The 72,089-nt window shown below is 43.1% G+C and overlaps 3 protein-coding genes across 4 annotated transcripts in view; 2 read left to right on the plus strand and 1 right to left on the minus strand.

Annotated features, from left to right (window-relative positions):
* The first annotated feature begins 16,068 nt into the window (after positions 1-16,068).
* LOC124269657 (ceramide kinase-like) lies at positions 16,069-33,102 on the plus strand. Its single transcript, XM_046704694.1, has 14 exons — positions 16,069-16,141; positions 16,222-16,380; positions 24,289-24,504; positions 26,428-26,550; positions 26,750-26,813; positions 27,523-27,656; positions 27,959-28,033; positions 28,124-28,273; positions 28,470-28,560; positions 28,754-28,791; positions 29,290-29,483; positions 29,630-29,829; positions 30,650-30,729; positions 32,283-33,102. Exons 2-13 carry the CDS (start codon positions 16,227-16,229, stop codon positions 30,714-30,716), a joined length of 1,506 nt encoding a protein of 501 aa, XP_046560650.1. The 5' UTR covers positions 16,069-16,141; positions 16,222-16,226; the 3' UTR covers positions 30,717-30,729; positions 32,283-33,102.
* Positions 33,103-38,242: 5,140 nt separating this feature from the next.
* On the plus strand, positions 38,243-50,948 carry LOC124269656 (ceramide kinase-like). Its single transcript, XM_046704693.1, has 12 exons — positions 38,243-38,786; positions 39,041-39,268; positions 40,541-40,663; positions 41,036-41,099; positions 45,760-45,899; positions 46,091-46,165; positions 46,320-46,469; positions 47,564-47,654; positions 47,972-48,009; positions 48,393-48,583; positions 50,185-50,354; positions 50,443-50,948. Exons 1-12 carry the CDS (start codon positions 38,600-38,602, stop codon positions 50,492-50,494), a joined length of 1,509 nt encoding a protein of 502 aa, XP_046560649.1. The 5' UTR covers positions 38,243-38,599; the 3' UTR covers positions 50,495-50,948.
* Positions 50,949-64,860: 13,912 nt separating this feature from the next.
* LOC124269658 (ceramide kinase-like) overlaps positions 64,861-72,089 on the minus strand; it is a 19,656-nt gene continuing 12,427 nt past the window's right edge. For both annotated transcript variants that reach the window (XM_046704695.1, XM_046704696.1), the window contains exons 8-12: positions 68,700-68,787; positions 68,491-68,513; positions 68,149-68,333; positions 67,809-67,972; positions 64,861-65,643 (exon numbers count right to left, since the gene is read on the minus strand). In XM_046704695.1, the coding sequence (XP_046560651.1) occupies positions 65,595-65,643; positions 67,809-67,972; positions 68,149-68,333; positions 68,491-68,513; positions 68,700-68,787 (509 nt within the window). In that variant the 3' untranslated portion in view covers positions 64,861-65,594. The remainder of the gene's footprint in view (positions 65,644-67,808; positions 67,973-68,148; positions 68,334-68,490; positions 68,514-68,699; positions 68,788-72,089) is intronic.

Raw genomic sequence — 72,089 nt, forward strand, 5'->3', positions numbered from 1 at the left:
TGTGGCGACATTCCAATGCCAATACTATTGTTCCTGGCATGTTGGTATGTGGCGACATTCAATATCAATACGCTATTGTTCTAGCATCTTAGTGTGGCAACTTGTTCAATACCAATACGCTATTGTTCTGGCATGTTAATCATGTGGCGGCATTCCAATCACCAACCTGCTATTGTTCTAGCATGTTAGCGTGTGGCAACATTCAATACCAGCCCGTTATGTTTCTGAGAATGTTGGCATGTGGTGACGTTCCAATGCCAACCACACTACTGTTGTAGCATGTTGGTATGTGGCGACGTTCAATGCCATCCCTCTATTGTTCTTGCGTAATGTGGTAATGTTGCGACGTTCCAATGCCAATGGCTATGTTTCTAGCATGTTAGCATGGCGCGACAGTTCAATACCAGCCCGCTATTGTTCTGGGATGTTGGTAATGTTGAAACGACGTTACCAATGCCAGCCCGCTATTGTTCTGGCATGTTAGTCGCGTGTGGCATGATTCCAATACCAGCCCACTATTGTTCTGGCATGTTGGTATGAGGGGCGACGTTCCAATACCAGCCCGCTATTGTTCTAGCATGTTAGCATGTGGCAACATTCAATACCAGTACCCTGTATTGTTCGTGGTGGAGAATGTAGTGGCGTAGACATCCAATATCAATACACTATTGTTCTAGCATGTTAGTATGTGGCAACGTTCCAATACCAATACCCGCTATTGTTCTGGCATGTTGGCGTGGCGACGTTCAATACCAGCCCGGCTATTGTTCTAGCATGTTGGTATGTGGCGACATTCCAATACCAGCCTGCTATTGTTCTAGCATGTTGGCATGTGGCGACATTCAATACCAGCCTGCTATTGTTCTAGCATGTTGGTATGTGGCGACATTCAGAAATAGTATACGCTATTGTTCTGGCAATGTTAGCGTGTGGCGACGTTCAATACCAATACGCTATTGTTCTGGCATGTTGGCATGTGGCGACATTCAGATACCAAGCCGTATTGTTCTGGGCATGTTGGCGTGGTAGACGTTCAGTACCAGCCCGCTATGTTTCTACAATGTTGGCGTGGCGACGTTCAAATACCAGCCGGCTATTCGTTTCTGGCATGTTGGTATGTGGCGAGCGTTCAATACCAGGCTATGTTTCTGGCATGTTAGCGTGTTGACGACGTTCAATACCAATGGCCTATTGTTCTGGCATGTTGGTGTGTGGCGACTTGTTCAATACCAGTACGCTATGATTCTGGCATGTTAATGCGTGGCGACGTTTCAATAACCGACCCGCTATTGTTCTGGCATGTTGGTGTATCGGCGACGTTCAATGCCAGCCCGCTATTGTTTCTGGCATGTTGGCGTGTATTGGCGTTCAATGCCAGCCGCTATTGTTCTAGGATGTTGGCGTGGCGACGTTCAATACCAGCCCGCTATTGTTCTTGGCATGTTGCCGTGTGGCGACGTTCAATTACCAGCCCGCTATTGTTCTGGCGTGTTAGCGTGTTGGCTGACGTTCAATACCAGCCCACTATTGTTCTGGCATGTTGGTATGTGGCGACGTTCAATGCCAAAGCCCGGCTATTGTTTCTGGAGTATGTTGGTATGTGGTGAACGTTCAATGCCAGCCCGCTATTGTTCTGGCGTGTTGGTGTGGCGACGTTCAATGCCAACCCGCTATTGTTTCTGGCATGTTGGTATGTGGCAACGTTCAATGCCCAATGCGTTATGTTTCTAGGATGTTAGCGTGTGGGTGGCGATTCAATGCCAGCCCGCTATTGTTCTGGCGTGTTGGCGTGGCGACGTTCAATGCCAATACATATTGTTCTGGCATGTTGGTGTGGCGACATTCAATCACCAAACCGCTATTGTTCTGGCATGTCGGTAATGTGGCGACGTTCAAATGCCAGCCGCTATTGTTTTCTGGCATGTTGGCGTGTGGCGACGTTCAATGCCAGCCGGCTATTGTTCTGGCGTGTTGGCGTGTGGCGACGTTCAATACCAATACACTATTGTTCTGGCATGTTGGCGTGGTGGTGACGTTCAATGCCAATACTGCTATGTTGTTCTGTGACGTTCAATGTTGGCGTGTGGCGACGTTCAAGTTCCAATACTATTGTTCTGGCATGTTGCGTATGTGGCGGACGTTCCAATACCAGCCCACTATTGTTCTGGCATGTTGGCATGTGTTTGGCGTGGCGACGTTCAATGCCAATGCTATTGTTCTGGCATGTTAAGCGTATGTGGCGACGTTCCAATGCCGGCCAGCTATTGTTCTGGCATGTTGGGTGCGTGGCGACGTTCAATACCAGCCCACTATTGTTTCTGGCATGTTGGTATGAGGGCGACGTTCAATGCCAGCCCGCTATTGTTCTGGCGTGTTGGCGTGTGGCGACGTTCAATGCCAGCCCGCTATTGTTTGTGGGATGTTGGCGTGTGGCGACATTCCAATACCAATACGCTATTGGTTCTTGCGTATGTTACCGTGGTAACGACGTTAATGCCGATTCAATGCCCGCTATTGTTCTGGCATGTTGGCGTGTGTGAACGTTCAATACCAATACACTATTGTTCTGGCATGTTAGCGTATGTGGTGACGTTCAATATCAATGGCTATTGTTCTGGTATCTAGCGTGTTGTGGACGTTCAATACCAGCCCGCTATTGTTCTGGCATGTTGGTGTGGCGACGTTTCAATGCCAACCGGCTATTGTTCTGGCATGTTGGTATGTGGCGACGTTCAATACCAATACGCTATTGTTTCTGGGATGTTAGCGTGGTGACGTTTCAATGCCAATACTACTGTTCTGGCATGTTGGTATGTGGCGACGTTTTCAATGCCATCCCTCTATTGTTCTTGCATGTTGGTATGTGGCGACGTTCAATGCCAGCTCCTATGTTTCTGGCATGTTAGCGTGGCGACATTCCAATGCCAATACGCTATTGTTCTGGATGATGTTGGTATGTGGCGACGTTCAATACCAGACCCGCTATTGTTCTAGCATGTTGGTATGTGGCGACGTTCAATACCAATAGCTATTGTTCTAGCATGTTGGTATGGTGGCGAACGTTCAATGCCAATCCCGCTATTGTTCTGGCATGTTGGCATGTGGCGACGATTCAATACCAGCCCTGTATTGTTCTGGAGATGTTAGCGTGTGGCAACATTCAATATCAGCCCACTATTGTTCTAGCATGTTGGTATGTGGCAACGTTCAATACCAGCAGCCCGCTATTGTTCTAGCATGTTAGCGTAGCGACATTCAATACCAGCCAGCTATGTTTCTAGAGATGTTGGCGTGTGGCGACGTTCAATACCATCCACTATTGTTATGGGATGTTGGTAGTGTGTGGCGACGTTCCAATACCAGCCCGCTATTGTTCTAGCATGTTAGCGTGTGGCGACATTCAATACTAGCCCGCTATTGTTCTGGCATGTTAGCGTGTGGCGACGTTCAATACCAATAGCTATTGTTCTAGCATGTTAGGTATGTGGCGACATTTCAATACCAGCCCACTATTGTTCTGGCATGTTGGTATGTGGGGACATTCAATACCAGCCCGCTATTGTTCTAGTATGTTAGCGTGTGGCGACATTCCAATACCAATATGCTATTGTTCCTAGCATGTTGGTATGTGGCGACATTCAAATAGCAGCCGTTATTGTTCTAGCATGTTAGCATGTGGCGACATTCAATACCAGCCAGCTATTGTTCTAGCATGTTAGCGTATTGGCGACATTCAATACCAGCCCACTATTGTTCTAGCATGTTGGTATGTGGCGACATTCAATACCAGCTAGCTATTGTTCTAGCATGTTAGTATGTGGCGACATTCAATACCAACCCGCTATTGTTCTAGCATGTTAGCGTGCATGTGGCAACATTCAATACCAAGCCGTTATGTTTCTAGAATGTTAGCGTGTGGTGACGTTCAATACCAATACACTACTCTTGTAGCATGTTGGTATGTGGCGACGTTTCAATACCATCCCTCTATTGTTCTTGCATGTTGGTATGTGGCGACATTTCAATGCCAGCCCGCTATGTTTCTAGCATGTTGGCGTATGTTGACGATTCAATGCCAGCCAATGGCTATTGTTTCTGGCATGTTGGTATGTGGCGACATTCCAATGCCAGCCGGCTATTATTCTAGCATGTTAGTGCGTGGCGACATTCAATACCAGCCCGCTATTGTTCTAGCATGTTGGTGTGGGGCAACGTTCAATACCAGCCGGCTATTGTTCTAGCATGTTGGGATGTGGCAACGTTCAATACCAGCCCTGTATTGTTCTAGGATGTGTTAGCGTGTGGCAACATTCAATACCAGCCACACTATTGTTATGGGATGTTGGTATGTTGGCGGATTCAATACCAAGCCAGCTATTGTTCTAGCATGTTAGGAATGTGGCGACATTCAATACCATCCCACTATTGTTATGGGATGTTGGTATGTTGCGGATTCAATACCAATAGCTATTGTTCTAGCATGTTAGCGTGTGGCGACATTCCTATACTAATGGCTATTGTTCTAGAATGTTGGCGTGGCGACATTCAATACCGAGCCCGCTATTGTTATCTGCGCAATTTGATGATGTTGGTGTGATGGCGACATTGCCAAATGAAGGCCGGCTATTGTTCTGGCATGTTAGCGTGGTGACATTCCAATGCCAGCCCACTATTGTTCTGGCATGTTGGTATGTGGGGAAAGTCCAATACCAGCCCGCTATTTTTCCTAGTATGTTGGCATGTGGGACGTTCAATACCAGCCTGCTATTGTCCTGGGATGTTGGTATGTGGTGACGTTCAAATGGCTGCCAGCTATTGTTCTAGCATGTTAGTATGTGGCGACATTCCAATACCAGCCCGCTATGGTTCTAGCATGTTAGCGTGTGGCGACGTTCAATACCAGCCCGCTATTGTTCTGGCATGTTGGTATGTGGCGACGTTCAATACCAATAGCTATTCTTCTGCGCGTTAGCGTGTGTGACATTCAATACCAGCCGGGAATTGTTCTGGCATGTTAGCAACTTTCAACATTCAATAGCATGGCCCACTATTGTTTCTGGCTTGTTAGCATTCGGTGACGTTCAATACCAATGGCTACTGTTTTAGCGGCAATGTTAGGCGTGGCGACGTTCAATACCAGCCCACTATTGTTCTTGCATGTTGGTATGTTTGCGATATTCAATACCAGCCCGCTATTGTTCTAGCATGTTGGTATGTGGCAACGTTCAATACCAGCCCGCTATTGTTCTGGCATGTTGGTATGTGGCAACATTCAATACCAACCCGCTATTGTTCTGGCATGTTGGCGTGGCGACATTCCAATACCACCCGTTATTGTTCAGAGATGTTGGCGTGTGGTGGCATTCAATGCCACCCCCACTACTGTTGTAGCATGTTGGTATGTGGCGACATTTCAATACCAGCCCTCTATTGTTCTTGCATGTTGGTATATTGCGACGTTCAATACCAGCCTGCTATTGTTCTAGCATGTTAGCGTGTGGCGACATTCAATACCAGGCCGCTATTGTTCTGGCATGTTGGTATGTGGCGACATTTCAATACCAGCCCGCTATTGTTCTAGCATGTTGGTATGTGGCAACATTCAATGCCAAGCTGCTATTGTTCTGGCATGTTGGTATGTGGCGACATTTCAATACCAGCCCGTTATGTTTCTGGGATGTTAGCATGTGGTGACGTTCAATGCCAACCTACTATTGTGGCATGTTGGTATGTGGCGACGTTCCAATACCATCCCTCTATTGTTCTTGCATGTTGGTATGTTGCGACGTTCCAATGCCAAGCCCGCTATTGTTCTAGCATGTTAGCGTGTGGCGACATTCCAATACCAGCCCGCTATTGTTCTAGCATGTTGGTATGTGGCGACGTTCAATACCAGCCCGCTATTGTTCTGGCATGTTAGCATGTGGCAACGTTCAATACCAGCCCTGTATTGTTCTAGAATGTTAGCATGTGGCAACGTTCAATGCCAATACACTATTGTTATCGCATGTTGCGTATGTTGCGCTGTTGTTTCAATGTTGGCCAGCTACGTTCAATACCAATGTTCTGGCATGTTAGCATGTGGCGACGTTCCAATGCCAGCCCGCTATTGTTCTGGAATGTTAGCGTGTGGTGACATTCAATGCCAAACCGCTATTGTTCTGGCATGTTAGCGTGGCGACGTTCAATACCAATACACTATTGTTCTAGCATGTTGGTATGTGGGGACACTCAATACCAGCCCGCTATTTTTCTAGTATGTTAGCGTGTGGCGACATTTCAATACCAGCCTGCTATTGTTCTGGCATGTTAGTATCGTGGCGACATTCAAATAGCAGCCCGCTATTGTTCTGGCATGTTAGCGTAATGGCGACGATTCAATACCAGCCAGCTATGGTTCTAGCATGTTAGCGTATGTGGCGACGAATTCAATACCAGCCCAGTATTGTTCTGGCATGTTGGTATGTGGCGACGTTCAATGCCAATGCCAGCTATTCTTCTGGCGCGTTAGCGTAATGGCGCCATTTCAATACCAGCCGCTATTGTTCTAGCATGTTAGCGTGTTTGGCGCGTTCCAATACCAGCTCACTATTGTTCTGGCATGTTAGCATTCGGCGACGTTCAATACCAATACTATTGTTCTGGCATGTTGGTATGTGGCGACGTTCCAATACCAGCACACTATTGTTCTAGCATGTTGGTTCGGTGGCGACGTTCAATGCCAGCCGCTGTTGTTCTAGGATGTTAGCATGTAGCGACGTTCAATACCAATAGCTATTGTTATAGCATGCTGGTATGTGGTGACGCTCAATACCAGCCCGCTATTGTTCTGGCATGTGAGTATGTGGTGACATTCCAATACCAGCCTGCTTTTGTTCTAGCATGTTAGCATGTGGCGACATTCAAATATCAGCCCACTATTGTTCTAGCATGTTGGTGGCGACGACGTTCAATACCAATACGCTATTGTTCTAGCATGTTAGCGTGTGGTGACATTCAATACCAGCCCGCTATTGTTCTAGCATGTTGGTATGTGGTGACACTCAATACCAGCCCACTATTGTTCTGGCATGTTAGCATGTGCCGACATTCAATACCAGACCGGCTGTTGTTCTAGCATGTTGGCGTTCGGCTACATTCCAATGCCAGCCCGCTATTGTTCTAGCATGTTAGCGTGGCGACATTCAATACCAATACGCTATTGTTCTAGCATGTTAGCGTGTGGCGACGTTCAATACCACCCGCTTTTGTTCTAACATGTTTGCATGTGGCAACATTCAATACCAGCCCTGCTATTTTTCTGGAATGTTGGCATGTGGTGACATTCCAATACCAAGCCCGCTATTGTTATAACATGTTGGTATGTGGCGACGTTCAATACCAGCCCACTATTGTTCTAGCATGTTAGCGTGTGGTGACATTCCAATACCAGCCTGCTTTTGTTCTACCCTGTTGGTATGTGTCGACATTCAAATATCAGTCCGCTATTGTTCTAGCATGTTAGCGTGGCAACATTCCAATACCAGCACGCTATTGTTCTAGCATGTTGGTATGTGGCGACATTCAATACCAGCCCACTATTGTTCTACCATGTTAGCATGTGGCGACATTCAATACCAATACTATTGTTCTAGCATGTTAGCGTTCGGCGACATTCAATACCAGCCCACTATTGTTCTAGCATGTTGGTATGTGGCGACATTCCAATGCCAGGCCACTATTGTTATAGCATGTTGGTATGTGGTGACGTTCAATACCAATACACTATTGTTCTAGCATGTTAGCATGTGGCGACATTCCAATACCAGACCGCTATTGTTCTAGCATGTTAGCATTCGGCGACATTCCAATACCAGCCCGCTATTGTTCTGGCTTGTTAGCATGTGGCGACATTCAATACCAGCCCGCTATTGTTCTAGCATGTTGGCATGTGGCGAGATTCCAATACCAGCCCGCTTTTGTTCTAACATGTTTGCATGTGGCAACATTCCAATACCAGCCTGCTATGTTTCTAGAATGTTAGCATGTGGTGACATTCAATACCAATACACTATTGTTCTAGCATGTTGGTATGTGGCGACATTCAATGCCAATCCACTATTGTTCTAGCATGTTGGTATGTGGTAACATTCAATACCAGCCCACTATTGTTTCTAGCATGTTGGTATGTGGCGACATTCCAATACCAGCCCACTATTGTTCTAGCATGTTAGCGTGTGGCGACATTCCAATACCAGCCCGCTATTGTTATAACATGTTAGTATGTGGCGACACTCCAATACCAGCCCACTATTGTTCTAGCATGTTAGCATGTGGTGACATTCCAATACCAGCCTGCTTTTGTTCTAGCATGTTGGTATGTGGCGACATTCAAATATCAGCCTGCTATTGTTCTAGCATGTTAGCGTGTGGCGACATTCAATACCAAGCCGGCTATTGTTCTGGCATGTTGGTATGTGGCGACGATTTCAATACCAGCCCGCTATTGTTCTAGCATGTTGGTATGTTGCGACATTTCAATTCCAGCCCACTATTGTTCTGGCACGTTAGCATGTTGCGACATTCCAATCAATACACTATTGTTTCTAGCATGTTAGCATTTGGCGACATTCAATATAATACTATTGTTTCCTAGCATGTTAGCGATGTGGCGACATTCAATACCAGCCCGCTATTGTTCTAGCATGTTAGCGTGTGGCGACATTCCAATACCACCCTGCTATTGTTTCTAACATGTTGGTATGTGGCGACGTTCAATACCAAGCCCGCTATTGTTCTAGCATGTTGGTATGTGGCGACGTTCAATACCAGGTCGCTATTGTTCTGGCCTGTTGGTATGTGGCGACGTTCAGATACCAGCCCGCTATTGTTCTAGCATGTTGGTATGTGGCGACGTTTCAATACCAGCCGCTATTGTTCCTGGCATGTTAGCGTTCGGCGACATTTCAATACCAGCCCACTATTGTTCTAGCATGTTGGTATGTGGCGACGTTCAATACCAGGCCGCTATTGTTATAGCATGTTGGTATGTGGTGACATTTCAATACCAATACACTATTGTTCTAGCATGTTAGCGTATTGCCGACGTTCAATACCAGACCGCTATTGTTCTGGCGTGTTGGCGTTCGGCGACGTTCAATACCAGCCCGCTATTGTTTCTGGCTTGTTAGCGTGTGGCGACATTCAATACCAGCCCGCTATTGTTTCTGGCATGTTAGCATGTGGCGACGATTTCAATGCCAGCCGGCTATTGTTCTAGCATGTTTGCATGTGGCGACATTCAATACCAGCCTGCTATGTTTCTGGGAATGTTAGCAATGTTTAGGTGACATTCAATACCAATACACTATTGTTCTAGCATGTTGGTATGTGGCGACGTTCAATGTGATCCACTATTGTTCTAGCATGTTAGTATGTGGTAACATTTCAATACCAATACTATTGTTCTAGCATGTTGGTATGTGGCGACGTTCAATGCCAGCCCACTATTGTTCTAGCATGTTAGCGTGTGGCGACATTCAATACCAGCCCGCTATTGTTATAACATGTTGGTATGTGGCGACACTCAATACCAGCCCACTATTGTTCTAGCATGTTAGCGTGTGGTGACATTCCAATACCAGCCTGCTTTTGTTCTACCCTGTTGGTATGTGGCGACATTCAAATATCAGCCTGCTATTGTTCTAGCATGTTAGCATGTGGCGACATTCAATACCAGCACGCTATTGTTCTGGCATGTTAGTATGTGGCGACGTTCCAATACCAGCCAGCTATTGTTCTAGCATGTTGGTGTGTTGGCGACATTCCAATTCAGCCCGCTATTGTTCTGCGTTAGCGTGGCGACATTCCAATACCAGCCCACTATTGTTCTAGCATGTTAGCGTTTGGCGACGTTCAATACCAGCCCACTATTGTTCTGGCCTGTTGGCATGTGGCGACGTTCAATACCAGCCAGCTATTGTTCTAGCATGTTAGCGTGTGGCGACATTCAATACCACCCTGCTATTGTTCTAAGCATGTTGGTATGTGGCGACATTCAATACCAGCCGTATTGTTCTGGCATGTTGGTATGTGGCGACATTCCAATACCAGGCCGTTATTGTTCTAGCCTGTTGGTATGTGGCGACATTCGAATACCAGCCCGTTATTGTTCTAGCATGTTGGTATGTGGCGACATTCAATACCAGCCCGCTATTGTTCTAGCATGTTGGCGTGTGGCGACATTCAATACCAGCCCACTATTGTTCTAGCGTGTGGCGACGTTCCAATACCAAGCCCACTATTGTTCTGGCATGTTGGCGTGGCGACGTTCAATGCCAGCCCACTATTGTTCTAGCATGTTAGCGTGTGGCGACGTTCAATACCATCCTGCTATTGTTCTAGCATGTTGGTGTGTGGCGACATTCAATACCAGCCCACTATTGTTCTGGCATGTTGGTATGTGGCGACGTCTCAGTACCAATGCTATTGTTCTAGCATGTTGGCATGTGGCGACATTCAATACCAGCCCGCTATTGTTCTAGCATGTTGCCATGTGGCGACGTTCAATACCAGCCCGTTATTGTTCTAGCATGTTAGCATTCGGCGACATTCATTATACCAGCCCGCTATTGTTCTAGCATGTTAGCGTGTGGCGACATTCAATACCAGCCCACTATTGTTCTAGCATGTTGGTATGTGGCGACTTCAATTCCAGCCCGCTATTGTTCTAGCATGTTGCGTGTGGCGACGTTCGTATACCAGCCCGCTATTGTTCTGGCATGTTGGCATTCGGTGACATTTCAATGCCAGCCCACTATTGTTCTAGCATGTTGGCGTGTGGCGACGTTCAATACCAGCCCACTATTGTTCTAGCATGTTGGTATGTGGCGACTCTCCAATTCAGCCCGCTATTGTTCTAGCATGTTAGCGTAACTGGTGGCGACATTCAATCTGAGCCAGCTATTGTTCTGGCATGTTAGCATGTGGCGACATTCCAATACCAGCCGTTATTGTTCTAGCATGTTGGCGATGTGGCGACATTTCAATACCAGCCTGCTATTGTTCTGGCATGTTAGCATGTTGGCGACATTCAATAACAGCCCGCTATTGTTCTAGCATGTTAGCATGTGGTGACATTCCAATACCAGCCCTGCTATTGTTCTACCATGTTAGCGTTTTGGCGACATTCCAAATATCAGCCCACTATTGTTCTAGCATGTTAGCATGTGGTAACATTCCAATACCAGCCCGCTATTGTTCTAGCATGTTAGTATGTGGCGACGATTCCAATACCAGCCCGCTATTGTTCTAGCATGGTGGTATGTGGCAACATTCAATACCAGCCCGCTATTGTTCTAGCATGGTGGTATGTGGCGACATTCCAATACCAGCCAAGCTATTGTTCTAGCATGTTAGCGTGTGCGGCATTCCATTACCAGCCCGCTATGTTTCTAGGATGTTAGCATGTGGTGACATTCAATACCAGCCCACTATTGTTTATAGCATGTTGGTATGTGGCGACATTCAATACCAGCCCGCTATTGTTCTAGCATGTTAATGAAGTGGCGACGTTCAATACCAGCCCGCTATTGTTCTAGCATGTTAGCATGTGGCAACATTCCAATACCAGCCCACTATTGTTCTAGCATGTTAGTATGTGGCGACATTCCAATACCAGCCCGCTATTGTTCTAGCATGTTAGTATGTGGCGACATTCCAATACCAGCCCGCTATTGTTCTAGCATGTTAGTATGTGGCGACATTCAAATACCAGCCCGCTATTGTTCTAGCATGTTAGCATGTGGCGACATTCCAATACCAGCCCGCTATTGTTCTAGCATGTTAGTATGTGGCGACATTCCAATACCAGCCCGCTATTGTTCTAGCATGTTAGTATGTGGCGACATTCCAATACCAGCCCACTATTGTTCTAGCATGTTAGTATGTGGCGACATTCCAATACCAGCCCGCTATTGTTCTAGCATGTTAGTATGTGGCGACATTCCAATACCAGCCCACTATTGTTCTAGCATGTTAGCATGTGGCAACATTCCAATACCAGCCCACTATTGTTCTAGCATGTTAGTATGTGGCGACATTCCAATACCAGCCCGCTATTGTTATAGCATGTTAGTATGTGGTGACATTCAATACCAGCCCGCTATTGTTCTAGCATGTTGGTATGTGGCGACATTCAATACCAGCCCGCTATTGTTCTAGCATGTTAGTATGTGGTGACATTCAATACCAGCCACGCTATTGTTCTAGCATGTTAGTATGTGGCGACATTCCAATATCAGCCCGCTATTGTTCTAGCATGTTAGTATGTGACATTCAATACCAGCCCGCTATTGTTCTAGCATGTTAGTATGTGGCGACATTCCAATACCAGCCCGCTATTGTTCTAGCATGTTAGTATGTGGCGACATTCCAATACCAGCCCGCTATTGTTCTAGCATGTTAGCATGTGGCGACATTCCAATACCAGCCCGCTATTGTTCTAGCATGTTAGTATGTGGCGACATTCCAATACCAGCCCACTATTGTTCTAGCATGTTAGCATGTGGCGACATTCCAATACCAGCCCGCTATTGTTCTAGCATGTTAGCATGTGGCAACATTCCAATACCAGCCCGCTATTGTTCTAGCATGTTAGCATGTGGCGACATTCCAATACCAGCCCGATATTGTTCTAGCATGTTGGTATGTGGCGACATTTCAATACCAGCCCACTATTGTTCTAGCATGTTGGCGTATGTGGCGACATTCCAATACCAGCCCGCTATTGTTCTAGCATGTTGGTATGTGGCGACATTCCAATACCAGCCCGCTATTGTTCTAGCATGTTAGTATGTGGCGACATTCCAATACCAGCCCACTATTGTTCTAGCATGTTAGCATGTGGCAACATTCCAATACCAGCCCGCTATTGTTCTAGCATGTTAGCATGTGGCGACATTCGGTATACCAGCCCGCTATTGTTCTAGCATGTTAGCATGTGGTGACATTCCAATACCAGCCCGCTATTGTTCTAGCATGTTAGCATGTGGCGACGATTCAATACCAGCCGGCTTTTGTTCTAACATGTTTGCATGTGGCAACATTCAATACCAGCCCGCTATGTTTCTAGAATGTTAGCATGTGGTGACATTCAATACCAGCCCACCATTGTTCTAGCATGTTAGTATGCGGCGACATTCCAATAGCAGCCCACTATTGTTCTAGCATGTTAGCATGTGGCGACATTCCAATACCAGCCCGCTATTGTTCTAGCATGTTAGCATGTGGCGACATTCCAATACCAGCCCGCTATTGTTCTAGCATGTTAGTATGTGGCGACATTCCAATACCAGCCCGCTATTGTTCTAGCATGTTAGTATGTGGCGACATTCCAATACCAGCCCGCTATTGTTCTAGCATGTTAGCATGTGGCGACATTCCAATACCAGCCCACTATTGTTCTAGCATGTTAGCATGTGACGACATTCCAATACCAGCCCACTATTGTTCTAGCATGTTAGTATGTGGCGACATTCCAATACCAGCCCGCTATTGTTCTAGCATGTTAGCATGTGGCGACATTCCAATACCATCCTTCTATTGTTCTAGCATGTTAGTATGTGGCGACATTCCAATACCAGCCGGCTATTGTTCTAGCATGTTAGCATGTGGCGACATTCAATACCAGGCCGCTATTGTTCTAGCATGTTGGCATGTGGCGACATTCAATACCAGCCCACTATTGTTCTAGCATGTTGGTATGTGGCGACATTCCAATACCAGCCCGCTATTGTTCTAGCATGTTGGTATGTGGCAACATTCAATACCAGCCCACTATTGTTCTAGCATGTTAGCGTGTGGCAACATTCCAATACCAGCCCACTATTGTTCTAGCATGTTAGTATGTGGCGACATTCCAATACCAGCCCACTATTGTTATAGCATGTTAGTATGTGGTGTTCAATACCAGCCCGCTATTGTTCTAGCATGTTAGCATGTGGTGACATTCCAATACCAGCCCTTGCTTTTGTTCTAGCATGTTGGTATGTTGCGACATTCAAATATCAGCCCGCTATTGTTCTCTAGCATGTTAGCATGTGGCAACATTCAATACCAGCCCTCTATTGTTCTGGCATGTTAGCATGTGGCGACATTCCAATACCAGCCCGCTATTGTTCTAGCATGTTGGCATGTGGCGACATTCCAATACCAATACACTATTGTTCTGGCATGTTAGCATGTGGCGACATTCCAATACCAGCCCACTATTGTTCTAGCATGTTGGTATGTGGCGAGTTCAATACCAGCCCGCTATTGTCCTAGCATGTTAGCGTGTGGCGACATTCCAATACCAGCCCACTATTGTTCTAACATGTTGGTATGTGGCGACATTCCAATACCAGCCCGCTATTGTTCTAGCATGTTAGCATGTGGCGACATTCAATACCAGCCCGCTATTGTTCTAGCATGTTAGCATGTGGTGACATTCCAATACCAGCCCACTTTTGTTCTAGCATGTTTGGTATGTGGTGACATTCAATACCAGCCCGCTATTGTTCTAGCATGTTGGTATGTGGTGACATTCAATACCAATACACCTATTGTTCTAGCATGTTGGTATGTGGCGACATTCAATACCAGCCCGCTATTGTTCTAGCATGTTAGTATGTGGCGACATTCAATACCAGCCCGCTATTGTTCTAGCATGTTGGTATGTGGCGACATTCCAATACCAATGCTATTGTTCTAGCATGTTAGTATGTGGCGACATTCCAATACCAGCCCACTATTGTTCTAGCATGTTAGCATGTGGCGACATTCAATACCAGCCCACTATTGTTCTAGCATGTTAGCGTGTGGTGACATTCAATACCAATACGCTATTGTCCTAGCATGTTAGCATGTGGCGACATTCAATACCAGCCCACTATTGTTCTAGCATGTTCGCATTCGGCGACATTCGTATACCAGCCCGCTATTGTTCTAGCATGTTGGCGTGGCGACATTCAATAACAGCCCGCTATTGTTCTAGCATGTTAGCATGTGGTGACATTCAATAACAGCCCGCTTTTGTTCTAGCATGTTTGCATGTGGCAACATTCAATACCAGCCTGCTATGTTTCTAGAATGTTAGCATGTGGTGACATTCAATACCAGCCCACCATTGTTCTAGCATGTTAGCATTCGGCGACATTCCAATACCAGCCCACTATTGTTCTAGCATGTTAGTATGTGGCGACATTCCAATACCAGCCCGCTATTGTTCTAGCATGTTAGTATGTGGCGACATTCCAATACCAGCCCGCTATTGTTCTAGCATGTTAGTATGTGGCGACATTCCAATACCAGCCCGCTATTGTTCTAGCATGTTGGTATGTGGCGACATTCCAATACCAGCCCGCTATTGTTCTAGCATGTTAGCATGTGGCAACATTCCAATACCAGCCCGCTATGTTTCTAGAATGTTAGCATGTGGCGACATTCCAATACCAGCCCACTATTGTTCTAGCATGTTAGTATGTGGCGACATTCCAATAGCAGCCCGCTATTGTTCTAGCATGTTAGCATGTGGCGACATTCCAATACCAGCCCGCTATTGTTCTAGCATGTTAGCATGTGGCGACATTCCAATACCAGCCCACTATTGTTCTAGCATGTTAGTATGTGGCGACATTCCAATACCAGCCCGCTATTGTTCTAGCATGTTAGCATGTGGCAACATTCCAATACCAGCCCGTTATGTTTCTAGAATGTTAGCATGTTGTGACATTCCAATACCAGCCCACTATTGTTCTAGCATGTTGGTATGTGGCGACATTCCAATACCAGCCCGTTATTGTTCTAGCATGTTAGCATGTGACACACAACCGACATTTACATACATCTACAATACAATTTATTAAACTTGTGAATGGGTCCCTGGTACTGGCTGAGGGTCAACAGTTTGCTAATCACTATAGGTAAAAAAGCCCAAATCTCGCACAGGCTTCACTGTTTATACAATGTACTAGCCAACACAGTAATGAACACTGGCCTTATCTGTACGTATGTTTCATAGTAGTGGGTACTTTCACTTTCTTTTCTTAGAACTACCAGTACTGTTCCCTAACGCATCAACGGTATTTTCTTACTAAGGCAAATATACTCACTTTTCACCCAGGTAAATATGTAGATCATCTGTATAATGTAAAATCTGTGGTGTGATAACATCATGAGTTGTAGTCATTGTCTGTGTCGCAGGGACCATGGCGTCCACAGGTCACAGGGACCCAGAGTCGCAGGACAAGGAGAATCCGCGAGGGGTGCCTCTGTGTGGAGACTTTACTGTGTCTGGGAGAGCTGTCAGACTTCAGACCACAAACTCAGGCCTCACCTGGAACGGTCAGGATCAAACTTCAGGTTTGTGTATTGCAGGAGTTATATTCCGAGGTATCAGCCCAGGGTGACTGTAATATGGGTTATGCAATGGTTAGCAATGTTTATATTAGCTTCTGCCACATCTTCAAACCTGAACCAGACACAGCCAAGCGGAATTCCATTGGTTGTCCAAACAATTTATTTCGCGGTCATGTTTTCTATAAAACGGACAAATAGGCCATTCCCAGTAGGACACTAATGTTTCCTGATCTAGAACAAGCGCAGCTTGTTTTGCATTGGTCATTGATTGTAATTGTCAAAATTGTCAAATGTGCTTCTATTAATCATCGACCCGTGAAGGTCCGGGTTAGAATGAATCTTCAGTAACCCATGCTTGTCGTAACAGGCGACTAACGGGATCGGGTGGTCAGGCCCGCTGGCTTGGTTGACACATGTCATCGGTTCCCAATTGCGCAGATCGATACTCATGCTGTAGATCACTGGATTGTCTGGTCCAGACTCGATTATTTACAGACCTCCGCCATAAAGCTGGAACATTGCTGAGTGCGGCGTAAAAGTAAACTCACTCACTCACTCTAGTAATCATCAAATAGTTGACATATTTACTTGTAAGAACTGATTTCAATGACGGTATTTTCTGCACCAAATGTCAGAAATGTTACACCAGTTATTACGGGCAGCTTAAAAGGAAAACTCTAACCTGGATGTGTAGTAATTATTAGTGGGAGGAAAACACTTAGCTGACTGGCAGTCGACAACTTCGTATAAAGAATGGTTTAGTACTAAACTTATTATAGCGTTATCTGCCCTTGTTTGTATACATAATTATGGCAGACTTGATCATTCGAGAGAAGCTTCTGGGTGGAACAGGTTTTGGAAGACTGGTGTTACATATACTCTCCCAAAAAAGAAACGCATCATGAAAATAGCAATTTCATGTAGCAATGGATTAAAACGTGATTCATTTTACAAAAGGTTTTGCTCTGTTTATGAGTCCTATGGTGTTTATGTTTTGAAACATCACAACAAAACGCACCATCCGTAAAATACCCGTATTTAACAGCATGATTTTCAATTTCGGCGTGTAGTGTCACAGAATACACAATTCACATGCAATGCACGTGAAAGTCTCAATGATGGGTATAAAAGGTTGATCGCTGTCTGTCGATTATTCACTGTATTTGGAATATTGTTGACGAACGCAAAATGCCACGTCTAAGTGAAGCCAACCGGCTTTGGTTTGCTTGAAGCTGGTCAGTCTCAACGTGCAGTTGCCCGACGCATGAATGTTCACCAAGCACCATTTCACGGCTCTGGGAGAGATATCGCCGGCCGAATGCGGTAGCAGATGCCCCTCGTAGTGGGCGACCTCGAGCGACCACTGCGGCACAGGATCGCTACATCCGGGTACATCACCTGCGTCATCGAACAGCTACGGCGACCAGTACCGCTCGACAAATACCCGGATTGAGGAGGCTTTCTGCACAGACCGTCAGGAACAGGTTGAGAGAGGCTGGTTTACGTGCCAGAAGACCTTATTTTGGCCCTGTGCTTCGACAACAACATCGTCGACATCGAGTTCAATGGTGCACCAACGTTCAGGCCTGGAACCTACCGAATTGGCGTAGAATCTGGTTCAGTGATGAATCACGATTTCTATTGGAACGACGCGATGGAAGAATGCGGGTGTACAGACGTCGACGTGAACGTTTCGCCGACGCTTGCGTTCCCCAGGTGGACAGATTCGGCCGGGAAAGTGTTATGATGTGAGGAGCGATCACCTGCAGTAGGAGAAGTGATTTGGTGATGATCCAGGGCAACCTGACAGCTCAACGGTACTGTGACGAAATCCTACGCCCACACCTCCTTCCAATCATTGATCGCCAGAGGGAGTTGTTTCAACGGGACAATGCCAGGCCCCACACAGCACGTCACACTAGAGACTTCCTCCAGAACCACAACATCAATGTGCTCCCCTGGCCCTCAAGATCACCGGACTTAAACCCGATCGAACATCTGTGGGATGCCCTGGGCAGACGGGTGCGACGCCGTAACCCTCAGCCCCAGACACATCAGCAACTCGCACAGGCACTATAGGCAGAGTGGGCTGCGACTGGGCAACACGAGATTCTGATACTTATTCGTTCGATGCCGAGGCGATGCCGTGCAGTTCTGGATGCCCACGGTGGTTACACGAGGCATTGACTTCAGCGCCACCACACCTCTCCATGTGACACTCAAACTGACTTTCCTCGAGTTGGTGCCAAAGACGGATAAGTCTGCATTCCCAGTGTGCAATTTCGCTATATTTCATTGACTCATAAAGCCTACAAGATGTTTCAAAATAGACATAAAAATACATTTGAAATTCCTATATGCGTTTCCTTTTTGGGAGAGTATATAATTATAACAAGATTGATTCAGATGCCAAGTGCGCTTGTGAGATCTATGTGTACATGTATCTGGAAATACCAAATTCTACCCAGCCACCAAGACTATTCTAGATTCAAACACGGAATCTGTCCTGTTGTAAGCCACCAACTGGACCAGTGAGTGTATGAGTATTTAATGATACTTCGTTGATCTGGTGTGCTCATAAACAGATGTCACAATATAAATATGTGCAAACTGATTCCTTGGCAAAACTTGGCTCTTCAATTTGGAAATAATCGAACACAGATGCTGAGGGCTCCTCTGGGATATGATATATATGTGCTGACTATTTGCTTGTGATCGTCTACCAATACCATGATTTACACAGGATTACTGTGAAATCAGCACCTGTCATATGGAGTGTGAAAAATCTTTTTGAGGGAATAAATATTGTAAAACAGAGTTTCTTAAATGTGACTGAAAATGTGAGATCAGTACATTATTGTACTTGCATTTTCACAACTAGCCAATATCCCAGTTCAACGTGTTGATATGCTTGTTGAAAAGTATTTAGAACGGCCAAGGGTTTTGGCTGATCCATGTGTAAGAGAGCACTGAATCGACCCAAGAAGCAATTCCAGGTATATGTCCAGATGATCTTAATGGCTAACAAGATCTTCCAGATGATTTCAACCAAATATGATGTCATGTCTTGCTGGTAATTTCAGGCATTATGTGTTTCAAATTCTTTGCCCCTTTGAAACCCATACCAGCTTTGGAAGAGTCCTACATTGAGGCTGTTATAGGCTGTTGTGGGCCCTTGCCTGGAACAGAGACTGGTTAACATGGTTGACACTCATGTGCGTTTTCAACCAGTTTTTTGGATGGCATGTAATTGAGGAAAACTGACAACCCAGGTATTACGTTTTCCACAATGATTGGTTTACCGAAAGTGGCTCTATTTGATCAAGGGTCGAACTTCATGTCAGCGTTGTTTTAGCAGATCGAGTATGAACTTGGTAATTAGACAGATCAATGGATACCGCGGTCTTCTAGGATAACAGGTATAGTTGTCTGATTTGTATATTTGTAAGCCATTCATGAAAACAATCGAGAAATAACATGGTACTCTACGATATGAGAAACATCTGATCAAATACAACATTATCCAGTAATCAGATTAGAAGATTTATTTCAGGTAAATAAATGCTTTCTGAGCTGTGGACACCTCGACAAGACAACATTAAGTGCTTCCAGTGTTAGGGGTGTGTTTAAGTCCAAGGCATAACGCTTCATCTTCATGTATTAGGAAAGCAGTGCTGTGATACACCGCAGGTCTTAAGCGCCCGTTATCGAGTTCGTCATACGAGGATGCAATCGTCCTCGAGAATATTGTGTCTGTCGTGGAAATATGGGTTTGTGAACTTATTTTCATTGCCAAGACTTTTAATACTTGGTTAGACTAGAGAAAAGAATCTCCAGGTTGTTAAAACTCTGATGATATATTTTTTCCAGTGAAGATTACAATATGGCAACAAGTTACCCAGTTCAAAACTCAATAAACTGTGGTTATATACTTCCATTCAAAAAGTGTAGACTCACTAGTGTAAATATAGCAACTTACTTCAGGCAACTGTTCTAAACCAGATTTTGCAAAATATTCCATACTGTTTAAAGGTACTGTTTACACATGAACTGATGTATTGTAAAACAGATTCGTAACGTTGAAAAGATTAGTGTCATGAATTCAATAAATGATAAAAATCAGTTAAAATTGGCGAATTTGTGACAAAACTTCACATGCACGATATTTGCACATGCTTTTCAGCAATTTGATACATGATCCTCGTGCAATTCATCTGCATAAGCTTTGCAGTTGGTTCCTCAAAGTTAGTGGAGAAATCAATCTTCGATGTAACCACATATATACTGAGTCAAAAAAAAGAAACTTCACATTCTTTCTTCAGGGCACTATAAAAGAACAAGAGATGGTAAGATGGTTAAATTGTTATTATGTCATTGCTGAGATCTGTGTGATGTACTCGATACACTGACAGTGCCATAATCAGTTCCATTAGGCTACACCGCCGTTCCAAAACAGGGGTATACAGAATGTCAAGTCACAAGAATAAAAATGCGAAATTTCTCAGTTCAATATCGTGTATGGCCGCCCCGCGCATTCACCACTGCCAAACACCGTCTCCTATGGCCGCCCCGCGCATTCACCACTGCCAAACACCGTCTCCTCATCGACTGCCTGATGCTTGTGAGCACGTGGTTGGGGATTCTGCGCCATTGCTCTTGCAAGGCAGCGCCAAGTTCCTGCAAATTCTGAGGTTGGTTCCTAAGACCACGAAGCCTTCTCCCAAGTGCATCCCAAACGTGCTCTATTGGATTAAGGTCAGGGGACCTCGATGGCCAGTCCATGACGTTGATTCCAGCGTTTTGAAGGAAATTTCGTGTCAACATCGCGGTATGCGGCCGAGAATTATCATGCTGGAACTGTAGACCTGGGCCATAAGCCGCCATGAAAGAAACGAGTTCAGGGGTGAGCACCTGGTCGCGGTAAGCAGCAGCTGTGAGGTTTCCACGGATGACCAGAAGTCGGGAACGGTTGTTCCCACAGAAAGCACCCTACACCATGCAACTTCCGCCCCCGAATCTGTCGACTTCCTGTACACAACATTGGGCATACCGTTCACGACGTCGTCTCCAGACTCTATGCCTGCCGTCCGCGAATCTGAGGGTAAACCTGGATTCATCGCTAAAGACGACTCGATTCCAGTCTCTCTGGGACCATCGGAGGTGACGTTGGGCCCACAGCAGACGTTGACGTTGATGAAACGGCGTCAATATTGGCCCACGATATGGACGTCGAGAATGGAGATTGGCAGCCCGCAACCGATTTCGAATGGTCTGTGAGGACAGTCGACCTCTAAACATCTCAGCCCTGGTTCGTGTAGCCAGCAGAAATCTGTCACGTAGGTGACGTAGGACGATTTGACGGTCTTCTGCTCGTGACGTCACACGTGGACGACCCGACCTTGGGCGATCAGAAGTGGTGCCAGTTTGTTGTAGACGACCTCGCAAGTCATACACAGTACGACGGCTGCATCCCATTGCTCTTGCGACGTCAATAACTGATCTTCCCGCTTGCATCATGCCAACGGCACGTTCACGTTGCACATTTGACAATCGTGGCATTTCAAGTACCGTTAGAACTGTGGTTTAAAAGTGTTTTTTTCAATACTTGAGGTTTGAGGGGGTTTTGCTAACGTTTTTCTGGAGTCGAAAGATAGGGATCCCATTTCGGATACATAGATGTATCATCAGAGAAAAATTATTCATTATTTTTCAAATTACATTTTGTGAAGTTTCATTTTTGACTCAGTATATATCCATAACATATAGTGAGTGTTTAAAGTGAGTCTAAACTTTTGAAAGGTAGTATATTTCAAATCAATACATCTTTTGGAATGTACCATTTACCATAACGATGTTTGTTTGTTTGTGTGTGTGTGTGTGTGTGTGTGTGTGTGTGTGTGTGTGTGTGTGTGTGTGTGTGTGTGTGTGTGTGTGTGTGTGCGCGTGCGTCTGTGTGTTCAGTTTGCAGATTGTTTCAGCTGATATCTCTCGCAATCGAGATACTCATCCACATGCTATCATGATTTCTGAATGAAACCTTTCCAGAAGTGAGAGACTACACCCACCGTGTGTTATATTAGAAACTGAACACCTGCCTGTTTAAACAGAATACCAGGGGATATATCCTACCAGGTACCATACCACCAAGTGACAGTGAGTACCCACACCTGACAGCACCTGCCTCTGTTGTACTTATATGGAACGAGAGGACTCTTTCTCGAAAACTGGCTCTGTCTTATCAATGTAGACTAAGATCTAGTTTCTGAAATGAACATATTTTGCAGAAAATAAACCTGTTCATAAAAATAATCGTAAAATACATAGAAATGGAGCCCGGAGACTTTCTTCATTTTCAGACTAGACTTACCACGTATTCTAGACTTGCATGGGCTTTCTTAAATATATTTGTTTCAGGATCTGTATGACAGACAATTATCAATGCAAACGTTGAAGATATTACAAACGTTTTAGTTCCGACAAGCTTAGTTCTAAGTATGGCTTGTTACTTTAGAACATTTGCCCAAATGTTTCCTGAAAGCAGAATTTCTTTGACACGATCACTGCCAGACAGCTTTTTAGAGAATATATCTTGACAGCGGCCAACGTTATTTTCAAACACAGGGACGAGTCTCTATCTAGACAAGCAACTGTGGCAATATTCTGAACATTCGTATGTGCACTTACCTTAACCCAAGGGTCTGTAACTTATTGCTGCTGCGACGGACCCATTGTATTGCCAGTTTTGTCTTTAAGGCAAACCTGAAACTGTAAGTGTAAATATGATTAACTTATGATTCATTGAGTTTGGGTAGTCATTTAATGACCAACCTCTGGGTGAACCTCTGCGATTCAATTCGGAAAACACCTCATACCTTAAGCTCGATGAAACACTGAACATTCAACAAACATACGCTCATATATTTTTTAATAAATTAACTTCTTAAGCTTATGATCCTGTTGTCTGTTAATGGATATTAAAAATGTATGATAGAAAATACTTATAACGACAATGTACACCCAAGTAATTCGTAACCAACATACATAGCGTATGCATAACTGCACGTTCCTTCAGTGATTTTCTGATGCCGTCTTCAGTTGGCCAGAGGGTCATAGCGGCCGAGGAGATGGCAAGGTGGCAAGTATCCTAAACCGTCCATTCGTCCAATGTTGTGAAGAGCGTCATACCAAGCTGCATGTTGGAAGCTTTAATCCTTGCAACAAGGCCCAGTAGGTTACTGTAATAAATGATATTATCATTATGTGCATTTGTTACCCGCTATTTTCCATCTGTTACGATTGCTCAACGCGCAGATGTCTCAAGGGTAGTACTAAGAGAAGAGATGGTTTTAAGTTTGGACTTGAAGACAGCTAAAGATATGGAGATTTTGATATCAAAAGTAAGAGTATTCCAGAGAGAAGGAGCACAGAATGAGAATGATCTCTGGCCGAAGGATTTGAGATTGATCTGAGGGATGGTTAGTAGAAGTTGATATTGGATCTCAGATGGTTGCTTGAAGTATATTTCTGGAGAAGTTCTTTCAGATATGCTGGTGCAACGTCATGGTAACATCTGTATGTCAAGGATAGAACTTTGAACTCGATTCTAGCTTGTACTGGGAGCCAAAGGAGATTCATCAATATTGGTGCTATATTGGATGTTTCCTTGCAGCGAGCTGAGGCATTTTGTACTCTCTGGAGCTTCATGAGTAAATTTTGTTATTCATGACAGTGGAGAATGTTGGGAGAATGTAATGTACCCAACTGGGGCACAGCAACACAGGACTAGACAGTCACATAGACAAGTAAACAGTTTCAAGTAAAAATCTGATACAAATAATTTAAGACTTAACTACTGTGGTTGCACAGAATCCATTTTATCACATTAAATACTTGTTTTATACTGTCATGTAGACTGGGATGACGTCATCACTGCCTACCAGGGCGGGGTCTCCCGGGGGCCGGGCGTGAAGGCGAGAGTGGGAGTGGCGCCGGAGGAGGACAGATTTACCCTACATTACATAGAACATCAGAAGATCAACATCCTCAGACACAAACACGTTACGTTCATCGGACAGGCGGGACAGCTGAAGGAATGGCTGGACAGTGTAGCAGATAAAACTGGTCATGGTGAGTCCAGGCGGGACAACTGAAGGAATGGCTGGACAGTGTAGCAGGTAAAACTGGTCATGGTGAGTACAGGCGGCAATGGCTGGACAGTGTAGCAGGTAAAACTGGTCATGGTGAGTCCAGGCGGGACAGCTGAAGGACTGGCTGGACAGTGTAGCAGATAAAACTGGTCATGGTGAGTACAGGCGGGACAACTGAAGGACTGGCTGGACAGTGTAGCAGATAAAACTGGTCATGGTGAGTACAGGCGGGACAACTGAAGGACTGGCTGGACAGTGTAGCAGATAAAACTGGTCATGGTGAGTACAGGCGGGACAACTGAAGGAATGGCTGGACAGTGTAGCAGATACAACTGGTCATGGTGAGTACAGGCGGGACAGCTGAAGGAATGGCTGGACAGTGTAAGTGATAAAACTGGTCATGGTGAGTACAGGCGGGACAGCTGAAGGACTGGCTGGACAGTGTAGCAGATAAAACTGGTCATGGTGAGTACAGGCGGAAGAACTAAAGGACTGGCTGGACAGTGTAGCAGATAAAACTGGTCATGGTGAGTACAGGCGGGACAACTAAAGGAATGGCTGGACAGTGTAGCAGATAAAACTGGTCATGGTGAGTACAGGCGGGACAACTGAAGGAATGGCTGGACAGTGTAGCTGATAAAACTGGTCATGGTGAGTACAGGCGGGAGAACTGAAGGAATGGCTGGACAGTGTAGCGGATAAAACTGGTCATGGTGAGTACAGGCGGGACAACTGAAGGAATGGCTGGACAGTGTAGCAGATAAAACTGGTCATGGTGAGTACAGGCGGGACAACTGAAGGAATGGCTGGACAGTGTAGCAGATAAAACTGGTCATGGTGAGTACAGGCGGAACAACTAAAGGAATGACTGGACAGTGTAGCAGATAAAACTGGTCATGGTGAGTACAGGCGGGACAATGGCTGGACAGGAATGGCTGGACAGTGTAGGTGATAAAACTGGTCATGGTGAGTACAGGCGGGACAGCTGAAGGAATGGCTGGACATGTAGCTGGACATGGTGAGTAGCTGGAACAACTATAAAACTGACTGGACGGTGTAGAGTAAAACTGGTCAACTGAGTACAGGAATGGAATGACTGGACAGTGTAGCAGATAAAACTGGTCATGGTGAGTACAGGCGGAAGAACTAAAGGAATGACTAGACAGTGTAGCAGATAAAACTGGTCATGGTGAGTACAGGCGGGACAGCTGAAGGAATGGCTGGACAGTGTAGCGGATAAATTTGGTCATGGTGAGTACAGGCGGAACAACTAAAGGAATGACTGGACAGTGTAGCAGATAAAACTGGTCATGGTGAGTACAGGCGGAAGAACTAAAGGAATGACTGGACAGTGTAGCAGATAAAACTGGTCATGGTGAGTACAGGCGGGACAGCTGAAGGACTGGCTGGACAGTGTAGCAGATAAAACTGGTCATGGTGAGTACAGGCGGGACAACTGAAGGACTGGCTGGACAGTGTAGCAGATAAAACTGGTCATGGTGAGTACAGGCGGGACATCTGCAGGAATGGCTGGACAGTGTAGCAGATAAAACTGGTCATGGTGAGTACAGGCGGGACAACTGAAGGACTGGCTGGACAGTGTAGCAGATAAAACTGGTCATGGTGAGTACAGGCGGGACATCTGCAGGAATGGCTGGACAGTGTAGCAGATAAAACTGGTCATGGTGAGTACAGGCGGAACAACTAAAGGACTGACTGGACAGTTTAGCGGATACTTTCGTACCTGTTAGGTAGAGTCAGGACACCTGAAGAAACAAATGTTTCAGTTTAGGAAACCGTAAAGAATGGTTCTTTCTTTATAGAAATCATGTTTTTATTAATCGTTGGCTGATGATGTGGGTTTTTTCTAAATCCTGCAAAGCTACATGTCTTATTCGGTCAGGTCGTCCCAAATGTCTGCTGACTCTGGTGAACCCCATCGGGGGACAGAAGAAAGGAGCAAAGCTGTACGAGGCTATTGTTCGACCACTCTTTGAACTGGCGGGAATTGACGCCAAGCTTATAAGTAAGTGTACTTTGTGAAAGTCAGGTCAACTGGTCCAAGGAGAATACACAAGGAATACCCGACTCAGCTGTATTTGTAAAGTAGAAAGAAATTTAAGTATTTACTATGGCTCTTTTGAGAACCTTTTAACAATTATTTGCGAACAACCGGTTACAAATATGAACAAGATATTAAATATGTAATATTGTTTGCTTTCCAGTCACACAGAGATTTCGTCACGCAGAGGAAATCGCTAAGACGTATGACGTCACTGATGTGGACGGGTAACTGAAAGTAGCAGTGCGATGTAGCCTAGACTAACAGCTAGTCTCTGAAATTAACATATTTTTCAGATTTTGTTTTTAAACTGTGGAAATCTAGCCTTGCCACACATTCTAGACTTACATGGGCTACATTGGGTATATTTGTTTGAGGGTCTGTATGACAGACTAGATGTAACCTGGCAACACAAACTATGATACTGTAGGGGTGAGTGAAGTTTAAAGCTGCTTTCAACACTGTTTCCGTTACATCACAGCGTGTCAGTTTGACTTGGGAGTGAAGCTCGAAGTGGTGCGAGTTGTTTATCACTGTGGGGAGAACTACAGACATGCTTCTGACGATCCATGCAAGAACATAAGCAAGACAAACCTGCACTCGAACCCACCATCATATATACTTGGTGTACCCAAGAAATGTAGCTCTAGAACAATGAATTGTGGCGCCTCAGTGGAGGTATTGTAGAACAATTAGAAGAAACAAAATAAGAGTATTCACACACACGCGCGCGCGCACGCACGCACACGCACGCACGAAACAAATGCCCTACTTACTTTTCTAAACGCATTTTTGAGCTAAGCCCGAAAAGGTACAAGGATTTCACCTCAAACCCATATCAATATTGACGTCTGCACTATCAGGCGTCTAACACGTCCCTAACATTGTGTTTCACGGTGTAGAGCATCAGAGATGGTTTGACCACTTCTCGCACAGGTTGATCGTGTCCGGAGGGGATGGCCTGATGCAGGAGGTTATCCAGGGGTTGATCACCCGATTCAATGTCGACTTCAATGATCCTGACGTGGAACTAAAACCCTTACCCATCACACTGGGCGCTCTGCCCACAGGTAGGAGAATGACGACAGCTGGGATTATCACCTCTTAAGTGATACGTAACATGGCTACACTGTAATTGGTGTACGAGGGTTGAATGATGAACTCTGAGACTCACAAGAAAAGAATGGATATACATTCCGTTATCACAGAGACTTTGGCAATGAAGAAGGTATCAGCTCAATGGGTTCCAAAGCACGACATGTTTTGTGATAGTAAGTACGAAGTGGGACATGTATTTCATATGATATATACAATATTTCAACAACGGAAAACTGGACAAACATTGATGCCATTATATGCTACAATTCTTCAGGCTCGGGTAACGGAATCTCCATGGCGTGTCATGGATGTACGGACCTGGAGACAGCTACGTTAGCGGTTGTGAGAGGTGAGGCAGCTACTGTCTGGCTCAGTCTAATAAGCAACTATCTTTCCTAAATATAAGCAACAAGCTACGGTCTTCTCTTGGAATTTTCAGGCGAGAAACAGTATTTGAATATTGTAAGCGTCCACGGATCGGCCGGCCCATTGGTTGGATATGCAGGGTTTGCCACGGGGTATGGATTCTGGGCTGATCTGTTCCAGCACGCAGATGAACACCGGTGGCTCAAGACTTACCGTTACCTGGGTGAGCATCGTCAATTCATACATAGAGGGCAATAACACCCGTGGCTCCGGGAGTTTCTTCTGTCCCTATAGTAACCTTGAACAAAAAGAAGCAACTAAATAAACCGACTGAATCATTCATAAATCAACCATCTCGACCCACGAAACAATAACATGCGTTATTCACCGTTATTTCTTCAGTTTGTTCTGTGTTTCAGTGGGTGCGTTTCGAGGTCTGTTTACGGGGAAGCGGGAGTTCATTGTTGAGGGGGAATATTTGCCCACTGCTAGACCAGACAAACACCTCCGGTAGGTGGTAGGCACGGGGCCTGGAGGTCGGGGTTTGGAGTGAGGTAGGGAGGGAGGGGTGAATAAACTATTTCACATTTTTTAACATAAAATTTTATCCGTATTATATGATGAAACTGAAAGGGTTTTTTAAATGTTATCAGTGTAACTGAAATACGGATCAATAACTAACCTGTCTACTGTGTTCTACCAGCGCGGCGGAAGACATGGCGAGGAACACAGATACAGAAGGTGAATATACCGTAGAAAGGTGTTAAATAGGTCACATTATCAGTTTCCATCTCAGTGAGCATAACTGGTTCAAGTACGTCAATGACTTCAACGCGTCTCTACTGTATAACATATATATAACCACTTTATTATGGAGGTATGAACTTATGAAGGAAACACACAAGGCAGAGAATTTAGTGAGCAAGCATCGGCTATACACGATGCAATTAATATACACATGGATACACATGAAACGTTCACTGCCCAGCTTGGAGTGCAGAGGGTCGTGAAAGCATTCTTTCAACTTTGCCTTGAAGCCAGTGTCAAAATTAAGCGTTCCCAGAGGAGCGATTCCTGAAGGAATCCTCAGATGCAAAGATAATTCCTCGTGCATCCATCATTCGATGACGTTCACTCACAAGGATGGCGGATAGTTCCAAATAGTTGTTGTGAAGACTAACTAGTTAATCATGTGGCCAGTGTGAATTCATTTGTCGGTTTGTCTTGGGTGTTTTGTAGGCTGGGTCAAGTTCTCTGGCACCTTCACGGGGATCAACAGCTTTCCTGGTGGATTCTACAGGGTAGAGGGCAAGCCTGGGGTCTTACATTGGGGTCAGAGTGGCGCTGGTATGAACATGTTTCTGGAGAAACAATCGAGCAAGTTATCCTACCTGAAGTGGATGCTGGGAATCTCTAATAGGGAAGGCGATCTGGTAAGCTGCCTGATGCTGGATGTCGGAATCGCCCCATATTTCTATGTACTTCAACAAGACAAGATGTATAGAGATATTAAAGGTATTAACGTGTCTACTGTTCTGTGTTTATGACCGTGTTGTCGTGACGGGTCTTGTGTTTCCAGGATGTGCTGCAGTGCAACGCTGACAATATCGAGGAGCATTACGTGAAGGAGTTCAGGTTTAGTCTGAGAGAGTCCGACACTGCCACTAACGGACATGGGGACTCTCGCAGTTCCAGGGAGGAGGAGAGGAGGAAGGACCAGCAGCTGGTCTTTCTGGATGGAGAGGTTCGACCCATGGAAACCTCATCCATGGTTGTCAGGTATTACTGTACTCCATGTTGAAAAGAAAGGCCTGTCAAAAATGTAACATAAATGTGCAGCTTCCATGGTGACAAGGTAATGTTTAACGAGTGAGTGATTGACTTTTGTTTTACGCCGCATTCAGCAATATTCCAGCGATCGGTAAATAATCGAGCCTGGACCAGACAATCGAATGATCGACAGCATGAGCATCGATCTGCGCAATTTGGATTCGATGACATGTGTCAACCAAAACATCTTGATGTTTCCGATACGTGTCGGAACGGTATTTTAAACTTCTCAGACAATTGATCATTGGACTAATTTTCATTTTCATGTCACTAATATGCACTTCCCAAGAACATTCGCTTTGAAGTGTAATACCTGAGTGTTTATGGTTTTCAACTTCTTTAATAGTTTCACTATTCATTAATAAATTCAGTATGACATAGTTTTGGCGTTTTTCGAGTGATTGTTATACTCTCAGTCTTGCTACGATTAAAACAAACTTGCCACTATTTAGCCCAGTCTGAAATTTTTGACAAATCATTATTATAATTAATTTGTAATATGATCATTTGTTATAAAATATGTCGATGTATCGTCCGTAAAAAGGCGGATGTTGCTATCTATACCATCAACAATATCATTAATACAGATAATGAACAGAAGAGGTCCTAAAACGGAACCTTGGGGCACACCAGCTTCCACACATTTAATATCTGAACTGTAGCCATGTATCTTCAAACTTAATCCCTCTTGTTGAGCTGATATCATTTATCGTTCAGGAACTGCTTCATCGCAGGCGTCTGTACAGCACAATAGTGCTTTTCTTTCCAGGAATCGGAGAAATGTCACAGAATTCTTTTGTGCAAAGCGTGCTGCTTTGGAACCATCTTTGTGCTGAATACCGGACTTACGTAAGTATTGTATAGTCTTTGTGACCTAAAGCACCGAACAATGACTCCACAGTGTGATAGACATCAAACAGTTGACCGTGTCACCTAGTCGGGGGTTAGTGTATGCTAGCATGATGGGTGTGAATAGTTAACCGTATTACCGAGGTTCGCATAACCTAGACTGATGGATATCAGACGTATTACCGAGTCAGTGACACGTGTAACCAGGTGAGACGGATCAGGCAGTTGATTGTATCACCGAGTCAGTAGCATTCATCACCTAGCGTGACGGATATCAGACAATAGACCGTATCACTCAGTGACGCGTGCAACCCTTGTGTGACGGATCACACTGTGTACAGTTTGTACACATTTATAACTATAACTGTATACATAACTGCGTACAGAAACGTACCTAGTATACATTATTGTAGTACCCGGGCCGACAACGACCCTTTCAGCATTAGTGACACGTGTTGTGTGACGGATCAGACACTTGATTGTTACCTTGTGTGACGGATCAGACAGTTGATTGTAACCTTGTGTGACGGATCAGACAATTGATTGTTACCTTGTGTGACGGATCAGACAGTTGATTGTAACGTTGTGTGACGGATCAGCCAGTTGATTGTAACGTTGTGTGACGGATCAGACAGTTGATTGTATCCTTGTGGGTCGTATTGGACAGTTTATTGTAACGTTGTGTGACGGATCAGACAATTGATTGTAACGTTGTGTTACGGATCAGACAGTTGATTGTAACCTTGTGGGTCGTATTGGACAGTTGATTGTAACGTTGTGTGACGGATCAGACACTTGATTGTAACGTTGTGTGACGGATCAGACAGTTGATTGTAACCTTGTGTGACGGATCAGACAGTTGATTGTAACGTTGTGTGACGGATCAGACAGTTGATTGTAACCTTGTGGGTCGTATTGGACAGTTGATTGTAACGTTGTGTGACGGATCAGCCAGTTGATTGTAACGTTGTGTGACGGATCAGCCAGTTGATTGTAACGTTGTGTGACGGATCAGACAGTTGATTGTAACGTTGTGTTACGGATCAGACAGTTGATTGTAACCTTGTGGGTCGTATTGGACATTTGATTGTAACGTTGTGTGACGGATCAGACAGTTGATTGTAAGGTGTGACGGATCAGACAATTGATTGTAACCTTGTGGGTCGTATTGGACAGTTGATTGTAACGTTGTGTGACGGATCAGACAGTTGATTGTAACCTTGTGGGTCGTATTGGACAGTAGATTGTAACGTTGTGTGACGGATCAGACAGTTGATTGTAACCTTGTGTGACGGATCAGACAGTTGGTTGTAACCTTGTGGGTCGTATTGGACAGTTGATTGTAACGTTGTGTGACGGATCAGACAGTTGATTGTATTACAGTCAGTGGCTCATATATTCTTGTGCAACTATGAACACAAAATCCGAGCATGTGAGCAAAACATTGTAGAAAAACGTTGGGATTTGCAACTTTATTAATCAAGTTTTTTGTTACAGGACTTGATACCCATTTCTTTCTCTTGACACCGATTTGTTTCTCTATTTGGTTTCAGGAACGACATTGCCACAAGGAATGTGTCTGAGCTTTATCACCAAACGAGTGTTTTCATAGTGACATCGCTGCTGTACAGTTGCTCCCTCACGTTTCGTAACTGCGTTAGCCAGAACTTTGGCTGCAAAACCAGATGTTTTTGTGGGTTTTGTTTTGTTTTGTTTTTTTAATTACAAAACAACAACCAAAATACAAACAATGCCAGAATTGTCACTGAGACAAACACCTTGCGATGACATAAGGTTTGCGATTTTACATGTTTTCAGAATTCTGAAGCAAAATCGCTTGACTGTTATATTTTCCATAAACACCCTACCGCTAGGCTCTGTGGTATGTTAGTAATGACGACTTACATAACACCTGTAACTGTCTGCAGCTTCTGAGAAAACGCAAAAAGTTGAAGGAAGTGTAAATTCTATTACGTATAGTTTAAAATGTAAAAAAGAAATATAAAATATAAAAAGAAATTTTAACATTAAGGGTTGCGGGCGTTTCTTCAAATTTATTTGTTTTACATTAGGAGTGAGTGAGTTTCGTTTTATGCCGCACTCAGTAGTATTCCACCTATAGTCTTAATTTAACTTCTATGTTAGTTGTCATTGCGTATAGACACATACATTTTGGTATACATCTGTACATGTGTAACGTACTCTAGCTTATCAATATGTAGCAAGGGAATTATAGAAATTAACCGATGAAGAAAATAATACTTTACTGTCATTTGTCATTTCGTATAGACAGATACATGTTTGTATATACCTCTGCGATGTGTGATGTACTCTAGCTTATCAATATGTAGACTGATTACGTAGGGAAATTAACAGTTGATAATTAATACAATCATGATTGCAATTTAGATGAAGTAATCCCAATCACGTGGGTTCCATTCAACATTCACTGTAATTGTTTTTTCTGTTTGGAGACACGTAGAGTTAACCATATAACTAGAGCCTTTTATCACCTGTGATCAAACGTCTTTGTGACGAAACCTGATATTTACATTCATAGTTCCTTACTTTTTTACATATTAAGGAGTTTGCACGAAACATTTCTTTTACAAGAACCGTTTTGGTAAAGATACACGCATCCAACACCTCAGACGTGCCTGATGAAATCGTCAAAATCAAAACTTGTTATTAAAGGTGCATAACCAATTCTCAGAGATTTTGAATAATATAACAGGAAAATGTCTCAGGTTTATCTGGTAGCCAAGTATTTCGTGAATTGGCATAATCAGCCACATCATACAGATGGATTGAAGGTAGGAGATCAATTATGTCATACAGTTAGACTGAATATAGAAAGTCACTCCTAGATCAGCCGTGTCATACAGCTAGCCTGAAGATAGAGAGTCACCCCTAGATCAGCCATGTCATACAGATAGACAGAAGGTAGAGAGTCACCCCTGAATGAGCAATGTCATACAGATAGACAGAAGGTAGAGTGTCACACCTGAATCAGCCACGCCATACAGACATACTAAAGGTAGTCACCCCTGGATGTATTACCATGTGTTCCTAACCATGCTACCTGAATGTAAAAGCATGTTAACTTTTAAGGGCGACAATGTTCACCAGAAGTGTGACATGTAATCTGCGAAATGATACTCAATGGGTATCAACCAGATTCACTATAAGCCGTACTAATTGTAGTAGCGAATCCAACATGCGGGACATATTCACATGCTAAATGAGTGAACCGTCTCCAAACAGTAAACGTTAAAACCCCAATAATCGAGAGCCAATATGACTGGTTGTATCTGCGAAACAAAGAGTTCAAGAACATATTTACCTGTCTTTGTAGTGTCTGACATTATAATTATATCGTCTTCAAAAGGTAACATCGAAACATGTACTAAATATGGAACCATTTGGATACCAGGTTTACCATTTGAAGCTATTTAAATATACTATCCAAAAAATGAAACGCATATAGGCGTTTTGTATTTTTTTAAATCTATCAATTACCTATTGTGTTCAAACAATCGTCAAAATATGTAACAATTCTGTTGATAACATGATTTTAACCAATTGCACAAGTAAAAACTCGACTTTACCTGAAAATGTTAACTTTGATGAGATTCTTTACAAGGATTAAAAAGGCATCACCACAACGCAACAGAAATCACCTTCCAGTTGAAATTGTGCAGCAAAGAGCACACGAGTATTTTCGGAAATCGGCATTCGTTTTGAAGGAGTTTCAAGGTTAAATCACTACGCCACGTCTTGACGCTGCGACACGGAACATCGCCACTGAAAGAATGCACGCTGGAGATTACCAATCTTCTGTTGCCAGCCGTGTGAATGTTAGTCTGAGCACGATATCACGGCTTACAGCTCGTTACAACCAAACAGGTATAACAAATTACCCTCCCCGTACAGGCAGACCTCGAGTCTCCACTGCAGCCCAAGATCGGTACATCCGGGTACTACATTTGCGTGATCGTACTGCCACGGGTGAAAGCACAGCAGCCAGGGTGCCTGGACTTCGCAGGATATCCGGTCAAACTGTACGGAACAGGTTGAGAGAGATTGGACTGAGAGCCTGGAGACCCGACGTCGGGACCGTGCTACGTCGTCACCATCGCGTTCAACGTCTCCGTTATCTAAAATTATCCACTTGATTACAGATATGGACAGTGTGAATCTCGTTAATCCATTCATGTGCGTCACTAATTAGATGACGAGGCATTTGGCTACCTTAAGAGAGTCATAGATATAAATGGATGCAAAAATTCATTTCCTAAAGTCTATTTGTGGACGAGTTATAAATGTTTGAAAATATAACATTTTCGCAACAAGTCTCTTGGTTATAGTTTTCTTTTTTTAATAGTATATCTAATGAAACAAGTGAGAAAAGTGAACAGTGTCCCTCGTAATCCGGCTACTTAAATAGACATTTCCATTATCTTAGAACCATGCACTGAAATCTAAAAGTGCTACCTACAATGTATGCTTTCATCCATTCTCTTCCCACAGAGGTTACTCCTGTCATATCTTCCTACGTAACCTCTGTTCTAATACGGCCCTTTCATGGTGTGAGCGTTCAAGACTCGTGATTGGAGGCAATCAGATTTAGTTGTGCAATCAGCGACGTTGTTTCAAAAGTGATCATTCGCAAGGCCTCGGTAATTTCCGTATGCTTCGAGAAAACTAAACTTCTTCCCCTGCACGATGCGCAAACGTTTCTTCTAGACAGAACTCAGTCATGTTACGGCGGATCAGTGGCGTCTCCATCGCCCTCGTTGACAACGGACAAGCTAGCCATTAAACGTCTTGTGTGTAACATCAACACAAGTCCCCGGCAGATGGGGGGATATTTGTGGCCCCACATTTGCTTGTGTTAGTAAAGCAGAGCTGTCAACCCCTAAAGATGGTTTGGAGTAAGACTGAAAAAAATAAGCCGGGGTCCAGCCGGGTACATGTCGAGGGCGACGCCCTGGTGGGGGGTATCTGGGGGGCGAAGTTTAGTGATTTTCAGGAGCATTTGGAGCCTTATGGTGGCAATTTTTTTGACACTAAAAGATGCATGCTAATAAATAATAATAAGCCGAATCATTCGCATAAACATCGTTTTAGTACTTCGTTCATTCAGGCGTTCTTTCAATGTTCAACTTTACGCAAAAACGAACGAAAATGCGTATTAATTTTGAAATTATTTTTGGCACCAGATATGCGTGAGATTATTATTTGGAGGCGTGAGAGCGTGACATTTGTCAATAAAGCGTGAGACTCACGCCAAATGCGTGAGAGTTGACAGGTATGGTAAAGTTGAATCTAAGTCGATGTAACATGTGTTCTGATTGGATAGAAAGAAGGGAGATAATTCGTGTTGCGATATTTTGCCGCTAGGGGGATTTTACGAGCACCGGGAAATATGGCCGTATTAGAACAGAGGTTACGTAGGAAGATATGACAGGAGTAACCTCTGTGGGAAGAGAATGGCTTTCATCGTGAGTCTTCGGGATAAGTGCATTAAGTGTAAATATATCATTTAAGGAGGAACCTTTCTTTCTAAAACCAGCTTGGAATCCAGGAATTGTATCACGCATGTTCGCCCCGTTATAACGCGGAGATTATTCACTTGATCAGATCCATGGATGACACTCTGTGTATGTTCGTGCTGCATTTTGTTTTAAATAGTGTATGATACGCATTTCACGTAAGTTAACAACTCGCTTAGTTGATTTACAGCAGGACTTCCCCGTAATACCTCAATAACCTCGTCCAAGAACAAAACATAATTATTTGCATAATATGGCCTCTTGAAATGGAAGATATGAAATGATAAGTAAATGTTAGCATTATAATTTTAATGCTCATGGCTCAGTTTTAAAGACTTTGATCGCGAAACAAGACTCCGACCTTGCCAATCACGCCCCTGAAGTGGCAACGAGACAGGTGCCCATTAACTGTAACCAGTATATACATGTTGCATAGAGATGGAGATCGCCCCAATACACTTACAGTTGTGTTCACTGTGTCACAGTGACTCTAATTTGATAATGTATTCATCTTTTAAGATTGTAGCTTTTGGACTACTTCACTCTTGTACATTGTTGAGTTTCATATCTTTTTGGTTATCACATGGTGTAGTACATGTCAGACAGCCATCAACTGTGTCACAGCCGATGATGATGACGATAATGACGATGATGATGATATTAGGTGCTTATAAAGGTCGCCTTCGCCGTCTGGCATTTCAGCAGACCTAGCCCGCCTCGGGGTGCATGAGAGAAGGGTGTTCCTCCTTGGGACGCATGTCGCCGACAAGTCAAAATGGGTTAATTCATTTAACCGTTCAATTTCTATTGTTCCGGTGATGCTCATTGAGCTAGGCTGAATGACTTTTGGACGTTCCCCGTATAAGGCAATTTCTATTTAGAGCTGGGTGTTATTATCTCCCCGGATGTTTCACAGACAATTACATATGACATTTATAACCTTAATCGGTTACCCCCCGGCGGTTTTGTCATCACCTCAATAAGATCTATATAAGCAAACGTCATTTGTCTCTATCTGCCCAGTGTTGTCCTTGACAATATATTTGTCTACATGTTAACTGTACCTGTATTTACAGCTGTGAGTATGATACACTTGCTTGCTGGACTTGCTTCATCAGAGCAGAGTTGGAACCTCCCCTTGACTGAATTCTCGGTTAGGTATTGTAATGTGTATATTGTAGAACCAACCAAAAGAAGTTTGGACTTGACATATTCCTCGTCGAGTACACTTAATTATGACTTATAGAGAATAAATGTAAAAAATGACGCATCATGTCAATGTGGCCATAGATATGAGAATGTTTTTCATTACTTTCTTGAATGTCCATTGTATACTATTCAGATACATAAACTGTTAAAATCTTTAGAACAAATTGTCAAAAATAGAACACTGATTGATATTAATCTTATCTTACATGGCAATGCAGGTCTCTCAATCACTGAAAACCAGAATGTTTTCAAATATGTACATATCTATATCTCTCAAACAAAACGCTTTCTCAGTTAACATCTGTTGTACATATCCTAGCCTATGTCTGTCACTTGTGTACTTTGTTGTAAAATGAATTGTGTAATTATCCGGAGAGGGCTTTTCTAAATTGGATAACTTGTGCCCAATCCTCTTCTTGAATGAATAAAATATGTTTAAAAGAAAACATTCCTCGTCTTAACTCTGAGCTAGTTACCCTGTGGGCATGCGTTTTGACAACTGTACAAAGGCTATAGAGTCCTGGCGATTTGGACAGGACCAACTGTGTATTGTCTTGTGACACACAGAACAATTAGTCCAAACAGCATCTACAGAACACGCACATGTATCACATTCGCGCGAAAAGGTTATGTTTGAAAATATTTGCAGTAACCACAATTGCATGTACATGTACTTGTATTCGTACATGGAACGTTGAACACACATGTATGAGTGAGTCACAGGTCGGCAGGTATACACCCGCATATAAACTCTCTCCTCTTATCTGGCTGTACCCCTATCTAGGTCAGTGACGATCGCCGGCCAGGGAGGGCACTGCGGGCTGGTATAAAGTATTTTCGTCTCGGCGTGTGTACATGACAAGGATCACAACAAATGGTATGAAAATATGATATCACTAGTCCGCTCCTGACTGGCACGGCCGCACAGTAGCCCAGCCTCCTGGAATATATACCCTCACCCTGTTCTACAGCTGCTCCTGTTCTACAGCTGCGAGGGTATTCAACAACGCCTGTGGACTATACCGCTCACTGTGTCGGCAGGTCGGGATACAGAACAGAATTAAGGCGGAAGGAAACCGTCAAATACCAGAAATTATTTCACTGACATGTACAGTGATCAGCCCAACATGGCGTCTGGTGTCACAGAAACCAACAACGCTACTGTCGTTACTGACATCAAAGAGATACCTCTGGGTGTACGGTTGGCGGGAGAATTTACACTGTCGGGGAGAACTGTAAGGCTGGAGCTGATCGACTCTGGTCTCACCTGGAAAGGTCAAGGTCAAACTACAGGTCAGGCAATCTTTAATTTTTTATTCATGTTATCAAACTGTAGCTTTTCTACAGTCGAGTCAGGGTGTCACTTAATGCTCCACTTATGCCGTGCTCATAAATACAGACAACCCTATAGACGTATTATACACGGTGATAATAATTATGAGACTTTGTATTGCTGTTGGCAAGATAAAATTTGTGTTCATAAATGTCTGGACTCAAATCATCATCTGAAATTAGGAGATGCAACAGTGAAATTGGTTGTATTTTAGACTGTCATGTCGACTGGGATGACGTCATCACTGCCTACTTGGGTGGGCTCTCCCGGGGGCCGGGCGTGAAGGCGAGGGTGGGAGTGGCGCCGGAGGAGGACAGATTTACCCTACATTACATAGAACATCAGAAGATCAACATCCTCAGACACAAACACGTTACGTTTATCGGAGAGGCGGGACAGCTGAAGGAATGGCTGGACAGTGTAGCAGATAAAACTGGTCGTGGTGAGTACAGGCGGGACAGCTGAAGGAATGGCTGGACAGTGTAGCAGGTAAAACTGGTCATGGTGAGTACAGTCGGGACAGCTGAAGGAATGGCTGGACAGTGTAGCAGATAAAACTGGTCATGGTGAGTACAGGCGGGACAACTGAAGGAATCGCTGGACAGTGTAGCGGATAAAACTGGTCATGGTGAGTACAGGCGGGACAGCTGAAGGACTGGCTGGACAGTGTAGCGGATAAAACTGGTCATGGTGAGTACAGTCGGGACAGCTGAAGGAATGGCTGGACAGTGTAGCAGATAAAACTGGTCATGGTGAGTACAGGCGGGACAGCTGAAGGAATGGCTGGACAGTGTAGCTGATAAAACTGGTCATGGTGAGTACAGTCGGGACAGCTGAAGGAATGGCTGGACAGTGTAGCAGATAAAACTGGTCATGGTGAGTACAGGCGGGACAACTGAAGGAATCGCTGGACAGTGTAGCGGATAAAACTGGTCATGGTGAGTACAGGCGGGACAGCTGAAGGACTGGCTGGACAGTGTAGCGGATAAAACTGGTCATGGTGAGTACAGGCGGGACAGCTGAAGGAATGGCTGGACAGTGTAGCTGATAAAACTGGTCATGGTGAGTACATGCGGGACAACTGAAGGAATGGCTGGACAGTGTAGCGGATAAAACTGGTCATGGTGAGTACAGGCGGGACAACTGAAGGAATGGCTGGACAGTGTAGCAGATAAAACTTGTCATGGTGAGTACAGTCGGGACAACTGAAGGACTGGCTGGACAGTGTAGCGGATAAAACTGGTCATGGTGAGTACAGGCGGGACAACTGAAGGAATGGCTGGACAGTGTAGCGGATAAAACTGGTCATGGTGAGTACAGGCGGGACAGCTGAAGGACTGGCTGGACAGTGTAGCAGATAAAACTTGTCATGGTGAGTACAGTCGGGACAGCTGAAGGAATCGCTGGACAGTGTAGCTGATAAAACTGGTCATGGTGAGTACAGGCGGGACAGCTGAAGGAATGGCTGGACAGTGTAGCAGATAAAACTGGTCATGGTGAGTACAGGCGGGACAGCTGAAGGAATGACTGGACAGTTTAGCGGATACTTTCGTACCTGTTAGGTAGAGTCAGGACACCTGAAGAAACAAATGTTTCTGTCTAGGAAACCGTAAAGAATGGTTCTTTCTTTATAGAAATCATATATTTATTAATCGTTGGCTGATGATGTGGCTCTCTCCTAAATCCTGCAAAGCTACATGTCTTATTCGGCCAGGTCGCCCCAAATGTCTGCTGACTCTGGTGAACCCCATCGGGGGACAGAAGAAAGGAGCAAAGCTGTACGAGGCTATTGTTCGACCACTTTTTGAACTGGCGGGAATTGACGCCAAGCTTATAAGTAAGTATTACTTTCATTATTGTAAAACACATCTACGCATAGTATATATGAGGATATATATATATATATGTGTGATATATATATATATATATATATATATATATATATATATATATATATATATATATATATATATATATATATATATATATATATATACCGCGCGCGCGCGTGCGTGTGTGTGTGCGCCACATTTAGTGCATTACCTACTACAACTTACCTACACATCGCATATTTTGTCGGTCACCTGTACATACTGATACACTGAAATCATTGCACACATTCAGATAAATTCCTCAATCTAACTTCTCTGTTCTCCGTTGATGTACAACTTCTCAAATACATGTACTATATCATACGCCTACCTTCTAGTCACAGAACGATTCCGCCATGCAGAAGAAATAGCTAAAACATATGACTTCTCCAACGTGGACGGGTAAGTTTGACATCGATTTTGATTTAGAATACAGAAAGGAAAACCATGTTTATAATGTGCGGTGTAGCCTGGTGGGTAGAGCCTTGTTAGTGTTATAGCAATACGTGCTTGTAAATGTGTTTTTTTCTGGGGATGCCTCGTGGTGGTTTGCGCAAAATTTTAAGGACAATAATTTCAAGATTTGATATTGCTACAGCCTCAGTGGAAAACGATCGCCCCATCTTTCCCCATTGTACCTGCTTCTGTGACTAGGACTGCTTCATCTCTCCACTATTGTACCTGCTTCTGTGACTAGGACTGCTTCATCTCTCCACAAATATTACTCTGGTTCTGTGACTAAGACTGCTCCATCTCTCCACTAATGTTACTGCCTCTGTGACTAAGACTGCTTCATCTCTCCACTAATGTTACTGCTTCTGTGACTAAGGACTGCTTCATCTCTCCACTAATGTTACTGCTTCTGTGACTAGGACTGCTTCATCTCTCCACTAATGTTACTGCTTCTGTGACTAAGACTGCTTCATCTCTCCACTAATGTTACTACTTCTGTGACTAGGACTGCTCCATCTCTCCACTAATGTTACTGCTCCTGTGACTAGGACTGCTTCATCTCTCCACTAATGTTACTGCTTCTGTGACTAGGACTGCTTCATCTCTCCACTAATGATACTGCTTCTGTGACTAGGATTGCTTCATCTCACTACTCATGTTACTGCTTCTGTGACTAGGACTGCTTTATCTTACCACTAATGTTACTGCTTCTGTGACTAAGACTGCTTCATCTCTCCACTAATGTTACTGCTTCTGTGACTAAGACTGCTTCATCTCTCCACTAATGTTACTGCTTCTGTGACTAGGACTGCTTCATCTCTCCACTAATGTTACTGCTTATGTGACTAGGACTGTTCCATCTCTCCACCAATGTTACTGCTTCTGTGACTAGGACTGCTCCATCTCTCTACTAATGTTACTGCGTCTGTGACTAGAACTGCTTCATCTCTCCACTAATGTTACTGCTTCTGTGACTAGGACTGCTTCATCTCTCCACTAATGTTACTGCCTCTGTGACTAAGACTGCTTCATCTATCCACTAATGTTACTGCTTCTGTGACTAGGACTGTTCCATCTCTCCACCAATGTTACTGCTTCTGTGACTAGGACTGCTTCATCTTACCACTAATGTTACTGCTTCTGTCACTAGGACTGCTCCAACTCTCCACTAATGTTACTGCTTCTGTGACTAGGACTGTTTCATCTCTCCACTAATGTTACTGCTTCTGTGACTAGGACTGCTTCATCTCTCCACTAATGTTACTGCTTCTGTGACTAGGATTGCTTCATCTCACTACTCATGTTACTGCTTCTGTGACTAGGACTGCTTTATCTTACCACTAGTGTTACTGCTTCTGTGACTAAGACTGCTTCATCTCTCCACTAATCTTACTGCTTCTGTGACTAGGACTGCTTCATCTCTCCACTAATGTTACTGCTTCTGTGACTAAGACTGCTCCATCTCTCCACTAATGATACTGCTTCTGTGACTAGGACTGCTTCATCTCTCCACTAATGTTACTGCTTCTGTGACTAAGACTGCTTCATCTCTCCACTAATGTTACTGCTTCTGTGACTAGGACTGCTTCATCTCTCCACTAATGTTACTGCCTCTGTGACTAAGACTGCTTCATCTCTCCACTTATGTTACTGCTTCTGTGACTAGGACTGTTCCATCTCTCCACCAATGTTACTGCTTCTGTGACTAGGACTGCTCCATCTCTCCACTAATGTTACTGCTTCTGTGACTAGGACTGCTTCATCTCTCCACTAATGTTACTGCTTCTGTGACTAGGACTGCTTCATCTCTCCACTAATGTTACTGCTTCTGTGACTAGGACTGCTTCATCTTACCACTAATGTTACTGCTTCTGTGACTAAGACTGCTTCATCTCTCCACTAATGTTACTGCTTCTGTGACTAGGACTGCTCCATCTCTCCACTAATGTTACTGCTTCTGTGACTAGGACTGCTTCATCTTACCACTAATGTTACTGCTTCTGTGACTAAGACTGCTTCATCTCTCCACTAATGTTACTGCTTCTGTGACTAGGACTGCTCCATCTCTCCACTAATGTTACTGCTCCTGTGACTAGGACTGCTTCATCTCTCCACTAATGTTACTGCTTCTGTGACTAGGACTGCTTCATCTCTCCACTAATGATACTGCTTCTGTGACTAGGATTGCTTCATCTCACTACTCATGTTACTGCTTCTGTGACTAGGACTGCTTTATCTTACCACTAATGTTACTGCTTCTGTGACTAAGACTGCTTCATCTCTCCACTAATGTTACTGCTTCTGTGACTAAGACTGCTTCATCTCTCCACTAATGTTACTGCTTCTGTGACTAGGACTGCTTCATCTCTCCACTAATGTTACTGCTTATGTGACTAGGACTGTTCCATCTCTCCACCAATGTTACTGCTTCTGTGACTAGGACTGCTCCATCTCTCTACTAATGTTACTGCGTCTGTGACTAGAACTGCTTCATCTCTCCACTAATGTTACTGCTTCTGTGACTAGGACTGCTTCATCTCTCCACTAATGTTACTGCCTCTGTGACTAAGACTGCTTCATCTATCCACTAATGTTACTGCTTCTGTGACTAGGACTGTTCCATCTCTCCACCAATGTTACTGCTTCTGTGACTAGGACTGCTTCATCTTACCACTAATGTTACTGCTTCTGTCACTAGGACTGCTCCAACTCTCCACTAATGTTACTGCTTCTGTGACTAGGACTGTTTCATCTCTCCACTAATGTTACTGCTTCTGTGACTAGGACTGCTTCATCTCTCCACTAATGTTACTGCTTCTGTGACTAGGATTGCTTCATCTCACTACTCATGTTACTGCTTCTGTGACTAGGACTGCTTTATCTTACCACTAGTGTTACTGCTTCTGTGACTAAGACTGCTTCATCTCTCCACTAATCTTACTGCTTCTGTGACTAGGACTGCTTCATCTATCCACTAATGTTACTGCTTCTGTGACTAAGACTGCTCCATCTCTCCACTAATGATACTGCTTCTGTGACTAGGACTGCTTCATCTCTCCACTAATGTTACTGCTTCTGTGACTAGGACTGCTTCATCTCTCCACTAATGTTACTGCTTCTGTGACTAGGACTGCTTCATCTCTCCACTAATGTTACTGCCTCTGTGACTAAGACTGCTTCATCTCTCCACTTATGTTACTGCTTCTGTGACTAGGACTGTTCCATCTCTCCACCAATGTTACTGCTTCTGTGACTAGGACTGCTCCATCTCTCCACTAATGTTACTGCTTCTGTGACTAGGACTGCTTCATCTCTCCACTAATGTTACTGCTTCTGTGACTAGGACTGCTTCATCTCTCCACTAATGTTACTGCTTCTGTGACTAGGACTGCTTCATCTCTCCACTAATGTTACTGCTTCTGTGACTAAGACTGCTCCATCTCTCCACTAATGTTATTGCTTCTGTGACTAGGACTGCTTCATCTCTCCACTAATGTTACTGCTTCTGTGACTAAGACTGCTTCATCTCTCCACTAATGTTACTGCTTCTGTGACTAGGACTGCTTCATCTCTCCACTAATGTTACTGCCTCTGTGACTAAGACTGCTTCATCTCTCCACTTATGTTACTGCTTCTGTGACTAGGACTGTTCCATCTCTCCACCAATGTTACTGCTTCTGTGACTAGGACTGCTCCATCTCTCCACTAATGTTACTGCTTCTGTGACTAGGACTGCTTCATCTCTCCACTAATGTTACTACTTCTGTGACTAGGACTGCTTCATCTCTCCACTAATGTTACTGCTTCTGTGACTAGGACTGCTTCATCTCTCCACTAATGTTACTGCCTCTGTGACTAAGACTGCTTCATCTCTCCACTTATGTTACTGCTTCTGTGACTAGGACTGCTTCATCTCTCCACTAATGTTACTGCTTCTGTGACTAAAACTGCTTCATCTATCCACTAATGTTACTGCTTCTGTGACTAGGACTGTTCCATCTCTCCACCAATGTTACTGCTTCTGTGACTAGGACTGCTTCATCTCTCCACTAATGTTACTGCTTCTGTGACTAGGACTGCTTCATCTCTCCACTAATGTTACTGCTTCTGTGACTAGGACTGTCCCATCTCTCCACTAATGTTACTGCTTCTGTGACTAGGACTGCTTCATCTCTCCACTATTGTACCTGCTTCTGTGACTAGGACTGTCCCATCTCTCCGCTAATGTTACTGCTTCTGTGACTAGGACTGTCCCATCTTTCCCCATAGTACCTGCTTCTGTGATTAGGACTGCTCCATCTCTCCACTAATGTTACTGCTTCTGTGACTAGGACTGCTCCATCTCTCCACTATTGTACCTGCTTCTGTGACTAGGACTGCTCCATCTATCCACTATTGTGCCTGCTTCTGTGACTAGGACTGCTCCATCTCTAACCACTGTTACTGCTTCTGTGCTCGGAACCATTTCATCTGTTCACTCACTTGCTTCGACTGTGGCCTCTTTTGTGTTTATTACTGTCCACGGTAATACTGCCTCCATTGCTTCGACCGTGTCCACCTCTCCTCACTACTACTTTTGTTTGCTACAGCTCTGTGTTACTTTCCTTAGGTTGATTGTGTCCGGGGGCGATGGGTTGTTCCAAGAGGTTCTACATACGTTAATCCCCCGCTATAACGAGGGGGTAGACCTTGATGACCCAGATGCAGAACTGAAACCTTTACCTTTCGCACTTGGCACTCTACCTACAGGTCAGTATGTATGTTATCAAACATTTCGAATACAAACTGCGATCATTACTCATACTGAAAAAAATGGTTGATGGTATCAGAAGATGACAACATATTGCAATAAATACACACGTGTCTCTTCCTGACCTGAAGATTTATTAACAAGAATCTACCTTGTTAATGCTAACCACATGGTATTCAATTCCCTCCAGGAACAGGCAATGGAATCTCTATGGCGTGTCACGGATGCACGGACTTGGAGACAGCGGCACTGGTAGCCGTCAGAGGTGAGAATCACTGAGGTCCTGCCTCATAGCTTCATGTAGCTGTATGAAACGGTTAGCCCACCCATAACAACCGTCGCTGCCTTTATGTCTCTCTCTCGAGAGAGTATGTTAGTAAAACATGCGGTTACTGTCCTTTCAATCTTTGTCGTTTCAGGGAAGAAACACTACATGAATGTCATCAGTGTTCACGAATACCCTGGCTCCCTGATAGGATATGCTGGTGTTGCCCTTGCCTATGGATTCTGGTCTGACCTGCTGATTAAGACGGACGACAGTCGCTGGCTCAAGACGCTTCGTTACCAAGGTGAGTACATACCATATGGATATTACATTTAAAACGTGTAGGGATTCTCTGTTTAAAGTATCAGGCAAATATCCAGTAGAAGTTGAAAATTCACCTTCAGTTTATGTAGTGCAATGATTGAGGATATTCTATTCAATACGTATTCAGTAATACTTTACGGTAAAATTGTTACAAATGCATTTAAGTGTAAATTTGTTACAATTTTCGGTCGTTAGAAACTGATGGATTGCAAACCTGGTTGCGCATGAAAGTGATCTATAAACCAAATAATTGTTTCTGTTAATACGCCTTAAGAACATGTCACTGTTGCTGTGTGTGCAAACATGACAGCAGCAAGCCAGAGATGTTAGTTTATGAATGTCCTCAATTAAAGATAATTCAAGCACAGAGTTGTTTGTACGCATAAAGGTTGTAAGACAATTCCATTTCACAGTTATTTGCACAAATGTAGGCCATCGGCCCATAGCACAATATTGGTCCATATAAAATAGATAAATAAATTACACAATATCAAACAAGGATGTATCATCAAACCATACTTAAAGCAACCATATTGCATAGATGTACATGTAGCATGATTTCAATACAATTACGTTATAATTATATTCGCAAAATGAGAAATAGTATAGTATATGAATACAGCAACATTTCTAATTACATGCTCATTTTCACAAGACATCAATATGTTGAACTTTGAAGAGTAGGGTTAACATAGTATTTAGCCGATAAAAACTGTTTGTGCAAATAAAAGTGAAGTGACTTCCACAATTGCCACAGGTTTTTTGAATCTCGGAACTGCAGTCGGTCAGGGGCATTCTAGATATGTTCGTGCCATTTTGGAAAAGGGGAAATTTGCGCGCTGAACAAAGACGACATGTTGTTCTGAGGAAGACTCAATAAACTCGCTTGCATGTGGTGTCAGTGGCAGCTTCAAACGAAGGATAAGGTCACCATCAGAATAAGGAAAGGTGATTTTCGTTTGCCGATTCTCTGACATTAAGACGTCGTGAGCGAATAATGATGGTCTTACAAATATCGTCACCTGTATATCAGTGATGACGTCTACTATCAACCTACCTTGACCTCTATTGTAGTGAGTATGGTGAAGAGTATAGCCTCTAAGAAACGTGAGTTCAAGGTCGAGGGGGAGTATCTGCCTGCAACCAGACCAAGCAAAGATGTCCGGTAAGAACCAAATGGAATAACTCACATTTCCGCAAATTTAAAAGGTAACCCAGATTATTTTTCCAGCTACCGTATGTTAAGATCTCGGGCATTCAAAATACCAAAAAGATCGTCACTTTGCCCCACATGAAGTTGTTGCATACAATTAGTGTCATACATTCATTTGACAATACATGCTTTTCAAATTAGGTTTGGCGACCTTCTGGTTTATTTGTGACTAATACAGATGAAGGCAGCCATTTCGTACTGTTTCACCAGTTAAATTATTGTTAGCCAAACAACGGTTCACATTATGTATTTCTTCTGTTCTATGGCAGCGCTGGTGAAGATGTGCCTAAAGGAGCTGACTCAGAAGGTAAATTGTAGTTAGTGGAAACTATTTGGAAAGACTGCATACGCCCTATATCAAGCGATAGATCTAAAACCATGGCTCCGTTGGTTGATGTGGCAGGAAATTCTGTAGTAAGCAGCCTATGCGTTCATTATGTTTATGTAATATTATGTATAGCATTGTCGCGGACTGAAGATCTAGACTGACTCCACCTTGTATACGACCACATAATGATGTCACTCAAATAGACCACTTTGACAACATCTATAACCATGATGTATTCTATCATCTGTCGCGATGGACCCATTGTTGAAATGGGAATGTCTAGGGGGCTGGACAAGTTTACTTGCGACATGTTATACAGTTAAGTATGTATCCTAACTGTGACATACCAACTGTTACTCCAGGTTGGATGAAGTTTTCCGGCACGTATACCGGCATTTACGGAATGCTTGCTGGCTTCCACCGAGTGGCCGACCAGGACAAGCTGCAGATGAACCAGCAAGGCGCCGGGATCAACATGCTACTGGAGAAACAGACAGGGTCACTAGCTTACATGAAGTGGCTGTACAAGTTCCAGAACATGAACAATATGGTGGTGAGTTGACTGACACAGACAGGGCCAATAGCTTACATAAAGTGTCTGTATCAGTACGAGCATGAACAATAGCGTGGTGAGTTGACTGACACAGACGGGGCCAATAGCTTACATAAAGTGTCTGTATCAGTACGAGCATGAACAATAGCGTGGTGAGTTGACTGACACAGACGGGGCCAATAGCTTACGTAAAATGTCTGTATCAGTACGAGCATGAACAATAGCGTGGTGAGTTGACTGACACAGACGGGGCCAATAGCTTAGGTAAAGTGTCTGTATCAGTACGAGCATGAACAATAGCGTGGTGAGTTGACTGAAGCGTGGTGAGTTGACAGACGGGGCCAATAGCTTAGGTAAAGTGTCTGTATCAGTACGAGCATGAACAATAGCGTGGTGAGTTGACTGACACAGACGGGGCCAATAAGCTTAGGTAAAGTGTCTGTATCAGTACGAGCATGAACAATAGCGCGGTGAGTTGACTGACACAGGCGGGGCCAATAGCTTACATAAAGTGTCTGTATCAGTACGAGCATGAACACTAGCGTGGTGAGTTGACTGACACAGACGCGGGCCAATAGCTTAGGTAAAGTGTCTGTATCAGTACGAGCATGAACAATAGCGCGGTGAGTTGACTGACACAGGCGGGGCCAATAGCTTACATAAAGTGTCTGTATCAGTACGAGCATGAACACTAGCGTGGTGAGTTGACTGACACAGACGGGGCCAATAGCTTAGGTAAAGTGTCTGTATCAGTACGAGCATGAACAATAGCGTGGTGAGTTGACTGACACAGACGGGGCCAATAGCTTAGGTAAAGTGTCTGTATCAGTACGAGCATGAACAATAGCGTGGTGAGTTGACTGAAACAGACGGGGCCAATAGCAGGGTAAAGTGTCTGTATCAGTACGAGCATGAACAATAGCGTGGTGAGTTGACTGACACAGACGGGGCCAATAGCTTAGGTAAAGTGTCTGTATCAGTACGAGCATGAACAATAGCGTGGTGAGTTGACTGACACAGGCGGGGCCAATAGCTTACATAAAGTGTCTGTATCAGTACGAGCATGAACAATAGCGTGGTGAGTTGACTGACACAGACGGGGCCAATAGCTTAGGTAAAGTGTCTGTATCAGTACGAGCATGAACAATAGCGTGGTGAGTTGACTGACACAGGCGGGGCCAATAGCTTACATAAAGTGTCTGTATCAGTACGAGCATGAACAATAGCGTGGTGAGTTGACTGACACAGACGGGGCCAATAGCTTAGGTAAAGTGTCTGTATCAGTACGAGCATGAACAATAGCGTGGTGAGTTGACTGACACAGACGGGGCCAATAGCTTAGGTAAAGTGTCTGTATCAGTACGAGCATGAACAATAGCGTGGTGAGTTGACTGACACAGGCGGGGCCAATAGCTTAGGTAAAGTGTCTGTATCAGTACGAGCATGAACCATAGCGTGGTGAGTTGACTGAAGCAGTGTTGATTCTTTTTCTTCCAACCTGTCATTACATCAATTGGTCTACAATGTGACTATCTTTCATTCAGTCACACAATAGCACATACTATTACCTAAGTCAGCCGATGTTGTGATGGCTGTTTCAGTACAACGCAGAGCATATAGAGGAGCACTATGTGAAGGGATACAGGTTCCGTGTAGTGGAGTCGGAGACAGAAGAGACTCAGGCTGCGACTGAGAAGAGAGATGAACTTGAGCGCGTCATCAGCTTCGAGGGAGAGTTCCGTCCCACCAAGTCCAAGTCAATGGATGTCAGGTAAGACTCTGAGCAATGTTCTTAAAGACAGATGTCTGCAGTTAGCATGCTCGCTGTAATTGTCTTCATAACTTCTACTATGTTTCAGAGTTCGGTCAAGGTTACTAGAATTCTATGCCACAGACTACGAGTATTGGTAACATCTCTACTACGACTAAAGCATGGTTGTCACGGGGGCAGACAGAGAGTAACATGGACAGGAGCGAGTGCATATACTTCATAACATTATTGGTCGCAATATAGTGAGCTGTGAATGTAAGAATGTAGAACCGGCCTATGTCACCTGTATGTATCAAGGTATATTCAGTATGGAGTATTCATGCTGATGTATTTCGAATTGTTGCACCAACGATTTATTTGATAATCCGCTTCAACAAGTGACGTCAGTGTTGTCACTTGAACCATTGCCACAGGAGAACGTAATCTTGCATGTGTAACAACCCAAGTCATTCTAGATAGATTCAGCGATACTAATGTCGGCTACTAAACCGCTTGTGTATATACTGATTGTACAATCTCTGTGTTCAAGCAATAAGACCTGTATATTTCCGTTACATCCTTGTTATAAAAAACATCATACACATTGATTTATCATTAAGGCTTGTGTTGTGTTTCTTTACTCTATCATGTTGTCCTTACACAAAATTCTTGGACATCATTCTTAAAGCATGAACATTGCTGTCGACCTTTCAAAACATTCTAGGATATGATTAGCTAAACACGAACATTGCATGAACATCCTTACAGTCAGTACACGTAATTCTTGGAACAAAATAGTATTTGCCAATTATACGCTACAGAAGTTGGTCAGTAAAATGTCAAATCTATCAGAAAAAGAATTTCTTCTATTGAGAAATCCTTAATGAAATGCCCATTGGTGAATTATCCATATTGTGTGTTTATTTGTCACATATTTGGAATCTACGAAACAAGTACTTACCAAACTTGTACATGACTTGTTTGAGTTATAAAATTAACTGTAAGCGTGATGTTGTATCTTTGAAACCGTGTTATGGTAGTCCGTGGTATATGGCACTGTGGTCTTTCATACGATATAAACATGACTAACTTGAAAAGGCAGAGCTGAAAACAGCTGCAGCAGACTGTCTTACTGATGGTCACTCAAGGTCATGTAGCTCGGGAGTGAGTGAGGTTAGTTTTACGCCGCACTCAGCAGTGTTCCAGCTATATGGCGGCGGTCTGTAAATAATCGAGTCTGGACCAGACAATCCAGTTATCAACAGCATGCGCATCGATCTACACAAGTTGGATACGATGACATGTGTCAACCAAGTCAGCGAGTCTGACCACCCGATCCCGTTAGTCTCCTCTTACGACAAGCATGGGTTACTTAAGACCAAAATTTAAATTAAAATTTAACAAAATCATAATTTTCATGATCTTCCACGCTCATCACTGCAAAGGATATTTGTTTTGTATTGGCAAAATGTATACAATGTTTGTTACTTGTAAGTCACAATCAAAACACTTCAAAATATTCACGTTGTTTCTGGGAAAAAATCCCCAAACACCAGATATGTACTTTCTTTTGTACTTCAGTAGTAGATTTCATAACTGCTATATTTAGACGCGCCAGTACACACGTGAGCTCTTTAGAAGGAACACTATCAAGATGGCCAATCAGTTTATGTAGGCTACATTATGTGACTAACTGTTTTCCTTCACTGAACAAACTGAATCGTGAGTGGGATGTTTATGTGAGATCACGGAGTGCCTCCCAACAGGTGACCTATTATCGCCTTCGGTGGCATTCCGACTTAATCACAACACATAGAACTAAACGTCGGTAATTACTGAATATTCAGTTTCTGAATATCTTGAAAGTAAGCACATGTATTGATTTAATATTACACATATGTGGCATTTAAGATTAACGATTACTAACACTTAAAACTACACGTAGGGATACCATTGCAGAGAAACACCTTTCATATTAATCTCAATACTTAAGTCTGCTGAAATCACGATGTGGTGTGTAGAAGTCTTAAAGCCACGTGGAGCGTATCAGTCCAGTGCATGGCGTCAAAATGTCATATATCAGTCCATCCATCCGCGCAAGCCACAGTGTGGTGTGTATCTGTCCATTCATCTGTGCAAGCCACAGTGTGGTGTGTATCTGTCCATTCATCTGTGCAAGCCACGGTGTGGTGTGTATCAGTCCATTCATCTGTGCAAGCCACGGTGTGGTGTGTATCAGTCCATTCATCTGTGCAAGCCACGGTGTGGTGTGTATCTGTCCATCCATCCGCGCAAGCCACAGTGTGGTGTGTATCTGTCCATCCATCCGCGCAAGCCACAGTGTGGTGTGTATCTGTCCATTCATCTGTGCAACCCACGGTTTGGTCTGTATCTGCCCTAAACCTGTGCAAGCCACGGTGTGGTCTGTATCAGTCCATCCATCCGCACAAGCCACGGTTTGGTGTGTATCAGTCCATTCCTTCGTGCAAGCCACGGTTTGGTGGATATCAGTCCATATCTTCGTGCAAGCCACGGTGTGGTGTGTATCAGTCCATCATCCATGTCATGTCCTTTACAAAGCAGTGATCCAGCCTCAAGACACTGAGTAAGAGTCTTGTACACCAAGGCAGATGAACTACAGGTAAACATGCAACTTCACGCAACATAACGTTATTGTATGTCGACCTACTCTCCGAACAGACGTGTAAGTCACGATGTGGTATGTATCAGTCCATTCATCCGTGCAAGCCACGGTGTGGTGTGTATCAGTCCATCATTCATGTCATGTCCTTTACAAAGCAGTGATCCAGCCTCAAGACACTGAGTAAGAGTCTCGTACACCAAGGCAGATGAACTACAGGTAAACTTCACGCAACATAACGTTATTGTATGTCGACCTACTCTCCGAACTGACTGAGAACAATCCTGTCAGTCAACGTGAGCTTGAGATCTCAAAGTGAGAAGACATTCCAAAGTGATGCAGGTCACAGAAGGAACATACACCTTGCTGAAACATCAAGCATGATGTAGCTACTACTGTGTACGGTTACACTATTGTATATACTGACAAGAACCTATCCAATAGCTGTGTGCATGTGGCAGACATAAAGAATGGATGTTAAATATGTAGCTTGTAGTACTGTGTACGGTTACACTATTGTATATACTGACAAGAACCTACTCAACAACTGTGTGCATGTGGCAGTCATAAAGAATGGATGTTAAATATGTAGCTTGTAGTACTGTGTACGGTTACACTATTGTACATACTGACAAGAACCTATTCAATAACTGTGTGCATGTGGCAGTCATAAAGAATGGATGTTAAATATGTAGCTAGTACTGTGTACGGTTACACTATTGTATATACTGACAAGAACCTATTCAATAACTGTGTGCATGTGGCAGTCATAAAGAATGGATGTTAAATATGTAGCTTGTAGTACTGTGTACGGTTACACTATTGTATATACTGACAAGAACCTACTCAACAACTGTGTGCATGTGGCAGTCATAAAGAATGGATGTTAAATATGTAGCTTGTAGTACTGTGTACGGTTACACTATTGTATATACTGACAAGAACCTATTCAATAACTGTGTGCATGTGGCAGTCATAAAGAATGGATGTTAAATATGTAGCTTGTAGTACTGTGTACGGTTACACTATTGTATATACTGACAAGAACCTACTCAACAACTGTGTGCATGTGGCAGTCATAAAGAATGGATGTTAAATATGTAGCTTGTAGTACTGTGTACGGTTACACTATTGTATATACTGACAAGAACCTATTCAATAACTGTGTGCATGTGGCAGTCATAAAGAATGGATGTTAAATATGTAGCTAGTACTGTGTGTACGGTTACACTATTGTATATACTGACAAGAACCTATTCAATAACTGTGTGCATGTGGCAGTCATAAAGAATGGATGTTAAATATGTAGCTTGTAGTACTGTGTACGGTTACACTATTGTATATACTGACAAGAACCTATTCAATAACTGTGTGCATGTGGCAGTCATAAAGAATGGATGTTAAATATGTAGCTTGTAGTACTGTGTACGGTTACACTATTGTATATACTGACAAGAACCTATTCAATAACTGTGTGCATGTGGCAGTCATAAAGAATGGATGTTAAATATGTAGCTTGTAGTACTGTGTACGGTTACACTATTGTATATACTGACAAGAACCTACTCAACAACTGTGTGCATGTGGCAGTCATAAAGAATGGATGTTAAATATGTAGCTTGTAGTACTGTGTACGGTTACACTATTGTATATACTGACAAGAACCTATTCAATAACTGTGTGCATGTGGCAGTCATAAAGAATGGATGTTAAATATGTAGCTTGTAGTACTGTGTACGGTTACACTATTGTATATACTGACAAGAACCTATTCAATAACTGTGTGCATGTGGCAGTCATAAAGAATGGATGTTAAATATGTAGCTAGTACTGTGTACGGTTACACTATTGTATATACTGACAAGAACCTATTCAATAACTGTGTGCATGTGGCAGTCATAAAGAATGGATGTTAAATATGTAGCTTGTAGTACTGTGTACGGTTACACTATTGTATATACTGACAAGAACCTATTCAACAACTGTGTGCATGTGGCAGTCATAAAGAATGGATGTTAAATATGTAGCTTGTAGTACTGTGTACGGTTACACTATTGTATATACTGACAAGAACCTATTCAATAACTGTGTGCATGTGGCAGTCATAAAGAATGGATGTTAAATATGTAGCTTGTAGTACTGTGTACGGTTACACTATTGTATATACTGACAAGAACCTACTGTTACGGTTACACTATTGTATATACTGACAAGAACCTATTCAATAACTGTGTGCATGTGGCAGTCATAAAGAATGGATGTTAAATATGTAGCTTGTAGTACTGTGTACGGTTACACTATTGTATATACTGACAAGAACCTATTCAATAACTGTGTGCATGTGGCAGTCATAAAGAATGGATGTTAAATATGTAGCTAGTACTGTGTACGGTTACACTATTGTATATACTGACAAGAACCTATTCAATAACTGTGTGCATGTGGCAGTCATAAAGAATGGATGTTAAATATGTAGCTAGTACTGTGTACGGTTACACTATTGTATATACTGACAAGAACCTATTCAATAACTGTGTGCATGTGGCAGTCATAAAGAATGGATGTTAAATATGTAGCTTGTAGTACTGTGTACGGTTACACTATTGTATATACTGACAAGAACCTATTCAATAACTGTGTGCATGTGGCAGTCATAAAGAATGGATGTTAAATATGTAGCTTGTAGTACTGTGTACGGTTACACTATTGTATATACTGACAAGAACCTACTCAACAACTGTGTGCATGTGGCAGTCATAAAGAATGGATGTTAAATATGTAGCTTGTAGTACTGTGTACGGTTACACTATTGTATATACTGACAAGAACCTATTCAACAACTGTGTGCATGTGGCAGTCATAAAGAATGGATGTTAAATATGTAGCTTGTAGTACTGTGTACGGTTACACTATTGTATATACTGACAAGAACCTATTCAATAACTGTGTGCATGTGGCAGTCATAAAGAATGGATGTTAAATATGTAGCTAGTACTGTGTACGGTTACACTATTGTATATACTGACAAGAACCTATTCAATAACTGTGTGCATGTGGCAGTCATAAAGAATGGATGTTAAATATGTAGCTAGTACTGTGTACGGTTACACTATTGTATATACTGACAAGAACCTATTCAATAACTGTGTGCATGTGGCAGTCATAAAGAATGGATGTTAAATATGTAGCTAGTAGTACTGTGTACGGTTACACTATTGTATATACTGACAAGAACCTATTCAATAACTGTGTGCATGTGGCAGTCATAAAGAATGGATGTTAAATATGTAGCTAGTACTGTGTACGGTTACACTATTGTATATACTGACAAGAACCTATTCAATAACTGTGTGCATGTGGCAGTCATAAAGAATGGATGTTAAATATGTAGCTAGTACTGTGTACGGTTACACTATTGTATATACTGACAAGAACCTATTCAATAACTGTGTGCATGTGGCAGTCATAAAGAATGGATGTTAAATATGTAGCTTGTAGTACTGTGTACGGTTACACTATTGTATATACTGACAAGAACCTACTCAACAACTGTGTGCATGTGGCAGTCATAAAGAATGGATGTTAAATATGTAGCTTGTAGTACTGTGTACGGTTACACTATTGTATATACTGACAAGAACCTACTCAACAACTGTGTGCATGTGGCAGTCATAAAGAATGGATGTTAAATATGTAGCTTGTAGTACTGTGTACGGTTACACTATTGTATATACTGACAAGAACCTACTCAACAACTGTGTGCATGTGGCAGTCATAAAGAATGGATGTTAAATATGTAGCTTGTAGTACTGTGTACGGTTACACTATTGTATATACTGACAAGAACCTATTCAATAACTGTGTGCATGTGGCAGTCATAAAGAATGGATGTTAAATATGTAGCTTGTAGTACTGTGTACGGTTACACTATTGTATATACTGACAAGAACCTATTCAATAACTGTGTGCATGTGGCAGTCATAAAGAATGGATGTTAAATATGTAGCTAGTACTGTGTACGGTTACACTATTGTATATACTGACAAGAACCTATTCAATAACTGTGTGCATGTGGCAGTCATAAAGAATGGATGTTAAATATGTAGCTAGTACTGTGTACGGTTACACTATTGTATATACTGACAAGAACCTATTCAATAACTGTGTGCATGTGGCAGTCATAAAGAATGGATGTTAAATATGTAGCTTGTAGTACTGTGTACGGTTACACTATTGTATATACTGACAAGAACCTATTCAATAACTGTGTGCATGTGGCAGTCATAAAGAATGGATGTTAAATATGTAGCTTGTAGTACTGTGTACGGTTACACTATTGTATATACTGACAAGAACCTATTCAATAACTGTGTGCATGTGGCAGTCATAAAGAATGGATGTTAAATATGTAGCTTGTAGTACTGTGTACGGTTACACTATTGTATATACTGACAAGAACCTATTCAATAACTGTGTGCATGTGGCAGTCATAAAGAATGGATGTTAAATATGTAGCTTGTAGTACTGTGTACGGTTACACTATTGTATATACTGACAAGAACCTATTCAATAACTGTGTGCATGTGGCAGTCATAAAGAATGGATGTTAAATATGTAGCTTGTAGTACTGTGTACGGTTACACTATTGTATATACTGACAAGAACCTATTCAATAACTGTGTGCATGTGGCAGTCATAAAGAATGGATGTTAAATATGTAGCTTGTAGTACTGTGTACGGTTACACTATTGTATATACTGACAAGAACCTATTCAACAACTGTGTGCATGTGGCAGTCATAAAGAATGGATGTTAAATATGTAGCTAGTACTATTGTGTACGGTTACACTATTGTATATACTGACAAGAACCTATTCAATAACTGTGTGCATGTGGCAGTCATAAAGAATGGATGTTAAATATGTAGCTAGTACTGTGTACGGTTACACTATTGTATATACTGACAAGAACCTATTCAATAACTGTGTGCATGTGGCAGTCATAAAGAATGGATGTTAAATATGTAGCTAGTGTGTACGGTTACACTATTGTATATACTGACAAGAACCTATTCAATAACTGTGTGCATGTGGCAGTCATAAAGAATGGATGTTAAATATGTAGCTAGTACTGTGTACGGTTACACTATTATTGTATATACTGACAAGAACCTATTCAACAACTGTGTGCATGTGGCAGTCATAAAGAATGGATGTTAAATATGTAGCTAGTACTGTGTACGGTTACACTATTGTATATACTGACAAGAACCTATTCAACAACTGTGTGCATGTGGCAGTCATAAAGAATGGATGTTAAATATGTAGCTTGTAGTACTGTGTACGGTTACACTATTGTATATACTGACAAGAACCTATTCAACAACTGTGTGCATGTGGCAGTCATAAAGAATGGATGTTAAATATGTAGCTTGTAGTACTGTGTACGGTTACACTATTGTATATACTGACAAGAACCTATTCAATAACTGTGTGCATGTGGCAGTCATAAAGAATGGATGTTAAATATGTAGCTTGTAGTACTGTGTACGGTTACACTATTGTATATACTGACAAGAACCTATTCAATAACTGTGTGCATGTGGCAGTCATAGAGAATGGATGTTAAATATGTAGCTTGTAGTACTGTGTACGGTTACACTATTGTACATACTGACAAGAACCTATTCAATAACTGTGTGCATGTGGCAGTCATAAAGAATGGATGTTAAAAATGTAGCTTGTAGTACTGTGTACGGTTACACTATTGTACATACTGACAAGAACCTATTCAATAACTGACCTGTATAACCGCATCCTTATTCCGAGACTATACAGTCAGTGGCCAATAGTGCTTTCGCAAAAATAGTTGCGCAGTGTCGGGTTACAATATTTGACAATTTATTATGGCTCCGCGTTTTGGCAAATTGGCAAACATCGCTATGAAATTTCGCATGTTTTTTCTTATGGTGTGTAACTGATAGCGAGTATATTTTTGCAGTTATTTCCCTTCGCTTACCTTCGGAATATCGTCTGCTTGAAGATGCCGTCTCACGGCTGTCAGCTTACCCCTTTATCACAGCAAGGTAACTCAGGCTACAAAATTTATCCAAGAACTGTACAAAAATGTGTCAAGCGTTATAATGAAGTCGGATCGAACGAAAACTGACCAAGAAGAGGAAGACCGAGAAAATCGTCAACGAGGAGTAATAGAAAATTATTTCGTCTCGTTAAAAGAAATCGGCGGAGTAGTTTGAATGACATTACAACTAAAGTTAATGCAATCAACTCATATAGTGTCTACAAGAACTGTTCGCAGGCGATTGTTTACTGAGGGCTACAGGCGGCGGCAAGTATCGAAGAAATTCACAATATCACCGGTCAACAGTGAACGCCGTTTACGATTTCCTCGCACTAAATTGCATTGGACCAGAAATGAGTGGCGAAAATTCGTATTTAGTGATGAGACAAAAGTAGTGATTGGCAGAGATAGAAAAGTGTTTATTTGGCGCAAAAAAAATGATCGTTTACTGCCCGAATGTTTATGGGTCCGCGCGGATCATTACCGCAAAAAGGTGATATCAGCTATGTTTTGGGGGTGCCTCACGTATCATGGAGTGGGAACACTGGCATATGTGGATGGAAATATGAACACCGACAAATACATGAATGTTTGAATGAAAATCTCTGGTCATCACCCAACACTTTACAAACCGACCCTGGACATTCCAGGAAGACAATGCTCCATGTCATGTGTCTGCAAGGGCCAATCAGTGGAAAACAGACAATGGTATCAGAACACTTCCATGGCCAGCCCAAAATCCAGACTTAAATATTATAGAAAATGTCTGGAAAGTGTTACAATGTCGCCTAATGAGGCGAGTGCAAGACATGAACACCAAAGATGACCTCATACGCATCGTCGGGGAAATCTGGAGAGACTTTTCTCGTGTCTATGTAGGGAGCCTTTATCTCAGTATACCAGCCCGAATCCGACAGGTTTTGAGAGTAAGAGGTCACATCACTCAGTACTGAAAGTTTCGTGTAAGTATTTTTTCATTTAAGAAAGTTATCACTTCTTTTTTTGTGCTTTGAAATTCACTAAGCTGTCGTGACGTTATGTGAGTGCGAACTCATTGTTGGCCACTGACTGTATGTCCTCGTGTTATGGGTTTTGGGACGGTTAAGAACATCCCTTGTCTCCTTTATCACATGAACAATTGCAAACATGTCGCTAACATATAAAAGATAACTTTATCTTAGAGTGAGCACAGCTGATTGTAAACGTGTGACGTACGGAAACCTATGATCGGACGATACCTATATAGATGTCCATATCTAGCCTGTATAGATGTCCATATCTAGCCTGTACACACTGAAATATATAATTATAACAATAAGTGCATTTGTTAGGCGCTATTTTCCATCGTTGCGGTTGCTCAAAGCGCAGGCAAAACCTTATCATTATTACCCCGGTAACATGACTTATCCCACCGGGTACCTATTTTCTACTGGGTGAACAGAGGCAATTTTGAACAAACTCACTTGCCTAAGGTGAGACCATATTTATTACATGTGCTTCGTTGGTAGGGCATGACTGAAGTCCTGGAAACTCTCAGGAGTCAAGCTGCCAAAATATGGTCACCCATCCAAGGGCTCTCCGCGCTCAACGTTGCTTAACATCAACTGATTTGTGACCTGAGCGCTATGCACAGGACCACACACCGCCACACAATTAGTAAAACACGTAATACTCCTGACGAAGTTTATTCACGGTTACATTTGGCATCCCGGTCTGACTATAACTGAGTGTATATGAATAAAATACATATTGTAGACAGTTCTGCGTTCTGAAATCAATCATCCTACATGGTTTAATTATTATAGCAATTAGCAGTTAAAACTACATGGTATCTTATTAGGAAAAGTACAAGCTGTCAACAGGGAACGACCACGACACCTCCGTATTCACTTCTCATCTTCTACCGTGATCTTGACTGTTAACGAATCCGTGCTCCCACCCATCCCCGTCACCTTGAACGTGTACGTATCACCGGAAGTAACGTGATTGGCCATAAAGCTCGCGTCGGCTGTGTAACGAAAGTAGACTGTGTCTCTAGGTGTGAAGGCTTTAGCAGAACTGCTGTTTCCCTTGAATACCTCGATCTTCTGTATGGCATTACCTACAGCAAGACAGGTCAGTCTACATGGCACCCCTGCCTCGCAGGTCTTGTTAATGTCACACCGGGAGGCTATCAGCTGAACAGCTTTTGTCGGGAATGGTCCGGGTGATAGAGAGTCCGGGTGGATGGTAACAAATACCACAAGCTGGTAGCCGTGAACCATTTTGTCCAGAGGCTCTACAGCCGGCGATAGTTTGAAGATACTGACGCCTTCAGGAGGTGTGTTATCGAACGGATTGTTGATTCTAAATCGTACACGTTGTTGAGAATCAGTGGTCGTACTTTCACATCGTTCTATAGGTCCCTGATCGGCTTCGTCGTCTAAGACCGTCGGAGACGCATACACAGTAGCATCTCGTGAGTTGTAAAAAAAGGATTCTATAACCTCTGTTACCTTGACATCCCCCATATGGCGGTTGTTGAGGATTGTTATTGAGGGGGAGATACCTTTAGAGTAGTCGATGTCATAGCCTGGTTCAATGGTGACGTCCATCTGCTGGTAGCTGTACTCCCAAAATGGCTCTTTGCCCACTGGAGCCGGGACATCAATGTGGATGTAGAACTTGTAAGACAGTGGTTTCAGTAGCACAAACCCAAACCGAACGTCGTTTGTCGATATCTGCACCAACCCTGTGCCTGTCATTGAATGAAAGTATCCGTGAGACGGTACAAGGGATCCTCCATGAAACCATAGGACTTCCGGTTCCTGTTGCGCGGCGTAGATCAGAGTGTATGCCACCTCGTGGTCATACTTCTCAACTACTAATGATACTGGTCGCAGCTCAGAATAAGGACTCACTGAAGAACGAGTGCTGATGTGGGCCTGAGGATAGTATCCATCCCATCCGTGTATCAGTGTCAACGTACTCAGTAAATACACCGCCTTGTAGAACCGCCCTACAGTTGCCATTGCTGGGATACACAACCTGCACACGAGATTCCAAAGCGGTTGTGGCTTCTAGCATTTCCCAAATGTATATGATTGCTGGTTCCCGTGGTGAAGCATTCGCTATTGCCAGTATTATCCCACTACATAAACAGGTTGTTTCCTTGTGGATATTATTGTCCTCCTATGTTGGTACAGTCTGCAAATTGACACAGCACTGAGACACACATGTTGAACAACATTCTGAGCCTGTATTACAGCTTGATGTACTGATAGTCTTGAACTCATTGTGCAAAGATGTATTTGAGGCATATTCTATGATATTTAAACTGATTATTAAGGCATTTCCCACTATCCAGGGGCTCGTTTCCCAAAGCGATCGTAGCGCTACGACTGTCGTAAGTCTATGTAAAAGTATGGGATTTACGATCATGTTCGCGGTGCGATCGCTTAGTGAAACGAGCCCTGATAAGCATATTCACACGTTTCAATCTTACTCAATATTCATGTATTCCTATGGTCACGTGGAAACTATGTATGTGGTCGTAATCAATGTGGGAAGATGTGTGTAACACCCATTGAAGAATGTGCACAACTACGTCCCACATTTCCATGCATATTCCTACAATTGCCACAACCCACAGAGTTCAGCACAAGTCCACAGTGACTGTGGTTTTCAATAGTGTGGAGTATTAGCCGTGTTGATATAGGGCAGACTGGTTCTATTCATATTAATTTATTAGAATTACGGTTGACATTGAAAGTTCGTACCAACAATTGAATGCTGGATCGTGAATTATGCATTTAAAGGTATTTTGTGTTTTTGTATTTGTGGTGTCATTGATGTCATCTCTCATCTCTGATCTCAATCTACTGTGGGTCTTAGTAGGTATCATATGTGGCAATACGTAAATGTTGTACTGGCTGTGTGGGGATATCAGTAGTCGTCATATTGCACTACGTGTATATATTGTGTCGCTAAATTAAACACACCCGCACTACCTCTGTGTGTGTTGTGTCGTTATATTGAACACCTACACTACTTGTGTGTGTCTTGTGTCGTTATATTGAACACCTACACTACTTGTGGGTGTCTTGTGTCGTTATATTGAACACCTACACTACTTGTGTGTGTCTTGTGTCGTTATATTGAACACCTACACTACTTGTGTGTGTCTTGTGTCGTTATATTGAACACCTACACTATTTGTGGATGTCTTGTGTACATACAATGAACACCTTGCAGTAACCGTTAAATATTTCCAAGTAACGTGCTATAGGTTTTTACATTGAACTCCTTGCATAAAACGTTTTATTTATAGCCTTCACTAATTTTTTGCCAAGTTTCATCTATTACATTATTTATGACATTATTTTTTCATTTACAGCTTTTTTAAGGATCTTTACCTGTACAAATATTACTCGCATTTACATTATGATGATACAAAACAATCCAATCTCGGATATGTCGAACAAGTCCAGTTTCTGATAGTTTGGTATTTCCTGAATATTCTCACAAACATGACACAACTATCTTTAACTGTCTCCATGATAAATTGCCTTTCGTGGCGACCGGTAACAAACCTCTCTCTTGTCAGTCAGTTAATGTCACAACTCGGGATTCTGCAATGACAACACTCACCTCACCTCTCACGAGACTTGTGTCACATTTCGTTATATTGAACATCCTCCACAATTTGTGTGTCATATTGCATAATAATGAAGACCCTCCGCAAAGTGTGTGTCATATAGAGAGATTACTACACGAGCAAGTGTGTCACACGACTTATACAAAACGAGAGTGAAATTTCGTAAGCACGGTAAGCAAGTGTAAACAAGTTGAATGCCGTCACAGACGACGAAATGGTTGCTAGGCAAAAGGGAAATGTGCACATATGATATATACGACACTGGTTATGTTTCACCATATGGGTAATAATGCGTTATGTTGAAGACATACATCTCGATATACGGAACTCCCTCCACAACTTGTGTGTCCCCTCCACAACTTGTGTGTCACATCTCGATATACGGAACACCCTCCACAACTTGTGTGTTACATCTCGACATACGGAACACCCTCCACAACCTGTGTGTCACATCTCGATATACGGAACACCCTCCACAACCTGTGTGTCACATCTCGACATACGGAACACCCTCCACTACTTGTGTGTCACATCTCGACATACGGAACACCATCCACAACCTGTGTGTCACATCTCGATATACGGAACACCCTACACAACTTGTGTGTCACAGTTCGTTATACTTTAGATCATGCAATATGTTGAATTATCCTTTAAATCATTATACATCGGCAATACCACCAAAATGCATGTAGAAATGTTTAACATTTGCTGACCACACGATTCTTCCATCATCATCCACCTTTACTACCTTGTCGAGGGTATTACGTCATACGTATCATTATATGAGGGCTGACTGAGGACTGAGTTTGGTTTTACGCCGCTTTTAGCAATATTCCAGCAACATCACGGCGGGGGACACCAGAAATGGGCTTCACACATTGTACCCATGTGGGGATTCGAACCCGGATCTATGGCGTGACGAGCCAACGCTTTAACCACTAAGCTACCCCACCGCCCCCATTATATGAGGATGTTCAGTATATACTCCTTACTTGTTACAGTCAGACAAAGGTGCTGTACTGGGTACAGTTTTACCAACCCCTGAAACACATATACAAGAATGTCTGACTGAGTATCCCATGGAGATCTGACGACTGTCAGTCCAGCAATCATTTGGAGATAAGGACGGCAGCCTTGTCCTCTTGACATAACACAAGACCGTGAAATATTGACAATTCATTTATGTGTATCATCTATGAACATTTTACAAAAGTATGAAGATCAATATATACCCGGATGTCATACCTCAGAATCTTACGTATCAGACGGACATCGTGGCATGATCTGAGTGTTGTGACAAAGAGTGGTTAAAACACTATACCTCCCAGGTAACAAATACCAGGTGAGGTAAGTAAACGGACATGGGGGCACAATTCATATAGTACTGCTGATCCCACAACTCTGGATATTTCATAGTTTTTAATCTGCAAAAGCAATCAGATAAATTGTCACGATTGCCAAAACACGTTAAACGTTAAACATTTTCTTTAGGTGACAATAATCAAAATGGGCATATTTGAAGCACAACCAGCTAGTGGTACAAGACAGAGATATTAGTAGCACTACCAGCGAACTCTATCAGACATAGAGATATTAGTAGCACTACCAACCAACTGTAACTGTACACGATTGTATTGTTGTACCTTTTATCTATCCTTTTTGCTTTGCGCTTTTGTGAACAGAGACACATCTTGCAATTCGTTTATACCAACCAGTGGAATTTGTCAATCTGTCAAAATAATCAGTGATATTTTCAGGCAGGTTTTATTGTGGAGCAGAGATATTTTCAGACGTGTTACAAAGTGACTGAATTTACACACTGAGTAGTCCTCGACGTGTTACACCAGTACTCCGCCCGCTAGCACGCCACCTCAGCTTTCCTGATCAACTCCCATCTGTGCTACACCGTGGCTGGGCTAAAGAACAGTTTCCAGGTGTTTGGTTGATGTCTGGAAAAAGACAAATTCATGATGAAAGTTTGGTCTCCCATTCGCACGTGGAGCGGTTGGTATGCAGTCTAGATGAACATAACGAGACTGTGCGGCACACAAAGGACGGGGTATATCAGACTGAACATAACGAGACTGTGCGGCACACAAAGGACAGGGTATATCAGCCTGAACATAACGAGACTGCGGCACACAGAGGGCGGGGTATATCAGCCTGAACATAACGAGACTGCGGCACACAGAGGGCGGGGTATATCAGCCTGAACATAACGAGACTGCGGCACACAAAGGACGGGGTATATCAGCCTGAACATAACGAGACTGCGGCACACAGAGGACGGGGTATATCAGACTGAACATAACGAGACTGCGGCACACAGAGGGCGGGGTATATCAGACTGAACATAACGAGACTGCGGCACACAGAGGGCGGGGTATATCAGACTGAACATAACGAGACTGTGCGGCACACAAAGGACGGGGTATATCAGACTGAACATAACGAGACTGCGGCACACAAAGGACGGGGTATATCAGACTGAACATAACGAGACTGCGGCACACAAAGGACGGGGTATATCAGACTGAACATAACGAGACTGCGGAACACAAAGGACAGGGTATATCAGACTGAACATAACGAGACTGCAGAACACAAAGGACAGGGTATATCAGACTGAACATAACGAGACTGTGCGGCACACAAAGGACGGGGTATATCAGACTGAACATAACGAGACTGTGCGGCACACAGAGGACGGGGTATATCAGACTGAACATAACGAGACTGTGCGGCACACAGAAGGACAGGGTATATCAGACTGAACATAACGAGACTGTGCAGCACACAAAGGACAGGGTATATCAGACTGAACATAACGAGACTGTGCGGCACACAAAGGACGGGGTATATCAGACTGAACATAACGAGACTGTGCGGCACACAGAGGACGGGGTATATCAGACTGAACATAACGAGACTGTGCGGCACACAGAGGACGGGGTATATCAGACTGAACATAACGAGACTGTGCGGCACACAAAGGACAGGGTATATCAGACTGAACATAACGAGACTGTGCGGCACACAGAGGACGGGGTATATCAGACTGAACATAACGAGACTGTGCGGCACACAGAGGACGGGGTATATCAGACTGAACATAACGAGACTGTGCGGCACACAGAGGACGGGGTATATCAGACTGAACATAACGAGACTGTGCGGCACACAGAGGACGGGGTATATCAGACTGAACATAACGAGACTGTGCGGCACACAGAGGACGGGGTATATCAGACTGAACATAACGAGATTGTGCGGCACACAAAGGACGGGGTATATCAGACTGAACATAACGAGATTGTGCGGCACACAAAGGACGGGGTATATCAGACTGAACATAACGAGATTGTGCGGCACACAAAGGACGGGGTATATCAGACTGAACATAACGAGATTGTGCGGCACACAAAGGACGGGGTATATCAGACTGAACATAACGAGACTGTGCGGCACACAGAGGACGGGGTATATCAGACTTAACATAACGAGATTGTGCGGCACACAAAGGACGGGGTGTATCAGACTGGTGCTCACCTTTGCCTATTGTATTGCATCTGAACACAAAGGTGTTGTGCCGTACCACCTTTACAGAATGAAAATGGTCTAAATGCAGAGGCCAACCTCAAGTATTCTACGACTGGGTCAATACATGAACACAAGTCCATAATCATTTCAAGTCTGTGTCGGGCCACCTTGAGTTTGATAGCCTATCGCGGATATAATTGGCTAGTTAGGTAAACGAATTTATCAATATATGTCTTGGTAAGTTGATCAGCCTGGCCAAATCACCTTTGATATATTTAGTATTGAATAGGTATAACACCGTTCATCTCTTTCTGTAAGGCAATTCTATTTACAAATAAAATACAATATCGTTTTCGCTTTGAAGCAAACATATGTAGACGGACGACTGGCCTAGTAACATCTGAACGGAACACATAGATGTATGAAAGAGCACATATGCGTAAATCAATTTAGACACATGTTTACATACATAGTTTATTGAAAAGAATGGAATATGTTACTCGTCTCTTTTCTGTTGTCTCATCACCTGAAGGTGTCACTACAAGTAAATAAACCGAGTTTATGTTTAACATACTTGACTTCTAGCTCCAGGGTGTCGAGACATCTGATCTCACCATCCAGGAGGATGAGGTGTGCCTTGTCCTCGCCATTACCGGATGTGCCGCCATTGTTCTCTGTGTCTGCGACCTTCACTTTATACGACGTGACGTCATACATACTGATGAAGTCTTGATTATACTGAAAATACGACAGCAGTTTAAGAATAGATATGGGCAGGTCAAATCTGATATGCTAGAATACATACACTTGATCTGGTGTATCTGGTTTTTTCACATATCAGTGTTCGATAGGTCTCAGTGTCGTGCATGTGTGAGTGCCTGCACCACATCTAGGTTACCAGCCTATTCTCTTACACTGTCTTTCTGCATGGTGCTGAGCTTTAACAGGAACTTCATAAACTGGATGTTTCCAGACACGGTTTCCGTCACTAACGTCATGCCACCGGGGTTGTACAGAGCCTTTGCCCCGTTACCGTCTGTATTCAAGCGTGACAGAACACAGTTCACATCGGTGAAGCGACCTTGAATCTGTACGCAATCTGAAAAGTAAATATTTATGAGGCTTACTCGAGCATGTACATGATGATATAACCTTCAGGAATTTAACCATGGAAGTGCCGACACTGCTCTTGCGTTACAATTATAAAATACCACAAAGTGGAAAATTATATATACACATGTTTCTGATACACCTACCTCTGCGGGGTGTTGGTGCCTCGCTGAAAGTATACATGGAAATCATTGAGAGCTATGTACTCTGATACAGAAAGACCTACAGTACGACAGGAAAGAAACAAATTGTGACGAGCAGTCAAGCAAAGGCCTTTTAATCATAAACATTCCCTTCGTATTTCAACCCAATTTACACAAAGTAATAACAAAGCAAACATGAGTAAATCGAATACCTCTCAGTGTTGGTGCTATCGTTGAGGACATATTCAATCTCGGCATCAAACTCTCTCTTCTTTTTTAAGAAGCTGGATAATACACCAACTGAAACATAACACCACTTTTACCGACATGTGTACAGTACACCATCCAGCATCCAGCATTTCAGTAGGATCACACGTGGTATACTGTACACCTGGTATTGTCAGTATAGATCAGACACGTGGTACACTGTACACCTGGTATTGTCAGTATAGATCAGACACACGTGGTATACTGTACACCTGGTATTGTCAGTATAGACCAGACACGTGGTATACTGTACACCTGGTATTGTCAGTATAGATCAGACACGTGGTACACTGTACACCTGGTATTGTCAGTATAGATCAGACACACGTGGTATACTGTACACCTGGTATTGTCAGTATAGATCAGACACACGTGGTAAACTGTACACCTGGTATTGTCAGTATAGATCAGACACACGTGGTATACTGTACACCTGGTATTGTCAGTATAGATCAGACACACGTGGTATACTGTACACCTGGTATTGTCAGTATAGATCAGACACACGTGGTATACTGTACACCTGGTATTGTCAGTATAGATCAGACACACGTGGTAAACTGTACACCTGGTATTGTCAGTATAGATCAGACACACGTGGTATACTGTACACCTGGTATTGTCAGTATAGATCAGACACACGTGGTATACTGTACACCTGGTATTGTCAGTATAGATCAGACACACGTGGTATACTGTACACCTGGTATTGTCAGTATAGATCAGACACGTGGTATACTGTACACCTGGTATTGTCAGTATAGATCAGACACGTGGTATACTGTACACCTGGTATTGTCAGTATAGATCAGACACGTGGTATACTGTACACCTGGTATTGTCAGTATAGATCAGACACGTGGTATACTGTACACCTGGTATTGTCAGTATAGATCAGACACGTGGTATACTGTACGTGGTATACAGTATGTACACCTGGTATTGTCAGTATAGATCAGACACACGTGGTATACTGTACACCTGGTATTGTCAGTATAGATCAGACACGTGGTATACTGTACACCTGGTATTGTCAGTATAGATCAGACACGTGGTATACTGTACACCTGGTATTGTCAGTATAGATCAGACACGTGGTATACTGTACACCTGGTATTGTCAGTATAGATCAGACACGTGGTATACTGTACACCTGGTATTGTCAGTATAGATCAGACACCGTATTGGTATAGATCAGACACGTGGTATACTGTACACCTGGTATTGTCACGTGGTATAGATCAGACAGATCAGACACGTGGTATACTGTACACCTGGTATTGTCAGTATAGATCAGACACGTGGTATACTGTACACCTGGTATTGTCAGTATAGATCAGACACGTGGTATACTGTACACCTGGTATTGTCAGTATAGATCAGACACGTGGTATACTGTACACCTGGTATTGTCAGTATAGATCAGACACACGTGGTATACTGTACACCTGGTATTGTCAGTATAGATCAGACACACGTGGTATACTGTACACCTGGTATTGTCAGTATAGATCAGACACACGTGGTATACTGTACACCTGGTATTGTCAGTATAGATCAGACACACGTGGTATACTGTACACCTGGTATTGTCAGTATAGATCAGACACGTGGTATACTGTACACCTGGTATTGTCAGTATAGATCAGACACGTGGTATACTGTACACCTGGTATTGTCAGTATAGATCCAGACACGTGGTATACTGTACACCTGGTATTGTCAGTATAGATCAGACACGTGGTATACTGTACACCTGGTATTGTCAGTATAGATCAGACACGTGGTATACTGTACACCTGGTATTGTCAGTATAGATCAGACACGTGGTATACTGTACACCTGGTATTGTCAGTATAGATCAGACACGTGGTATACTGTACACCTGGTATTGTCAGTATAGATCAGACACGTGGTATACTGTACACCTGGTATTGTCAGTATAGATCAGACACGTGGTATACTGTACACCTGGTATTGTCAGTATAGATCAGACACGTGGTATACTGTACACCTGGTATTGTCAGTATAGATCAGACACGTGGTATACTGTACACCTGGTATTGTCAGTATAGATCAGACACGTGGTATACTGTACACCTGGTATTGTCAGTATAGATCAGACACGTGGTATACTGTACACCTGGTATTGTCAGTATAGATCAGACACGTGGTATACTGTACACCTGGTATTGTCAGTATAGATCAGACACGTGGTATACTGTACACCTGGTATTGTCAGTATAGATCAGACACGTGGTATACTGTACACCTGGTATTGTCAGTATAGATCAGACACGTGGTATACTGTACACCTGGTATTGTCAGTATAGATCAGACACGTGGTATACTGTACACCTGGTATTGTCAGTATAGATCAGACACGTGGTATACTGTACACCTGGTATTGTCAGTATAGATCAGACACGTGGTATACTGTACACCTGGTATTGTCAGTATAGATCAGACACGTGGTATACTGTACACCTGGTATTGTCAGTATAGATCAGACACGTGGTATACTGTACACCTGGTATTGTCAGTATAGATCAGACACGTGGTATACCGTACTGTACACCTGGTATTGTCAGTATAGATCAGACACGTGGTATACTGTACACCTGGTATTGTCAGTATAGATCAGACACGTGGTATACTGTACACCTGGTATTGTCAGTATAGATCAGACACGTGGTATACTGTACACCTGGTATTGTCAGTATAGATCAGACACACGTGGTATACTGTACACCTGGTATTGTCAGTATAGATCAGACACGTGGTATACTGTACACCTGGTATTGTCAGTATAGATCAGACACGTGGTATACTGTACACCTGGTATTGTCAGTATAGATCAGACACGTGGTATACTGTACACCTGGTATTGTCAGTATAGATCAGACACACGTGGTATACTGTACACCTGGTATTGTCAGTATAGATCAGACACACGTGGTATACTGTACACCTGGTATTGTCAGTATAGATCAGACACGTGGTATACTGTACACCTGGTATTGTCAGTATAGATCAGACACGTGGTATACTGTACACCTGGTATTGTCAGTATAGATCAGACACGTGGTATACTGTACACCTGGTATTGTCAGTATAGATCAGACACACGTGGTATACTGTACACCTGGTATTGTCAGTATAGATCAGACACGTGGTATACTGTACACCTGGTATTGTCAGTATAGATCAGACACGTGGTATACTGTACACACCTGGTATTGTCAGTATAGATCAGACACGTGGTATACTGTACACCTGGTATTGTCAGTATAGATCAGACACGTGGTATACTGTACACCTGGTATTGTCAGTAT

This window comes from Haliotis rubra, unplaced genomic scaffold, assembly GCF_003918875.1.
Source record: "Haliotis rubra isolate DU_JTF1 unplaced genomic scaffold, ASM391887v1 Scf1460, whole genome shotgun sequence".
In the NCBI taxonomy this organism is placed as follows: Eukaryota; Metazoa; Mollusca; class Gastropoda; order Lepetellida; family Haliotidae; genus Haliotis; species Haliotis rubra.

Coding starts and splice junctions, on each gene's coding strand:
- LOC124269657 (XM_046704694.1), top strand. CDS start 16,227: ATGGCGTCCACAGGTCACAGGGACCCAGAGTCGCAGGACAAGGAGAAT. Junction 26,814..27,522: donor GACGTCACTGATGTGGACGG/GTAACTGAAAGT, acceptor CTTCTCGCACAG/GTTGATCGTGTCCGGAGGGG. Junction 28,561..28,753: donor AGACCAGACAAACACCTCCG/GTAGGTGGTAGG, acceptor GTGTTCTACCAG/CGCGGCGGAAGACATGGCGA.
- LOC124269656 (XM_046704693.1), top strand. CDS start 38,600: ATGTACAGTGATCAGCCCAACATGGCGTCTGGTGTCACAGAAACCAAC. Junction 48,010..48,392: donor TAAAGGAGCTGACTCAGAAG/GTAAATTGTAGT, acceptor CTGTTACTCCAG/GTTGGATGAAGTTTTCCGGC. Junction 50,355..50,442: donor TCCAAGTCAATGGATGTCAG/GTAAGACTCTGA, acceptor ACTATGTTTCAG/AGTTCGGTCAAGGTTACTAG.